Here is a 55301-nt window from a genome sequence, read left to right on the forward strand (position 1 = left end):
ACATCCAGTCTGGGTTTAATAATTATGGCTGAAAGTGTTTAGGAGCTCTTTGATTCTCAAGCTAACCAAAGAAATGTGATAACCCTTGTAATGGAGTTGACTTTCCAAACCCATTTCCAGTTAGATTCCTTTGGTTGAGAGCATTACAAGTTGAGGGTAATTTGGTAGGTTGAGACTATTTAAAACTTTCCATTATGAAAACAGAGTCTAGGTTAAACACACACTCCTCTAGTCCTCTTTATTGGAGAAACTGGTTTTTGGCACAACTTTAATGAGGTGGAAAGGTAAGACATGCTGATAACCCATTTTGAAAATTTCTTCCTCTCTAATAAGAAGGGTACCAAGGCCGAAGGGAAGGATTCTCTTCTCTCTTTCTTTTTCTTTTTATTTTTTTAAAGAAAATTGATTGATTCTCCCTAGCCCAAACATTTATCAAAAATATAGGGTATTTGCTTTTTTTAGGGTTAAGAGTCAATTTCTCAGAATTTTTTTTCTAAATAACAATAAATATTAAAAAATTTAGTTAGTTGTCACGTTTCAAAACAATGTTGAAAATTAGTATCTCGAGTGTCTAAAACTCGAGTTCTAAGATAAAACTCGAGTTTTTAAGTCTCAATTTGTAAGAGGATGGGTTCAAAGTGAGGAAAAAATCGACGTGAAAATCAAGTTTTAAAGACTCGATTTCCATAAATTGCATAAAAACGCCGCTATAGGGCTTTAAAACGTCACTATAGAACTTAAAAACGCCACTATAGATCTCCCTAAACCTACTACTTAAAAAAAAAATTTGCAGGAAAACATCGCTATAGAACTTTAAAACGTCACTATAAGGCTTAAACACACCACTATAGATGAAATTTTTTTTGCATAAAACTCGAGTCTTAAAGACTCGAGATCTATGTGGCATTTTCACACTCGCAAGGTGAGTCTTTCGGACTTGAGTTCTAATATGGATCTCGAGTTTCTAAAACTCGAGATGTTACTTTTTTTAAATCTTTCAAACCGTTCCTAACTTACTATTTTGAATCACTATTCACATCTGTTCTGCACAAAACCTCCAATTTCTCATCCCCTGACATCTAGTTCCAAACCGATTGAAGAGACCATCCAACCCGATGAATGCTTTCAACGAGAGAGAAAGAGAGACAGAGAGAGGAGGATACCATCGAATTGAAGTGGTCCTCGTAAATGACACCAGTTGCACGATGCCCTATGAATGGAACATTAAATTTTGCTTCTGATCTTGGATTTGGGTTCATGGTTAAGAAGCCCTACTACCCATGCCACTGAGTATTTAATACACTCCTATTCCCTAATATTTACCCTCGACCATCAACACCGTAGAACCAACATGATTGCAGACCAAATATAAATGTCTGGTTGCTCCTAAAAAGTTTGATTCTGGTGCTCAAATTAAATTCTGCCTTTGATCCACCTACTGCTACTGTATCCTTTAGTGCTACAAGCTTACAAATGCTTAAACAAACTGTGTTTTTTGATCCATCCGTTAGTATTCAGGACAAAAAAAAAAAAAAAAAAAAACCCATTACTAACTAAAATTTCAAACCTTAAAATATGAGAAAGATATTAATCAGAAAAAGGATTATACAAAACATCGTAACCTGCTTTTAATAACTGATTTCCACTTGGGGAAACTGAGGAACTTCATGAACAAAAACATGTCCATTTTGCCACTTCCTGCACGAACATACACATCTTACAGAACAGATTGCCGATACAATCCGGTGAAGATTGACAGGGGCAGGAGCAGATCTAATCCACAGAACTAAATCAATTTCAAACATAATGATACATGGAGCATTTACAAAGAGCCGTTTGCAGTAATTCTACAATGCACAAGGACAAGGAAGAGTATTTTCTTTAAATTGGCACCCAGGCAAAGACATCCTTTGCATCTCAGCCATTAGAAGTATGTTTTCTCCACGAAAAGCATTAATTTTATTCTTCTAATGGCTTACAAGCATTCTGTTCCTTAAAGAGATGGATCCACTAAATTGATCTAGATTACTCCTGCAGCAGGAGTAATCTGGTCCTGCCCTCAAGTTGTGAATTGTGATTTCAGCACAGCTAAACTATGGGGCATAAAATAGGATTATTGTCTTTCCTTTCTTATGTCATTTCTGGGGAATAAATATAACCACAGCTTGAATTCCGCAAAGTAACTTCCCCCGTAAATATACAGGAAATCTTTTACCTTCAATTGTTAATGCATTTGGCTTCTTTTTTATCCGAACAGGAAATTGAAGTGGTGAAGGATCTGGAACCACTTCATGGATTTACCATTCCAATTACCCAACATAACATTGGGTCTAGATTTAGCCACCTGCATGAGGCAACTATCACTGCAGCCAACATGGAAGATGTTTCTTCCTCATGCATGCCTCGAAGAACTGCCATGCAACTGTGTAGTTCTTAAATGGGGCTCATCCTGCAACTAATGTTAGAAACACAAATTAGTAAAACCATGTCTGAAAAAGTGCAGTTCAATCAATATAACTGCCCCATGTTGCAAACTAACCTGAAGGCTATAACTGAAATTTGCTGGTGGTCGAAAATCCAACTGCCCCTAATTGAATGAAAGCATAATTGAGGAAGTTTCATCACATGAATGACATTTACATTAAACATATTTCTCTACAAATTTATCATGTGATTATAAATACTATACCAGCCCATGAATGCTTTGTTGAGTCCCAAAAAAACCATCATGGCTAGGTGCTATTGAATTCAATTGACCCTACAAGCATATAAATCATAATATTAAAAATATATATATTTAAAAAATAAAAAAAAAACACACACACACACACACGCACACATACAATGGTTACTTTAGTTAAGCATATCATGGTCTTTAATAATGACCTTTATTGAAAAAATATATATATCATGGTATTAAATTTATCATGACTTACCAGCCCCTGGATGCTATGTTGATTTACATAGTACCCATCATGAGGTGGCTCCATTAAGTTCAACTGCGACCATGTACAAATATCATAATTAACATCAGTACATTTTTTACAATAACTGCAAAACCCTGCATTATGTAAAATAGCCCAAGGTAATAATAATATGTACCAGTCCTTGCACGTTCTGTTGGGCACCATAATATCCAGTAAGGGACATCCCATCTGAGCTTAGATTATCCTACAAGAATGAATGCCCAAGAGAAATTGATCAGTTAAATCAGTGCAGGTAGATGCAGAACTTCTATTGTCCCGAGCAACCAAAAAAATGCACAAACTCTTTTCACTTCTTTTCGATCACAACTATGTATTTAGCCCCATTTCCAACAAGATTTGAAATTTTATATTTAGAATTTGAATAAATTTGCGGCACTAGGTGTTCCTGATACAGAATGGGTCAAATTTGATTTTATTTGTAATATCATTTTTATTATGATCCTAAAACATTCCATTTAAGCATTGTAATTAGATCATAACCAGAATGAAGATTAGACAAACCATCTGTTGTAAGCTGTCTTGTGGCTCAACAAGTAGAACATCTGGCTCTACCGGTACCTAGAATTAGAATATAGAGGCATTATTCAAATCTTTTTTCTTTTTTTAAAAATAAATTTAGTAATAGAAACATTACAAGAAATAAAAATATAAGCACATGAACCATCAACATCAGAACTAACCTTTCTTTTCTTATATGTACTTTTCTTCTTACTTGTTTTAGCTACTAAGCTTCCTCGACTCTCCTCTTCTTCACGAAGAGCAAGAGCATTGCCACTAGATTCTGCAGCACTAATGGTAATGTTATTCACATTCACACAATTCTTCAGAGCTTCTACTAGTGCCCGAAAAGAAATACTATAGCTCTCTTCAGATAATGATCCCTCTTCACTCAATTCAATGGCTCTTTTACACAAATCATTGTAACGCTGCACCCTAGTCTGTATCCTTTCTGTTCCTTCAACCACTGTTTCCCTGCTCTTTGCATCTTTTGTCCACCTCTTCAAAATATAATGGGGTGGAATGCTTGAAAGACCACAAATTTGGAGAACAATCATCGAATGTCTACAAAGGAAACCTTTGTATTCAAACAAACGACAGAAACAAGAAACCTCTGACTTTGTTTCATTCCACAATACCATAAAATATTCATCCTTCTCACAATCTTGAACCCTAAAAGTAGTAGTTGTTCCATCTTCACTTTCTTTTTTAGGATGGCAGCCAACTACGCCCAAAACCTCAACTTGGAATTTCTTAAAAATTGCATGAGTGTAAACTGTTGACAATTGTTTTTCCCAAGGAGAAGGAGATTTTAATGCAGGCTGTTTGTGCCATGTATCGAAATCTGCTATGGCTTCCTCTTCATACCTATTTTGTAGGATTGTCCCGTATTGTTTCACAAACTCTTTTAGAGTAATTTTCTTATGAATGTACTTGTCAAAGAAAGCATTCATACTTTCGGAACGCTGAGGTGTAGACATTCCAGCTAAAAAAGAATCCCCCATATAAATAGGCACCCACTTTTTTCGATCTTCATACAATGACTGTATCCATTCATCATCTTGAAGTTCAAATCTAGTAACTATTTTCCACCACCTCATGTCAAACTGTTCATCTGTCCATGACTTGAGAATGCACTTGTTAAACTTTGGCAAAAAATTCTCATGCTGTTTTATCACATTAGCTAGAGTTTCAGGGATCTTTTCCAATATATTCCAAAGAGAAAAGAAATGGCGTGTATTTGGGAAGACTTCCTCAATGGCTGCCTTCAAGGCTTTGTCTTGATCAGTGATTATCACTTTGGGAGCTTGCCCACCCATTGCTCTAAGCCACGTCTTCATTAACCAAACAAATGTTGATCTAGTCTCATCTGCAACTAACGCACATCCAAACAACATGGACTGGAAGTGATGGTTCACCCCAACAAAAGGAGCAAATGGCAATTTATCGTTGCTTTTGATATAGGAGGTATCAAAAGAAACAACATCACTAAAACTGATGTAATCATGCCTACTTTTGGCATCAACCCAAAACAGATTTCTCAAACGCTGCTCTTCATTCAAATCCATTGCATAAAAGAAGTTCGGATTCTCCTTTTGGATACGCTTAAAGTACTCAAGCATAACTTGGGCATCTCCTTCATCCAAAGTCAAGTAACGGCCTTTATCAAACTGATAATTTATGTCACCCTGAAGAAACCCAATATTTTGATATCCACCAGATTGTCTAGACATTTCAACATACATCTTTCTTGTCCGTTCACTAACAGCATGCAAAATGTCAATATTATTCTTTTCAGCTAACTTTACATTTCTGTGAATCCGAAAATGATATGCTAAAGCAGGTAAAAGTTCATGATTATGCTCTTTTATGAATTCATGAATAATCCACTTCCCATCTGCCCTTCTCTTCACATGCATGCTGGCTTTGCAGTCTGTCTTTTTCACGCTTGGTCGCCGACTACTCCCACTATCCGATTCTGGAGTGACTCCGTATCTGGAACATGCAAATTTAGCATCAATAAATTCTTTTGATTTCTTTGAGCGACGACTGTTTTTAATTGAAGTGGTGAATCCCATAGATTTGGCATATTCTTGATAGAATGAGTATGCTGCCTCATGTGATTCAAATTCAATGCCATTGCGTGGCTCAAAATCTGTATCCCCTTCAAACATTGTAACATCCCTTTTAGGAGAACTAACAACCCCAACATCTCTGTTATGCACTTCATCCACAAAATCACCTATGTTTTCGTTCACTCTGGCACTAAGCACATTGTCTTGACAGTCCACCATAGTATCAACTGCACTTTGAATCCTGGTAGTCCTTATTGTTCAGCAAAAGGTAATTTATCATTTGTTTCCATGAAGAGGGAAAAGGGGGTTTTGGAGCTTTCAACTTTTCTGGTCTTCATCTCATTAAGACCTCGGGTTTGATTCAGGCTACCTTTGCCCCCCAGAAACCAAAATCAAGCAGCAAGCTAAAAATAACCTTTTCCCTAACATCCAATCTTTCCAATTTTAGACCTGAAGATGCACAAAGAAAATAATTCAAAAACAAAGAAGAAGAAGAAAGAAAGAACTAATCATAGAAATTTAGAAAACAATGCACACAAACAAAATTGTCAAAACATCTTTGGACCTTCTCCTCAAAAAATTCTAAATGTCTTTAATAACCAAGCCCTTGAAAAAAATTAGGCTACCCCACCAAAAAGAGATACACAATCATTTTAAGGGATTTTCAAGAGCACTTCCAAGTTGAATTTTATGTTGATAATTACCTTCACCTTAAACCTAATTGGAAATAGTTACTCGTGTATATATATATATATATATATATATATATATCCATATGAGAAGTATTAAAAATCGGCTACCTCAAGAGTAATTTTAAACAAGTAAACATCATTATTAAGTCAAGATGTCAGTTCAAACTACACTACCACCATACTATTTATATTCTTTTTTCTTTTTCTTTTTTTTTTTTTCTTTTTTGATAAGTAAGAAATATATATTCAAAACACTACTAAATGAAAAGTAGCACAAAGCATATCAAACAATACAAAAAAAAAAAAAGAGAGAAAAGAAAAAACAAAAAAGAAGCACTAATTACAGAGAAAAAGAGAACTAAGGAACAAAGGAAGAGAATCACTAGATGTGAATCCCCAAGCCTTAGACCAATTAAAAAGGGATCCTGAAAAGAGAGCAAGCAGCTGGTCATCCGATCTATCCATGTCCTCAAAAGTCAGCCGATTACGTTCCCTCCAAATACACCACATCAAACACAACAGAACTAAATTCCAAATGTGAGATGAATGCTTCCCTAACCTATTCCACCTACTAAATAGAAAACCTATCACTGAATGGGAGGGAACCCACGAAATCCCAAAAGTTCTAAAGACAAAGCCCCACAGCCAATAAGCCTTTCCACAATGTAATAACAAATGATCCACGGTCTCTCCACAACAATGACACATAATGCACCAGTCAACGAAATCAAAACCCCTAACCTGCAAGTAATCTCCCGTGAGAATCCTATCCCATGCGGTTGTCCGAACAAAGAAAGAGACATGTCGAGGTGCCTTAACCTTCCAAATACCTTTCCATGAGAAAAAAACGGAGGAAGAACCATGTAACTTATGATAAAACAAACGGATATGAAAATCCCCATTCTTCGTTAACTTCCATCTCATACGAACACCATCCATCACTAAAGGTAAATTGGATGCCAAAAATCAAAAGAAATCATTCACCACATCTGCCTCCCAATCATTAGGACCCCGAATAAAACGACCATCCCAAGTTCTCCTATCCCTCACTCCTGGGCATATCAAAGATGAGTCTACATAAGCCACTCTGTTAGCAGCAAAATTGTACAAGAACAGAAAAGCCAAATGGAGCAAAAGATCCCCACACCACCGTTTTGTCCAAAATTTCACTCTATTCCCCACCCCAACCTTAAACTGGATGTTTTTGCTGAAAACTTCCCAACCCATCCGAATACTTCTCCACAAACCACAACCATGAACACCCCTTCCCAACTTGGAGGTCCACCCCCCCACCCCCCAATTCTTCCCCAAATTTCAAAGCTACCACCCTCCTCCAAAGCCGAGTCTCCTTGACCCCAAATCACCAAAGCCACTTTCCTAGTAGAGCTTTATTGAAAGTGGTCAATTTCCTAATCCTAAACCGCCATTGGCAATACGCATACACACCTTATCCCATTCCAACCAATGTGTCTTAGAATCACCCCACAAAAAATCCCTTTGTAGCCTCTCAATTTTGTTAGCCACGTGTAGGAATGGTGAAAAGAGAAAAAAATAATAATAATAAGTAGGGAGGCTAGATAACGTACTTCTAAGCAAAGTCCGTCTATTTATATTCTTTATTTGGGTAGAAGTAGCATTTTTATAATATCAGATAAAGTGGCAAATAATAAACATGTCCACGCTTAAAGCATGTAATGTCCTTAGACACATCAACCTAATTGGTACTTCTGATGCTCTTAAGAATATTGGTTAAGATGGTTTGTCCGGTTGATATAAAAATCCAGAGTCTCCAAAACTTGAGCAGTGAACTAAATACTTCACTTGATTATCTCCAAATTACTATTATGAAATAACTCTGGTAAAACCTCCAAGGTTGGATTCCTCTAAACAACATCCCACTCCCACCACTTAGTTTCAGATTTGATATTTTCTTTTCCTCATTACCATATAAACATTTTTTTTATGAACATTACCATATAAACATGAGAATGATTTCCTAATGATCACAATATAACATAGGAAGGTCTTTTATCCATATCAAATCTAAATTTGAGTCATGATCCAATCAATAATTCCTTTTTTTTAATCATTCTTTTCCTTATCAATTCTTTGTTTTCTATAACCTACACCTCCCTTGTACATCTTTCCACCTTTTCGTTTTATTTTTTATTTTTTAAAAAGGTGGTTAAAAACAAAAGAGAAAACTGTAGTGCACCATTTTAACTGATAAACTTTCCTGAAAATCATTTATATTCTATTCAAAATAGGACTTCAGGTGCATATACAGAATTGAAATCAAGATTCCAATCAGTGGTTGTAAAATCCAAAACAGGAAATTGTAAGACTTGTCAAGAAAAGGCTCCAAAGCTTAAAATTAAAGGCCATATTCAATTGAAAGAATTACAATAGTAACTCAAGGAATATTAACAATATGGCCTTAACATCTAATCCAATGTTACAATCCCAAGCTTCTTCAGGAGCACTGCCACTGCACCTATATAAAGTGACACTCACCATCTATTATGCTTCATAGAAGTTTGTAGTGGTTTTTGTAGCAATATAAACTATAATTTTATTGAATAGAGCACTAAAGAAACAGGACGAAATTTGTGATGGCAATTCTGCGGCCTTAAAGCCAAATGCAAAACTAGACCCATCAGTAGATATTTTTATTCCAGGGTTTATAGACAAACCCCGCATGCTTGTCAAACCCAATTGTCATTCATTACTAGAAAACCATTAGCAAGCCAGAAGAATAGGATGCCCACCCTAAGGGCACTAATGTTGTTATTTAGGTCAATGAAGAGGTCAAAGCACAAGGCAAACATTTTAAAGTGTCCTTTACCCAATGAGATAGAATCTGCCTCCAACATTACATGGAAATGGTTCTTCTAAAATATAATTTGAAATTTAATTTAAACATAAATTCCTTATGTAAATTTTTATTCATGCACACAATTAATTTCAGGATCTATATTTATGATAGTGACCAAAATTATCATTTAGCCAAGATAAACTAGGCTTCTGAACATGAACAATGGTTTGAAGCTTTGAACTCCCACTCAAACTCTTAGTTTGACAAAGATCGCCATACATAAAGATTCCCTCCCAAAAAAAAAAAAAAAAAAATCTTATAGCTGAAAACTGAAAAGAGTCAATATCATCCAAAACACAATGACACAAAAATAATCTAAAAGCGTATATATACAGGATTAGAAACAAAATCAAAATGAAATGAGAAAATGCATGCCTTAGTGCATGTAACATGATAAATTAGTTCAATTCATGGTCCATAAAGCTTATCTGTGATGTATGGCATTGACACATGGTCATAAACATGCATATCATGTTTAAACAACTGAACATCTATACCTTCCATTCACTATCATACTCTTTTTCCTTCGAATTACATGACTCCAAAGTACTCAAATTAATCTAGAACAAGTTTTTCCATTTTTATCAATGTATATGTGTTTAAAAGATGAGTTCAAGTTACACCTAGTGTAACATCACAAGAGTTCACCCTTTTTAAACTGTAGATTTGAATGAGATCTAACGGCATATAAGACACTACTTGACACGTCATCAATATGATTAATTTCTACCTACCTTCACCTCATTTATTTCTATATTTTCCAAAATTCTGTCTCTCCCTATTCCTGAAGTTCTTCATTTTTTTTTTCCTCTAGACTCACCTCCTCCTCCTTCTCCACTGCCCCCGCTGACCAGAAGCTAACTGCCCCACACTGCAGAATATTTACCACTTCAGTTCACGGTACTTCAAAGATTGATTAGAAAGGGTTTTTTTTTTTTTCGGTCTTTTTCTTTTACAATTCAGCTGACTGCATATTTTTATAAGACTCACCTTTTTTTAAGTAAAAATATATAAATTTTCATTTATGAGAAAAAGATGTATGAATACAAGTGAGGTATACTACCATGGTTTTGTTGTTACAATTGTTTGCAATGAGAACCAATAACTGATGGGTATGCTTTTTGCATATCACATCTTGCAAAACTGACTTTCCTCCAAGTAAAGCCATTAACACGTCATCCAATTCTAGCTGCCAGGTGCTGGTTCTTCATGAGCAGTGATTGTCATACAGTCCTGAATCCTGTGCTTGTTGGTAGTCCTTTAGCACATTCATGCCGCAGTCAAATATCTGTGTTATTATACGGCTGAATTGATGTCCCATCCTATGTGGCTGTTGAGGTCACCAATGGAGCTAAGCAGAAACCAACACTGGAGCCGATGGCATCAGAATTGAAGGCTGAATGATTCTATTATGCAGGACCCAGTTGGTTTATGGCCAACGCAACCAAGCTGGGAGCAGTGGAAGAGGAGGAGAGTTTAGAGAGAGAAGATGAAGAACTTTGGAATTAGGGAGGACATAGAGTTTTAGAAAATAAAGAAATAAATGAGGTCAAGGTAGGTAGAAATTAATAATATTGATGACATGTCAAGTAGTGTCTTATTTACCATTAGATCTCATTCGAATCAATGGTTTAAAAATGGTATAACTCTTACACCAGGTGTAACTTGAACCCATCTATATATATATATATATATATGGGATGAAAGAAGTTGTTTCATTGGTAAGTTACAGACACAGCCAATGAGTTATGAACCCACAACCTCACCCTCTACCCATTCTTGTGGCAGGAGAAAGTGCCATTTAAGCCAGAGCTATTGACAGAATGAAATAAGTTTGTAATTTCATCATTTCTGAAGGGTTTTTAAGTTTTGAGACCACATATCGTGATATAGAAGACTAGAATCTCTATGCTAAGATTACCTAAGCATAGCCTTACTGCAATCTAAAAACAAAGAAGTGCAAAAAGTGAATCCTAAGGCCAACAACTGTGTCCATTTGAAGAATTGCCCAACCCCATGCTTAGGGCTTCTTCATGGCTGATCAACCAAGTGCTGCCTTCAAAATTTGCTTCTATACCCTTCGATAATTTACCCACCATTTCAATCACCAATCACCAATCACACTTCCTAACCCCCATCTTTTTCTTTTCTTTTCTTTTTTTATGGATAATTCAATATTTGGGGGAGGGGGAATTTGAACCCTAGACGTCTCCATTGGAAACACTAAAAGGTGTCAATTGAGCTACAAGACTCTTGGTAATTCCTAACTCCTGTCTTACTAGATATGTTAAAAAAACAAACTGGTTCAATTAAAAGGGTTTTTTTTATGATAAGTAAATGCTTTATCAGATTCAGAAAAAAGTACATACTTTATCAAAAAGAGAGATATCAAAGGCTCAAAGCACACAGGATGTACGAAAGAGTCCCTGAAAAAATAATAATCAAAATTTTATGTAATCCAATTAATAAAGACAAGAGTAGAACAAAAAAGGGACACTGCCTAAGCCGACATCTAGTTAAGCAATAATATCAAGAAAGAAGACTTAAGGGATACTAGAGAATGTTTGATACTATCAAATGTCCAACTAATCTGTTCTCTCCAAATAGACCTCACAAGAGAATGTGGAATAGCATTCCAAATTTCACCACTACTATGAAAACTAAACTGTCCTTTCCAGAATCACATAATGAACCCAAACATACCAAGTAATATGACCAAATATTTTCTGTTATTGGACAGTGAAATAGAAGACCATCATCAACCAAGAGGTCCAAGACACCAGATTGTTTTACAAATGCAACACCAGTGCACCACAATCATCCTCTTAATAAAGATTTATACCACATAAGAAATTATTATATAAGCTAAAACTGCACTTACTAAACTAAACAACCTCATAAACAGATAAATTATATGCAATGCCGTATTGCATATGGTATTCATCAAAAACAAATTTTTTTTTTTTTTTTTTTTTGATAAGATGATATTCATCAAAATATACCATATATACATCATCATCATCAAGAACAACAATGAAGGCTGTCCCAAAACTAAGGGGTCAGCTATGAATCCCAAAAAAACTATTCAGGGAAAATACCATATACAATCAATCTCACATATTTTTGCACATAGTCCAATATGGTAAAAATATAATAGGAAATATTCTAAATTTATGATCAGAGAACAACGCGCACACACACAGAAGAAAACCTTTATTCCTTCTTTGTGAAAAAATTTATCACTTGAACTCTATTTGATTGGGCTTAAAACCAAACTAAGAAGCAGACACTCAAAACCCTTGGTTTGTCCATGTTAGACATGTAACGCCCCAACTCTTCATTGGCAAGATACTGTCCTCTTTAGAAGTGACACAAGTCTCTCCCTCAAGGTTTTAAAAGGCCTCTTAAGTAGGGTGAGGTGAGAGAGAACCAAATCTTGACTAAGTCCCACATTGCTTAGGTAGGGAGTATCCTAAGCCTTATATGGAGGGCCTTGGACTCTAATTAGCAACAGACCTTTTAAAACCTTGAGAGAGAGACTCATATCACTTCCAAAGAGGACAATATCTTGCCAATGAAGAGTTAGGGAGTTACAAGACCAAAAGATATTAATTCATTAATTTATTAACGTGTCTTAAATTTTCAAGAAAGTGTCCATGCTTCTTAGAAGCCAAATCCCCAACAGATGATGACCAGGTTGTTTCTCTAAGACCGCCAAAGACAATGCTTCTTACAAAGTAATGTTGGAGTTGTACAAATGCCTACATGGTATCCCCCAGCACAATGGACCGGTTCAAATTGTTCATATAGTTAGGAAATGTAGGAACTAAGATCTCAGAGCTATAACATTATAACATAGTCATTGCATGGTAATTTTTGCATTGCCAATCTAATTTTTAAGTGATAAATTTCTTATTGGACTTCCAACTAAAAATCAACAAGCAAATAGATAGATGCCCAGTTCACATCTCTAGAACTTCTAAACCCTCTGCTTGTTTCCCAACAAAACCAATGAATACTTCACAAAATTAAATACCACCCAAAACCCATTAAAACCAAAGCTTTCAATAGCTCTCCACTGGTGGAGGTGGTTGCTTCCACCTCTCTCAGGTTCAGATAATAACAACAAATTCTTTTAAAAAAAAAAAAATTGAATTACCCACTTTCTTTCTTTTCCCACACTTTCTCAGCAACCAAACACAATATAATTTAACCAAAAAAAAAAAAAAAAGGGGTGTCATCATCATGGTAATATTATCAAACAAAACAGAAACAAAAATGACAGTAACAGCAAAAATATAAAAAGGAGGCAAAAGAGAATTTAAAGTTCAAACCTCAAAAAAACAGGGCGAGAGCGAGTGGGGGTTGTAAGCTGTAAGCGCGAGTGGGGGAAGAGCGTTTCGGAAAATGGGAAAATGTGAGTTTTAGGTTTTTTGGGAGTAAATCTCACTCGCGAGAGATCGAAGATGTAGATGTAGCTGCTGAGACTGAGACTGAGAGAGAATAGAAGAGAAGAGAAGCGAAGCGAGGGACTATAATTATTAATAAATTAATGTTCACTCGCTCGTTTTGTGTCACTCGCTTTTGGGTTTAAAAGAGGCTTTTTTTTTTTTTTTTCTGGGACTAACCTATTTTGTTCTGCAATCTCGGCGCGTCGGCCATGGAAGAGACCAAAGGGATGTGTCGGTTTCTTTATTTGGTAAACAACCTATGCATTCCTCGTTTTGGTTTTATAGGGAGACAAAATACACTTCCGTCATTGCTCACGCGTGCGTGCGTGTACCGTGCTTTCTCACACATGCGTGGCGCGTGTTGGAATGTAACTTTTAATAACTTTTTTCTTTTTTAAACATATTGTAATGGGTATTGATAAAATTTTGGCTAATTTATTACACTTAGATATGTTTGGGACTAGTTTATTTTATTGAAATTGAAAATTTTTTACTGAAAGTACTGTTAATAAAAGTAAAAATTAGCTGAAATAGTACAGTAAGACTCATAAATAATACTAAAAAGTGCAGTGGGGCTCATGAATAGTACCAAAAATAAACTGAATAGTAAAATAAGTTGGAGCCAAACGCACACTTAGGATCTGTTTGGAATCTGCTTATTTTGCTGAAAATAAAAACTTTTTACTGAAAGTACTGTAGATAAATGTAAAAGTTAGCTGAAATAGTACAGTAAGACCCATGAACAATACCAAAAAGTATAGTGAGACCCATAAATAGTAACAAAAATAAGCTGAATAGTAAAATAAGCTAGCTTTTTAATTTTTGCCAAACACACACTTAGTTTTGTTTGTTTTAATAACAATATTTTCTAGAAAATAAGTCATTTTAAAAAAAATATTTTCTATAAAATTATCTCATTTTCCTATTGTGCGCACCAGAAATGAGACTATTGGCCTGGGCCTCACTCGAGCTCCCAATCTATTTGTAGAGTGGGCTTGGATTTCCTACGTTAGGTTGTTCTTATCACAGAGACTCACCGAAATTGTATTTCTATCACTCTGGTTCACTCGCCTCCCTCTTATTCTCAGTTTCTTTACAAGCTTTCCAACCCCTTTTCCTCCTTCGGCTTCTCATATTTATAGCCAAGTGTTAGTGGAGGGATTATAATTGTTTTCAAAGTTAGTGCAATAGGAGGTCCAATACTGTTTATCGTAAGTGGGTGTTTAGGTGAGAGTGGGGTGAGGTGAGAGTGGCCTTGGAACTGGTTCCCACTCCAGCAGGTATGCTCGACAGTGATGTTCCCAGAAGCACTGCCGGGCATACAAGGGAATGTGTATCCGAACACCTTTCTTCTTGTTCGGGGAAGGTTCGCCAAGCAAGGACCAAGTGGCAAAACAAGGTGCGTGCTAATGTATATTGTCTGCTCTCCAGGCCTTTGTGCAGCACGAAGCTTGGGCTCGTGACCATCGTAGGTTCGGATTGGGACCATGGGCCGCACTGCTGAGTCAGAACCCAAGGCCCAAATGGGTCTGGGTACAACAATGTTGTACACCTATATTTGGTAGCAACTTTAAATGAGTTGAAAATCTCCCAACTTCCCTTATTTAATTTGCTGTGAAATAGAATTTTTTTCAAAAAAAAAAAAAATAGTAGAAAACAATCTCTAAAAATAAGTCAAACTTTTATGTTGACTAAAGATAGTTTTTCTTTGACCCATTTTTTTATGATGCTACCAAACACTAGAAATATGGAAAACTATCTTTACACATTGTTTTCTATCGAAACAAACAGAGCGTACTGATTTTGTAAAATAATGACATTCCTTTAAAACTATTTTTGGGACTGTCCAACCACCTATGAAATTCGACCCATCTACTTGATTTGGCCAATCCGACGATGTCAGTAATAGTTAAGGACGAGTGGAACTCTTTGAATTATGATACATTTAGGTTGAGTGTCGAGTTATCCATATAAAAATTCGACACATCCAACTTGTTCGATAAAGGCATCAAAGGGGTTATAGATCCGAGAAAGGTAGCCGGAAGCTAAAGATCTCTATCTAGATTTGACAGAGATCAAAATCCAAAAATTTTATACTTAATCAAGTGGAGATTTGGAGACCCCTCCCCCTTCGCCCCATCATTGGTCGCCACTTAGGGACATTTGAATGGTCGAGCCAACGTCTCTATTCAATTGATAGTAGGTTTCATCCTCCCCCACTCAATGTGTTTATGTCAAGTGACAAGTTAAGCCTGAACTCGACTCCACTCAACCCATGGGCACCCTAAAACTATTTATGAAGTCCCTCTTGTGACTTTCACCATATTTACCTTTATATTGTGGAGAAGAGAGAGTTCACTGAGAGGAAAAGCAATTTTGGGAAGAATGAGAATAAGGAAGAAAAGAGAGCAAGATGGGGAGCTCGATTATATATATATATATATATATAAATATTAAAATGCCTAAGCTCCAATATTGTCTATCTTTAAAAAACCATTGAAACTAAAATGCTCTTTGGCTAATTGGGTTGATAATCCAACGTGGGTTATTTTATGGGCTTGTTAGGCATATTCTAGGTGAATTAGCCATTTGGTTAGTCCAATGCTAATACTATAAACTACGGACCAAACAAAAAAGAAACAAGATTCTCTCTCCCTCGTAGGAGCCCTTCTCTCTCGCTACAGCACGAGTGCTCTCTCCCCTCACGATCCACCTAGGTCTTGGTAACCCAAAAGCTTACAAAACCTCTTCACAGTCATGGATCAAGCAGTTCTAAACGACATCCAACATCTCAAACTCACCAAGGATGAAGAGGAAGACATCACCATCTCAACCATCAACAGATCGGACCTGCTAAAGGAATGTGCTTTAAGTTTATTTGGTCAGCTACTAGTTGAACGATACCAGAACCTACGAACCTTGAAAAGCACACTATGGTCAGCCTGGAAAATGGGTTCTGATCTATGAATCGTGGAAGTTGGGCAGAACATCCTACAGTTCAAATTTAACTCAATGTACCAAATGGAGTGGGTTGAAAGGAATGGCCCTTGGAACTTTGACAACAATCTCCTGCTTCTAACTAGATGGAGAAAAGGTTGTCTGTGGCCACCATAACCTTCACCCATTCTCCATTTTGGGTCCAAGTCTGGGGTCTTCCCTTTGATTGCATGTCAGAGGAAGTGGGAAGAGAACTGGGCAGCAAGTTAGGTAGATATATTAAGTCAAACAAGCGATCCTGGCTTTCGGAGCAAGCTAAGTTTATTAGAATTCGTGTGGATCTGCCCATTGAAAAACCACTTCGAAGGGGTGGTAACATAGTCAATACAGAGGGTGAAAATTTTTGGGTTTCTTTCAAATATGAAATATTGCCCAACTTTTGCTTCCATTGTGGTCTTCTTGGACATGATGAGAAACACTGTCAAGTGCCACCAAGTGACTCGGGAAACACTAAGCAATATGGGGACTGGCTACAGGCAAATGGTTCCGCTAATCTCAGTTCGGAAAAATCAAAAGTCACTTTCAGTGGCAGATCTGAGGGAAGAAAGGAAGACAGTTCAGAAGAGAGGCACACTTTAGCTCAGGCAGCTTCCAACTCCACGAACATGGAGATGGAACAAGCTGAGCTTCCAACCACTCCGAGAAGCTACACGTTGCCCTACAACAACACAGCACTAGGAAACTCTGACACATCAAATCACCTCACTGCGGACAATCAGCTAAGAAACAGAAAAGTAAGTCCCTTGAACCCTCCGCCTCAATCTAGGAAATCTCAATTTGAATTTCAAAAAAGCCTAGAAACGGGAAAGGAAATAGGGGATGACTCCTCCTCTGTGGGCCTTTTAAGACCCTCCCCACCCGAAGCCCAAAAAGTCTCAAGTCCTTTAAAACCCCCCAAAGAGGCCCACCACACTAGCAAGTCACCATGCACCCCATGAGGCCTAGGTAAAGGGAATTTGAAAAAAAAGCCAGAGCCCAAACGCAGCAAGCCCCAAATCCCAACACTTACGCTTAAAACCTTAGTGGGCTCACAAGATCTAAAAGACCAAGCAAGCTTGTTTTATCCAACGAAGATGAAGAAAAGCCCCATAAGAAAATCTTTGACGCACCCCTCTTAAATGCAAACAGCTCTTAAGATGGATCGGCAGTGACTGCAAAGCAACACCGCCGAGAGCCATGAATTCACTATGCTGGAACCGCCGGGGAATTAGGAACCCCTAGATAGTTTTTGCACTTCGTGACTACATGAAGCGCTGGAATCCCAAACTTGTCTTCCTACTAGAGACAAAGCTAAAGAATAAGCGTATGGAGAAGGTGAAGTACAAACTAGGCTTTTCAAATGGCCTGATAGTTCCTAGTAGAGGCCGAAGTGGAGGCCTAGCTATTTTGTGGTCTAGTGACATGAATCTAGAAATAAAAAGCTACTCTAATTTCCATATTGATGCCATAATCACTGAACTAGAGAATGGCTTCTCTTGGAGGTACACTGGATTTTATGGGCACCCAAAAACTCACCTTAGGGAAGAATCTTGGAAACTCATCTCCTTTCTTAATAGTCAATATTGTTTGCCTTGGTTTTGTTGTGGTGACTTTAATGAAATTCTCTCTATGAATGAAAAAGCAGGTGGTGCCCAACGATCTTAACGCCAAATGGAGGGGTTCCGTTAAGTGGTAAATAATTGTTGCTTCTAGGATTTGGGATATTGTGGGCTAGACTTCACCTGGAGTAACATGAAGGAAGGCAATCAAAGAATTTCTCTCCATCTTGACAGGGCTTTTGCCACGTCAGAGTGGATGGAATTCTTCAAGAATCCAAAAGTCCACCATCTTGCTAAATCAACCTTTGATCACTGCATCCTTGCAATTTCTGATTCTTCCCCACAAGTTCACAGAGGCAAACGCAGATTTCATTTTGAGGCAATGTGGGCCAAAAGAGATGATTGTCGAGAAATCATTGATTCGGCTTGGAACTCGAGCTCTCTCTCCACCACCCCTGGATATCTCCTCCAATCTTCAAAAATGTGCCATGGCTCTAACCAGTTGGAATCAAAGAGTGGTGGGCAACATCCCAAAGAAAATTCAGGAGAAAAGGAAACTGCTTAATGTTCTTACTACAAATGATCAACAAGGAAACTTGGGAGCAGAGATCAATCAGCTCAAGCAGGAAATCAATGATCTTCTTGATAGTGAAGAAACCATGTGGCATTAACGTAGCAAGGTGCACTGGTACAGAGAGGGAGGCAAAAACACCAAATTATTCCATGCTCGGGTGTCTGACAGAAGGAAAAAAACACTATCCTTGGGCTCTGGAATGATGTTGGTCAATGGTGTGAAGGCAAAGCTGATATTGTAGCCACTCCTGTGGCTTATTTTGAGAAAATCTACACCACCACTCATCCCACTAGAATAAATGAAGTCATTGGCTCTATCCCCAAACGCATGATAGAGGACATGAACTCAGAGCTTACCAAGACCTTCACAAGAGATGAGGTTCTCATGGCTCTGCATCAAATTCACCCGACAAAAACCCCAGGACCTAACGGTATATCTGCTGTTTTTTTCCATAATTACTGGATATTGTGGGCACTAATATTACAAATATGATTCTGAATGTGCTAAATTCCAATGCTCCCATGGCAAAGATTAACAAAACCAATATTTCTCTCATCCCAAAAACCAACCACCCCACCAGAATGACGGAATTCCGCCCTATTAGCCTATACAATGTGACTTATAAACTCATATCCAAAGTCTTGGCTAATAAACTCAAAACTGTCATGCCGAGCATCATCTCTGAAAACCAAAGTGCTTTCACCGTTGAACGCCTAATTTCTAACAATGTCCTAGTAGCATGTGAGTTCATGCACTATCTAAAAAATAAAAAGGGGGGAAAAGAAAGCTTTATGTCAATTAAACTAAATATGAGTAAAGCCTTTGACCAGGTTGAATGAGACTTTATTAGGGGGGATTATGATGAAGTTGGGATTCAATAACATGTTGATTGATCTTATTATGCATTGTATCTCTTATGTATCTTATTCAGTGATCATAAACGGTGAAACTTTTGGCCACATCACCCCAATCCAAGGCATCCGGCAGGGTGACCCCCTCTCTCCATATTTGTTCCTTCTTTGTGCAGAAGGTTTGTCGGCTCTTATTCACGAAGCAACCTTAAATCAACAAATCTCAAGAGTCTCAATATGCAGGGGCTGCCCTATAATCACCCATCTCTTCTTTGCCGATGACAGCCTTCTATTTTGCAAAGCAAACGTGCAAGAATGTCAAAAACTTGTTAGCATACTCCAAAGCTATAAGGCGGCTTCTGGAAAAAAAAATTAATGCGGACAAGTCCTCGATGTTTTTCAACCCAAATACCCCTCAAGAAACAAAAGAGTGCATATTGAAATTAATTGGGCCGATGCAAGACTTGAGGCATAACAAGTATTTGGGGGCTTCCCTCCATCATTGGGAAATCAAAAACCCAAGTGTTTGCTGAAATCAAGGAACGAGTGGCAAAAAAGCTTGTTGGTTGGAAGGGAAAACTCCTTTCAATTGGTGGGAGGGAGATTCTCATCAAGGCAATCGCACAAGCAGTCCCAACTTATACCATGAGCTGTTTTTAGCTCCCTAAGACCCTTTGTGCTGATTTGGAAAACATGATACGCAATTTTTGGTGGGGGCAGAAAGATAAAGAGCACAAAATTTCTTGGGTTAGTTGGAAGAAAATGTGCAAGTCAAAACTTCACGGTGAGATGGGCTTTCAGGACTTACAAGCCTTTAATCTAGCCATGTTAGCCAAACAAGGTTGGCGAATCCTCACCAGCCCCGACTCTTTGGTGGCTCGAATTTTCAAAGCCAGGTACTTCCCACATGATGATATTCTCAACTCTAAAAAAGGCTGCAACCCGTCCTATGCCTGGCGAAGCATTCACAATAGCCTTGAGGTGATCCGAAAAGGAACTAGATGGAAAGTGGGAAATGGTCGTAAAATCCATATATGGGAAGATAAGTGGCTACCAACGCCAACAACGTTCAAAGTAATCTCCCCACCTTCCGACTTTGGAGATTTCCCAATGGTGTCGTCTCTTATAGACAAGGACACTAAGTGGTGGAAAGCTGATGTAGTCTACTCACTCTTCCTACCCTTTGAAGTCAACACAATTTTGTCAATCCCACTGAGCTACAATCTTCCCAAAGATAGTCTAATTTGGACTGGTAATAAACATGGGACCTTCACAGTTAAAAGTGCCTACCACATTGCCTTAAGCATGGTAATACCTCCAGACGAAGGTGAATGCTCTTCAAACAACTCTAACTCTCTGATTTGGAAAAGAATTTGGCACCAAAAAGTCCCCCCAAAGCTCAAAGTTTTTGCTTGGAGAATTTGTGTTAATGGCCTCCCCACCATGGAAAACTTAAGTCATAGAGGCATAGTGTGTTCTAGCTTCTGCCCCATCTGTGACAAAGCAATAGAGACTACAGCCCATGCTCTTTTTCACTGTGATCATGCCAAGCTAACGTGGGCTCATTAGTCTGACTGCCCTGTAGACCTTTCACGCCCAATCCATGATCCTGTTAATATCGCTCTAAACATCATTTTGAGGGGCACCTCGCATGACATGGAGATATTCTTTGCAACATCCTAGCCTATTTGGTGGAATCGCAATCAAGTAGTGCATGAGGACTTAGGTTCTCCTTAAAGCCGAAGCTGGGAATTGGCCAATAGAACCCTTATTGATTTTAAGGATGCTTGTTCCCACCCCCACTGCCCCATTCCCCCCTTGTCCTCAAATGGAAAGCTCCTCCCTCTGGCTTCTTCAAAATAATGTTGACAAAGCCACCTCTAATGATGGTACCAACGCTTGCATTGGGGTGATTGTCCGGGACTGCCAAGGCCTTTCCATTGTAGCTTCTAGAGAAGTTCTTCAGTCTTCCTACTCGGCACAAATTATTGAAGCCTTTGCTCTCCTGCATGGTGTGCTACTTGCTTTGGAATTGAAAATTTCCCATGCTATCTTCGAGTCAAATGCCCTCTCTATTATTCAAGCTCTTAACCATGGAGATGCTGATAGTGAGATTGGTCTCATCCTTCAAGACATTAGAAGCTATTCGGCCTCTTTCAGCTGGTGCACATTCCAACACCTGAAAAGGGATAGCAATAGAGTTGCCCATGAACTTGCAAAAGCTGCTAGACTATCAGGTTTTTCTCAAATTTGGAAGGGAGTTAATCCCAGCTGTGTAGAACACTTAATCCTAGATGATATCTGACTAGTTTCAGCTTCTGTAATTTCCTTTCTCTGTTGTACTCCAATTTTAGCTTGTTGAGTGAAAGTTTCTCTAATTCCCCATACAAAAAAAAAAAAAAAAAAAAAAAAAACTATAAACTACGGATGAAATAACACTAATGATGAAGGAATGACGCTCCCCTTTGAGGGTTGTATAAATGTAATATATAAGTTTATATCATCTCACACAATGACTTCCTAAACAAAATATTTCATTTTTTAACATGGCTCTTATTCATTTATACAACTTAAAAGGAGTATCTTTTATCCATAATCTCATAGAAGTCAAACATAGACTTATCTTTCACATTTATAAAACCTCAAGGAAAGTGTCAAATGTCATTCTATAAAACCTCAAGGTGGGAGGTTTGTGAAATTTTTCATAAGTTAATAATTTTTTAAATATTTTTTGTACATGTTTATAGTAAAATTTACAAAATTTATGAACTTATTAGAATTTAAAATGATAATATGTTCTATTAAAAATATATGATGTAAATGGGTGAGTATAAAGTGACCAGCTTTATTTTAAAAATTGGGAAGATTATATAATTCTCCTATAATTTTGGGTGGTTTCATATTAAACCTGTATGACCAGGGCCCAAAAGGAAAATTGGGTTGGGAAGTGAGCCCACCTCAATTAATTTGTAGAGAGGGAAAGCAGACTAATGCTGGGCTTTTAATCTAAAGGGTCGAAGTCAAGAAACAGGTCCCGATAAAAGAAGTGGAATTTATAAGTAAAAATGAGTATAAACGTGTATATTGATGTTTCCTTAATCAGCCAAGGAACCTTACTATACTTGAAGCATTACAAACTTAATTATGATTCTCTCTCTAATCTCTAGGTCCCAATCCCTATTCATGGGGATCCTTCCTCCTTTTATGATGGTTTCCATTTCATCTTGATCCTCCACATGGAGAGTGGTTGATCTCTCACTGGATACTTGTCTCGTCCTTCCCTTGGGAGGATCTGCTAAGTGAACTACAGGCTGTCTTGGCACTGTTCAAGTGTCATTCAGCCATTAATGTGGCTAACATAGTTGTTACAACGCATTCAATGCGGAGTTGATAGATGCTTTCCTGAGAAACTTTCTTCTCTTCTGTATCCATACTTGTCACTATTGGTTTCCTCGGTTCCTGCTTTCCAGCCTAGTGTGGACTTCATCTCGTCCTCTTCGGATGATTTATGTCCAAGTGCCTTCATCAGTCTATCCGGAGTTGTCTACCAAGCTTCCTCTTCTGAGTTGCCTCAGATCACACAAGTTAGAGAAATTATAGATCGGGCTTCCATATTCCTTGGGCATGACCCAATAAAGGTGTTACTCTTGGATCCCCCCTCACAAAACCTTAATTGTTAATTTTTTTAATTAAAATTAAGAATTTTTTAAATCATTTCAATTCACACTCTAAATCAGTCTCTATTAGATAAAAGTAATAGAAATTCATAAGTTTTGACTAAATCTATTTAAAGACCAAAAAAAATCCTTACATGTGAAATTATAAGACCTCTAATATACAATATTAGAATTGTGAACCTATATAATAATCATTCAAATAAATGTTGGTAAAAGCGTCGAGCACACTTAAATACATAGGCATGTTGGAGCCTAGGCGCAAAATGCAAGTGCGCATCTGATTGAAGTATAGCGCGCAATTTTTAAATATAATATCTCATAACTTCTAATAGAAATATCCGTAGCATATAATTAAAAAATAATAATAATAACTCAAAATTTTTATATGTTACCTATTAGGTAAGTGCAATTATATAATTTTTGTAAGTTCAATTTTATAATGTTTGATAAGTACCTAAGTTATTACAATTCTTAAAATTTTCATATAGTAAATGGAAAATAATTATCAATGGTTAACATCATAATAATCTGGTCATAGAAAGTTTAAACATAATATTTTATATAATTCTCAAGTACTTTATAAAAGTGCATAACCATGATGGTTATGATCAAATGATGTATATGGTTCAATCAACATAGATTTAAAAGTCAAAGTCCAAAAAGCACAAGAATTGTAAATTAACCTTGTTCGTATCTTATGACATGTAAATAAAAAAATTGTTTGTGTAATACACCACCCTAAGGATAGTGGTTGTGTAATAACCCATTGGTCCATGTCATTTCTTTCAAAATACAATAATTAATTTTGATGATCCATATTTTTTTTAGCAATAATATACAAAAGTGTGCCTAGGCATACTTTATACTTCTTCAAAATGCTCTTAAAAAGCATGCCTAAAGTGTTCTTCATTAAACGAGCTTCTTTTTTTTTTTTTTTTTTTTTTTTTTTTTTCACTTAGCAAAGCATTGAGAGCTTGGGATTTCTAGCTTTGAGCTTTAACACGCTTTTAACAACACTAATTTAGTTATTGTCACCAAAACGTTTACAATAAGATTATATATTATATAAACAAATATCATATATATAAAATATATTGTATCCTATATGCTATGATTGCACCAAGTGTATCCCTCTATTTTTTTTTTTTCTTGTTTTAATTTTCTCCTTACGTCATACATTAAAATAATTAACATAATCTCTTTAAAAAGAAAGTAATTAACATAATTGCTTTAAGTGAAACTCTATTGCCCAGTTCACAATTTAAAAAAAAAAAAAAAACTAATCCTATTAAAATTATATTACAAAAATTTCTATAAATTAAAAAAAAAAAAGCATCATTATTTATTTTATGTTATTTTAATAATCTACAATAAATTTTGTTGGTTTAATAATATAAGTTGGGTCGTATATGTCGTACTTACAATATGAGATCAAATGTAAGTATTACAAGCTATACGACTAATATCTCATGTGAGTCATGTGAGTGTACTAAAAATATTATGATTTACTTTAGGTGACTCTATTAGCATAGCTTTTTTGTGCTACTCAAATTAAAATTAATTATCAAAAGTTTCAATATATTTTAAAGGAATTTCATTGTTTATTTTAATATTTTATAAACTATTATAATCTTTAGCTAATATAAAAAATTGGACTTACAAAATGTGCATTTGTCATGTAACTTAAAGTAATTTTTATTCTTTAATTTTTAATTTATGCTTTTTTATTCAATCTTAGTTCTTTTATTGAAATATTATATTTAGTTTACATATGATTTTTCATTAAGATGTGAAATTTTGCTATGAAATATTATATTTAGTTTACATATGATTTTTCATTAAGATGTGAAATTTTGTTATGTGACTCATTTAAATTGCATTAGAATTATGATTGTAAGGACGCAATTTGAATCCTAAGCCCAAAAGTTAAAAGGATCTAGGTCCAAAAAGCCCAATACAATGAATTTGTAGAGAGTGGGTTGAAAAACTAGGCTTTAATGAGTTGGGTAGCAATTATAATGGATCCAAATGACAATAAAGTAAAAATAAACTGGTTTTATCTAAAGAAAATTGTCTTTGGCATAGTCTGAGAAGATCAGTTCTTATATATAATTCTTGAAGTTGATTACAAGTACAGTTCTTATTGCTACAGTATTTCTCTCTCAATTCTTCGATCCCTTTCTCTCAGGACCTCCCTTCTATTTTATACTATTTTCCTCCTTTCATCTCTGCCCTCCACGTGTAGATTAGATTGTTGATGTTGATCCTTGTCACATCAGCACCTTTCTAAAATCTTTGGGGAGTAGTTGTAAGGCTGAAAACTACTGTTCAGGTATCACTTCCTCATTAATGCGGTCAGAGAGTTAGCTGTAGAGCATTCAATGCGGTGGTAGTAGCTTTCCCTTAGATATTTCATAGCCTCCCTCTGTCCTGTTCCTTCCTGATATTTACCCTTATTAGTGTAATTGTCTGGAACATTGCTCTTGATGGCAGACCGCACCTTCTGACCTCAGCTTTGCTCAGTCAAGAAAGCATTCCTCCTCAGACCACCCTCTTGGACAATCATGATCAGACCTCACCTATTCACTCACTAACACGGATTCTTATGACAGTGTTTATCCATCCTCGAACTACTTAGTGTCCTCGGATTGGGCCTCTAGCCCAATATATACATAGATATATACTACTGGGCCTATCACCCCTACAATGATCATAGTCTACTTTAAGTGAAAATTTATTTGTAAATTTTAAAAAATAAATACATAATATTTATTTTAAAAGGAGTTTTATTTATTTATTTTAAATTATTTAATAATCTATTATAATATTTGGTTCCTTAAAAAAACTTGGATTTGCATGATGTGCATTCATCACGTAAAATAAATTAATTTTTGTTGTTTGATTTCTACTACATATTGTATTGTTTAATTTTAATTTTAATTATATTATTGAAACATTTTTCTGTATGAGTATTTATTTGCATGTATGTATTATGATTCTATCTTAGATGGTGTATCATTACTATACTTTGACTCCGAATTAAAAATCCATGGGGGCTTTTTTTTTATGCCCTAGACACGTATCCTGAAGTGGTTGGACAGTTTCTAGTCTAGCCTTTAGCCCAGATGAGTTATGGGGTGAGTCGGAGCTGACTCTTCTGTGGAATGACCTCAATCTGCTAGACCTAATCTGTGCACAAACAATAAACCCAAGACCCAAAAATAAAACTAAATAAATGTTGGTTGCCATAGGTTAGTGCATGCATAAAAATATTCAGGACCCAACTCCCACAACTTTGTTATTTCAATCCAAAGGTATACAAAATTGTGGGGTTTGAGACTTGAATAAAAGTGATCCCACTCAAATGATTCTTTCTACAAAAAGATTCAAGTGAGAAAGGCCTTGAGCGAGAGAAGAAAGTTTCCTAGTAATGCATGTCACTAATAATTTTTTTTTTTTTTTTTGTTACCACCAAATAAATCATATCCAGGCAAGCCTTATAAAGCATACTGTCGCCATGTCAGCCAATCCCTGAACTTCTTGGAGCACCAGTTGAGGAGCAACTTGGACGTGAATATGTTTAAACGTCTTTTGTAATGTCACAATATCTTCCATGATCGGGACGTTCTCCAAGCTAGTCAAGCGATGTGTCTGAATTAGCTTTACTCCGTGATTTGATTGTAGAAAAAGGATTACCTCCCTGAAACCTTGTTTCCACGCCTCATACAAAGCTTCTCTAATTGTGGATAGTAAGTTGGTTTCATCATTGCTGGAATGCCAGGAATAACAACCTTTACGAATGGACTCGCCTAAACGATTTTTTATCACAAAGGCACCTCCATTCCAATTAGCTTCGTGCGAACGCTTTTTTATATCTACTATAATTATTGCTTGCCAATTCTGAGATCTGCATGTAGACTGATTTCCAACAATTTCAATAGTTGTTGAACCAATTTGGATATATTCATCTAACTCTATTCTCCATTCTGTCATGAAGTAATTGATGCTTGAGATGGCTTGTTGGACGTCAACAGTTTCATTCTCAAATAGAACCTTATTTCTATAAGTCCAAATCACCCAAAGAGTGGCACTAATATCTGTAAGAACATTATCTTCCTATCCATTACCTGCCTTATATTTCTCAAGAGTGCTTATCAACCATTGTCGGATAGATGGGATAGCATCAGAACGAAAGTTCCGTGGCGAGCCAAACCATAAAGCTCTAGCAAAAGGACATTTGAGGAAAATATGGTCCAATGTTTCTTCTTCTTGTTCACACATTACACATTTGGTGCTAACAATAATTTGTCTTTTGTTTAGCTCCAATCTAGTGGGTAGCCCATTATGTAATAATTTCCATAAGAACAGACATATTTTATATGGGATTTTTAGTTTCCAAAGGTGTTTCCAGCCATGTCTATTCATACAAAAATTAGTTGTACCATCTTGCCCCTTGGTAATCAGTTTGTATCCTTCGTTTACTTTGTAGGTCCCCTTCTGTGATTGCAACCATAAAATTTTATTCGGAGCTCCAAACTTTGAGTGTGGAGTGTTTAAAATATCTCGTGCAACTCTCGTTTCATATATATTTGCAATGATTTCAGCCTTCCAAGTGCCTGTTTCAGACTTTCAGTATCCATAAGATCTCTAACTGTGTCACTAATAATTTTCTATTACAAGGGCTTTTCGGCTTTATGGAAAATGGGATGAAGATAAATGTTTTGAGAAACATCTACTACTATCACAACTACTACATATTCATTTCATCATGTTGATTCTTCCCTCTTGCCTTGATGTTGCTTTGGCCAGCCAAGCCATTCCCTTTTATACTTGAGGTTGGATAGCCAATTTCCCATTTTACCTTTTTTCTCCTTTGTTGACTCCCTTTTGGGGTTGGGTCTTCAATTTGTCTTTGGCAGGATAGGCTCTCTTTTTTCTCCTTTTTCTTGGGCTTGGCAGAACCCTCAAATTTTGGGTATCAACAGTCTCTCTTCTCGTGAAAACCAACTTAACTGTTAAATGATTATGGTTAACTTCATAAAAACAAAGCAATTGAACTATGCAATAGAAGATTCGTTGTACTAACGGTAACTTTCATTAGCTCCTACAAGGCTGTGACACAATTTCATTGTCAAATTATCACCCAAACCGCATGGCTTTCTAATATTTAGGGTTATTTTCACTTAGTTATTTTACTTAAGAATAGAGGGGTTCAACAATATCACCCTTGAATTTTACGGTTAGCATCTATTTGTTCTTTCAACTTTCCATCTGAACATTGTAATTTAAACAATTCTAAAATCTCACCTTCTACTAATATTTTACCTTAAAAACTATACAATGATTTGAAAATGATTTTTGTTACACCATTAATTTTTTGAAGTACCTATCATTACTAAGTATAAATTACATTACAAAATCCCATAAGCTTTAATAGAAAAAATTTCAAAATATTAATTTGTAAAGTTACAAATTGTACGCAATAAGTTTACCTAAAATTCAATTCAGTCATGTAACTTTTGACTTATCAAGCAAACCAAACACCCTGTAAGTGTAAATTACATTATAAAATCTCATAAGCTTTAATAGAAAAACTTTCCAAACATTAATTTGTAAAGTTACAAATTGTACCTAGTAAGCTTACCTAAAATTCTTTTTTTTTTTTTTTTTTTGAATCTAACCTAAAATTCAATTTAGTCATGTAACTTCTAAGTTATTAATTTCAATCTTATAACTTACTTTCATTTTCAATCTTATGTTAAAGGGGTTACAGTTAAGCGTCCCAAAGCAACGTAATTTTTTTTTTTTTTTTGAATTTCCTACACATCATTTTTAAGACACCTAACAACACATTGTAAAAGAATTAGATGGAGACATTGAATAAATGTAATAGTTATAGTACTGAAATTAATAAATCAAACGTTACACAAGACTAAATTGAATTTCAAGCAAAATTAACGGATGCAATTTATAATTTAGCCTAGTTAATTTATTATAAACCAAAGTGCAGGGTTTGATTTATTGTAATAATAAAAATTAAAGAACCAAATTGATAATCACATCTACGTCCAAGGATAGTAATTACAAAAATCTCAAAATATAAATTGGGTAAATAAACAAATTTTACCTTAAAAAAAGAAAAGTGAAACTAAAAAAAAAACTATAAATAAAAAGAGCTGACTGGTATCAGTATGTAATCTGGAACTTGCCCATTGAGGGGGGAAATAAAAGTAAAGCTTATTGGTGCCCTGCTTTTAGTCTTTCTGGAGGAAAAAGGAGAGTACTGTGCTATAGTTCACTCTTAAAAAGAGTAGCCTAGTCCATATTCAAAACCTATCGCAAAACCCCAGCACAACCCAACAGAAAATAATAATTAATAACAATATAACAAAGGAGAAAGGGTAGTAGAAATGGTGGATCAAAGAGAACTAGTTCCAACATTCTTTTCTACTGTTAGAACTTGTGGACTACAGCCTACACAGATGGCATATTAGCCAATTGTAATGAACTTGGAATTTGTTTTACTGATTTCAACTACTCCTATCTAGATTTAACAATCACAGATACAATATTACAACAACCTTTACAAAAGATATAATCCCTACCTCAGAATCTATTCCAACTCTTAGGGAGATTCTATTATAAAATAGATGGTGAAGATAAAACAACAGCCTATATCTAATCTTATTTTACACATGCCAAAGAAGAGGTTCTCTATCATAATCCTTCCATCCACAAAGCATGATCAATTCATTCTTTACAGAGACATTTGCTTCAACACATTGTTTTCGCTTTGCCTACAAACAAAGTAAAGCATTCGATTTATACTTCAAAAGTAACGGGATTCAAGATAATAATTATTGCTTGGGGAGAACTACCTTCTTAGTGAGAAAGGTACGTCTCATGCATGCCTTGATGCATCATCATGCAACTGTGCAGCTCTTACGTTGGGATCATCCTGCCATGAGGAAGAAAAACCCATTATAAGTCCTGTGGTACAAATGACATGATCCTGCAGAATTGTCAGAATAACCACGCAAACTTACTCGAATGCCATAAGTGAAACCAGTTGGTGTTCGGAAAAAATCCATTTGTCCCTGCAAATATAAAACCCCAAATCATAAAAGGACACCATTTGAACAAGGTAATAGACTGAAAATTATGGCTAGCATCATAGGGTGCTATACCAGCCCATGCATGCTTTGCTGAGCATTGTAATAACCATCATGGCTCGGTGCTATTGAGTTCAATTGACCCTACACACATGAAACCCAGATTTCAATATCAAGTTATTAACATCTTTAGTGCAGTATCACCAGTTTATGCATTGCAGTTATATATATATGATATACCAGCCCCTGAATGGTCTGTTGATTCCCATAGTAGGTATCACGTGTTGGTGCCATTAGGTTCAGTTGTACCTGCAAAAATATTAAAAGTATAAATTGAAAAGGGGAAAAAAAAAAAGATTATGTTCTTTGCATAGTTGTAAGATACATGATGGAGCTATAGTTCATCATACCATTCCTTGCATGCTCTGTTGTGTGCCATAGTAGCTATCAAGGGTTACTGCTCTTGAGCTTAATTTGTCCTACAAATAAAATTCCTCGATGTTAGTTATTTTTATTCCTTTACAAAATAAAATAATTCTAGCACAGTCCACAAAGTAGCATCGGACTTTCCTGAGTTAGTTCTACCGAAGCACAATTAAACCACATACACAAAAACATTATTTCCAGTATGACACAACTTAAAGCACATAATGGAATAACCCAAAAATAAAGTGTTTCTTTACAGGCCAACTATTCATAAGAAGGGACAAACCATTTGCTGCAAGCTGTCTTGTGTGCTAACGGTCATAACATCTGACTCGGAGTTCACCTGCAATTTATGAAGGAGGTCATATTTAATGAATATCACTTGAATACAAACATAAGCAAGCCAGTCGCAATCAACAGCTAACCTTTCTTTTCTTGGTCGGATTCTTTTTTTTATTTGTCCTCCCCATGCTTCTACTTTGGTTATCTTCTTCAATGCAAAGTAGACCGTGAGTGTCTGATGTGCCAACTTCTGTGAGACTCTTACTAGAATTGTTCATACTCACACAGCTTCCAAAAGCTTCATCTAGTGTGCGGATTGCAAGACTGTAACTCTCCTGAGAAAGGGATCCCTCTTCACTCAGTTTCATTGCCCGTTGACATATATCGTTGTAACGTTGCATCCTAGATTGTACCAGTTCAGATACTTCTCCCAATAAATGCCTACTCTTTGCATCTTTTGTCCAACGTTTCAAAATATATTGAGATGGGATGGCAGAAAGGCCACAAATTTGAAGAACAATCATTGCATGTCTACAAAGATAACCTTTGTATTCATATAACCGGCATATACAAGATATTTCTGATTTCATTTCATTCCATATAACCATGAAGTCTTGACTCCTGTCAAATTCTTGAACTCGGAAAGTAGTGATTGCCTCATCTTGTCTTTCTTTTTTAGGATGACAAGCAACTACACCAAGAAGCTCAGCTTGAAATTTCTTGAACACAGCATGTGTGTATACCACAGAAACACTCTTCTCCAACGGTGAAGGAGATTTTAATGTAGGCTGTTTGTTCCAAGTATCAGAATCTGCCTTGGCTTCCTCTTCATACCGATCCTGTAGAATTAATTCATACTGTTTCACAAATTCTTGTACTGTGGTTTTCTTGTGCACAAATTTATCAAAAAAGGAATTTACACTCTCTGATCGCTGAACTGTTGACATTCCAGCCAAACAAACATCCTTCATGTATGTTGGCACCCATAGTTTACGATCATCATATAGTGACTGCATCCATTCATCCTCTTTGAGCTCAAATCTTTCAAGAATTTTCCACCACCGTTTTTCAAACTCTTCATTTGTCCATGACCTGTGGATGCATTTTTCAAATTTTGCCATAAAACTTTCATGCCGTTTCATTGTGTGACCAAGATTTTCAGAAACCTTCCCCAATATATGCCACAAACAAAAGCAATGGCGAGTATCTGGAAAGACCTCTAAAACAGCTGATTTCATGGCTTTGTCATGGTCAGTGATTAATACTTTTGGAGCTTGCCCACCCATTGCTTTCAGCCATGTCTGCATTAGCCAAGAAAATGTAGTCACACTTTCATCTGATATCAGAGCACATCCAAGCAACATAAATTGATAGTGTTGATTCACTCCAATAAATAGAGCAAGTGGCATCTTATATTTGTTTCTAACATACGTAGTATCAAATGAAACTACATCACTGAAAGTGTTGTAGTCATGCCTACTTTTAGCATCAACCCAGAACAAACTTTTTAGCCGTTGATCTTCTCCCAGATCTATTGCATAAAAGAAGTTTGAATTTATATTTTGCATCTGTATGAAAAAATCAAGCAAGATCTTAGCATCTCCTGTCTCTAGTGCCAAATTTCGACCTTTATCAAATGGATTTTTGGGGTCATTCTTAAGACCAACAACATTTTTGTATTCAGCAAATTGTCTAGCCATTGCAGCATACATCTTTCTTGTTTGTTCACTTACAGCCTGGGCTGGTAACAGCTCATGGTTGTGCTCCTTAACAAAACTATGTATAACCCATTTTCCATCCGGCCTTCTCTTCACATGCATACTTGCTTTGCAGTCTGTCTTTGAACACGACCGTCGACCCGTTGCATTTTCAGAGTCTGGCTTGTTCTGCCTGGCACGTGGTCGATTATAGGATTTGTCATACTCTCGCTTTGTCCCATATCGAGAACAAGCAAATTTTGCATCAATAAATTCTCTTGAAGTCTTTGAACGGCGGCTGTTTTGTATTGCAGTATTGAATCCCATAGACCGAGCATATTCTTGATAGAATGAGTATGCTTCCCCATGAGATTCAAATTCCATACCAGAAAGTGGCTCAAGATTGGTATCTTCTTTAAACACTCCCATATCCACTATGGGAGAATTCAAATCCCCACCATCTTCAACACGCACCTCGACTCCAACATCAACCATATTTTCACCCTCTATATCTCCATTATGCAGTTTCTCATCACCATTCAAGATGTTATCAATCGCATTTGGCTCTTCATCTTCCTTGTCATGCTCACCAGAAGGTAGTCTAAGATCTATGTCCATGATGTCAGTAAATTACGTCTGGCAAATGATTATCCAGGCTGAAAAAAGGAAAGACAACACGTTAGTATCAAACCATTTTTTTTTTTTTTTTGAAAAGTATGTTTGTGTCAAACCACTTGACAACTACAAAACAAAATCACACCATTAATACTCATGACTATTATGACAACGGACAATTAAATAAAAATATTAAGCTCTTCTACTCTTCTTGACTCATTAGTGAATTTCGAGCCTATATTATTTAAAGTAACACTAACCTCCAAAATAAAAAAGGTAGAAAAATGTGTAAACTAATCTAAAACCACAGTTAATCAAATATACAAAGAACACCTAGCATGTAATAGAAATTTGCATTGCACAACATGTTATTTCACAATAACAAAGGCAATTAACTCCAGTTAAGAGCACCAAAGGCCAATAACTTCTCACAGAGCCATGATTGACAATATACATCAATATCATCCAACGTGAAATTGATGATATTGATGGACGATATATATCAATATCATTATTCAAAGTTTTCAACTAGTATGCTTGTAGCATTCAAGATTTTCTTTTAACAGGGCCGGACTTCTTTCTCAACCAACAGCCAAAAGACAAGCAGAGCCAGTAAAAGATACAATCCATTTTTCTAAAGCTGAAACTTGTTTAGATTAACAACAAAAATAAAAAAATAAAATAATAACTACTCTTTTACATAGGTTATCCATTCCAGAAGATGAGACACCACTATTTATCTGAGAAAATTGTTTTGACACATTTATGCTAATGAGCTTTAGCCCAACTAGCACCTCCTCCCTTATAGGTGCTAGGTGGAGGGTGAGGTCTTGAGTTCAAGATCCAATGAGTGGGTGTGTAACTAACTAATAAAATTTTTTACACTTTTTTATGTTTATTTCACTGGTTTGTGATAACACAGATGATATATAAGTGAAGCACATATACACACAAATGCATATATTAAAAAAAAAAAAAAAAAAAAAAAAAAAAAAAACATACATTAGAGAATGTTTTAGGACCCTTCCAACAATCTAAACCTTGAATCTTGCACAGCTTGTCCCTTCTTGCTCCAATTCACATTCCAAGACCTGTGTCGTGCATCTAAATTTTGTCCATGCTTTAGGGTATGTTTGCTGAAAGGAAAGTTGATATTAACATCAAAATTTATACATCTACATTCCGCAGCAGGAAATTAATAAGCTAAATTAGAAGCACAATGAGGTTATCCCCAATACCAAGTAGCTTAGAAAAAATGTTTTCTAGAGATCATTTTGATCATTTTAAATCCATTGTCAAACTACAAAAGAAAAGCCCTCTCTACCTGTTCACATTGGCACTCAAGGTGGATTGTATAACCTTCAAATTGATGTCTTAAAAAGAAAAACCCAAAAATAATATAAAATAAAATAAAAATTTCTTTCATTTTTGATGGCACAAACTTCCTTTTGAAGGTTTGGTTTCTATTACAAGCCAACCAGAAATACTTTTAACCAAACTACTAAGTGGCATCTTTTCATCCATAACAAGTAAATGGAATGTCCAAGACTAATTTTTTTTTATATGAGAAAGTCCAAGACTAAATAGTAATTAATTTTAATTTTTACACAGGCAATGCCCAAACAATCTAAAGCAACCAAATTACTCTTAATTTTTTGCCAAAGACAATAGATAATTCTCAAAAAGTATCATAGATTACATAAGTATTTGCCTCAACCCAAGAGTCAAATACATTCAGATCAACAGGATCCATGTTCATAAGACATGACAAAAGTTTCAGACAGGCTGTCAACCTCTTGCAATCCTCCTTTATCAAAGCTTGAGACTAGCTATGCAAAAAGGATATGACAAAGAAAAAGAAAGGCCGTACCCAATGCATAAAGCTCCAATTTTTGCGACATCTAGGAGAGGTCATAGTAGCCAGCCTTACCCCCAATTTTTTTTTTTCCTTGGAGAGGCTGATTCCTAGACTCGAACCCACAACTTGTCGCTTTTGGTGGAAGACACTTTCCTTTGCACCAAGGCCAGGCTCGACCTCTAAAGTACAACAAATAGAAATTCCCAAAATGCCAATAATAAAACTATGTAATATTAAGACTATGAAATATACATACAAAGGTCAATACTAGCATCTGCTGAGCGAAAAAGGAGAGTCCTTATTCAATCCTAAATCTCAGCTATAATCATAGTTCAAACCAGAAAGGAAAATTCCTCTCAAAAAGCAATACTACATTATGGTTTTAGGTAGTTATGTATCTCTTTTAACTGTTTAAAGGATTTAATTAAAGATCAGGTTCTCTTTAGATTGGCTTTTTCACACTATTTTATCCTGTCAGCAGTAAAAATCAACCACATAACCAATATCTTAGGTGTCTAATTCTCTCATTTTCTAAGATTCTTCAAAGAGCCTTATTCTTCACACTTGATAGGCTTGAGCAGTTTGAGAGAGTGAAATAAAGGTATCCTTGCATGAATTTTTTAAATTAAGTTACACGCACAATGTGTTTCTTGAACCCACTACCTCAACCTTCACTTTGCTCTTACAAGGGGTGGAGGTGGCATATGAGCTAGAGCTCATTGCTCTTACAAGTCTAATGCATTAAAATTCGGCACATCATTTTAATTATTACTCCTATCAAACTTGCATTCCCTGCACCTAAATTTAATGTGTATTTGACCTAAAATTCTAACAGGTCCCAGATAATAAGACTCTAAATTGCATTATCTGCTAATCAATTTCTAGACAACCAATTTTATAGTTTTTTTTTTCCCAGTAGGTGATATAAAAGTTTTTTTTTTTTTCATAATCTTTACTAGGTGTCTCAAACTTTGGTGTTTTTTTACAAGTCTTGTGGGCTAAAATTTAAATCATCATTTTAGATATTGGTCCACACGTGATCCACTGACAGATACCAACTAAAACTGGATACCCAATATAATCTTTGAAAATCAGCCATAGCATCTAAGAGAAATTCTAAGATTTGAATATTTGATGGATATATATATGGAAAAAATTCATCGGATATTTGGAATTTGGTTCCCCTTTGTTTGATTTGGACTCTGTGGCGAGAACAGAATAGGAGAACGTTTGAGGATTTGGAGAGTTCTAGGGACCAGCTTCTTGCTCATTTTGTTGGGACTTTGTTTGATTGGTCTCGAGCTTGGGGACTCACAAATAGAGATTCTATTCCTAGTTTCTCGTCGTATATAATTTTCTGTTTTCTTTGTAATTATTTAGGCTACTTTATATCATTTTGCATGAAGTAGTCTCTTTTCAATAAAATTTTCTTACTTATCAAATACCATTACACAAAATCCCACTTTTGTGAGTTCTAAGAGAGGCAATTGGAAGGCAACCTTGCCCCCAATTTTTTGAAGAGGCTGATTCCCAAAATCAAACCCATGATCTGTTGCTTTCAATGGATGCTTTAAAATTTTAAATACAAATAATTATAGGAAAATTTTGGTACAAAATGATGGGAATCTTCCATCATTACATCACATGTTTATATGGAATTACTTTAATAATAAATGATTAATGAAATTAGTTGCAAAAATGATTTCAGTATAATTGGACAGTGGGACACAGTTATGCTTGCACGGTGCAAGGCATGCACACTGAAAGCGGGGGAGAAAAAAGAAAGGATAACTAAGATATCGACTCTACCCAAACCCACACAAAAACCTAAGACTGTATATTCAAAATGGAGAAATCCCCTGGGCCTCTACTGTTTAAGGGGTGAAAAGAAAGTGTGGCTGATCATTCATCTGAAGCAATGAATTCAAATTTTCAGACCCAGAGAAAAATTTCCTCAAAAAAAGGTTGCAAAACAGTAGGGTTGAAAGGAATTTCGGAATAGATTTGTACATTAAGCTTTGAATTTATGTTGGAGATCAGGAATTGGAATCAATATTGGGTTTCTTGGACTTAATTTAACTAATTCAGTTAGAGGTAATGGCACAGATAAACTCTGTTGGCCCCCTTCTAAACAAAACTCAAATGGTGGGGTGAAAAGCATTTGAAAGCCTAAGGGCCCAACAAGAATAGCATTCTTTGTTTGGACTGCACCTTTTGGGAAAATCTTAACCATAGAAAACTTGAAGAAAAGACATATTCTTGTGGTGGATTGGCACTATATGTGCAAGAGGAGTGGGGAAACAATGGATCATGTACTTCTTCATTGTTATATTGCCAAAGAGGTATGCTCTATGGTTTTTAGCATTTCTGGGATTCAATGGGTTATGCCTAAAGGAGTCATGGAGTTGTTAGCTTGTTGGCAAGGCAGTTTTGGTCGATATAGGTGCATAGAAATTTGGAAGGCAATTCCTCATTGTTTAATGTGGTGCATTTGGTGGGAGAGGAATGCCAAAACAAACAAAACATCCAATTTGGAAAGGAATGACTAAAAATTCACCAAAACATAAAAATTATTGAAATTTATTATTGTACTATATTTTGGTAGATACTTTTAGTCCCAATCGTCATAGGGCATAATGCCAAAGGGCTTTAACTCAAATGATACTTTCTCTTTCCATAATATCGGGATGGAGGGGTGAGGTTTTGGGTTCAAAACCACAACCTATAAGGAAAAAAAAAAATGAAGAGAAAAGAGGGGGGGCGGGGGTTTGAATAGCTTACAAGCTTGTTATCAAGAGGGATTCATAAAAAATCCCCCTTTTTTTGACTTGCATAGTCCCCCTCCTTGTGCGGGGAACATTATCTTATGAGATGGTCTTATAATACAATTCTCTCTTGTCAAGAACCTTGTAACTAAATTGATTGGCACCTCCTAATCTTTCCTTAAAGGAGAGATCCAGGGTTCAAATCCCCCCTCCACCAATTACTGAATTATAAAAATAAAAATAAAATAATATTCTCTCACAGCATGTGGGACCTACAGCTGTGGGACCCACACATACTACGAGAACGAGGTCTCCCCCAACCCACCAAAAAGTGGTTGGTAAGAAACAAAGACAAAACTACAATGACCCATTCACCCGATACCCTCAAACTTTTATTTTCAAATTGGAAGAAGGATTCCAGCTGCATATCATGAATTAAATTCAAGATTAAAATCAAAAGTTGTAAAATCAGAAACCCAAAAATGTAAGATTATCTAAGAAAAGGCCCCGGACCTTAAAAGTAAAGGCCAGATTCTAACCAAAGAATTACAATAGTAACTCAAAATATTTTTAACAAATATGGCCTAAACATAAAACCATCAAATGTTATGATCCTAGATTCTTCAAGAGCATTGCCAATGCACCCACGTAGTTTGGCAATCACCTTATACTATGCTTTTATATTAATGACAATAAATACAAGCTAATACAAGAAAACTAGGTTAAAATTCCTATTCCTTAATCACAATTCCCAATCTAATTGCAATCAACAAGGCAAGCTAATTTGTATAAAAGTAATGATACGGTTGCTCATTGCATAATATCCACCCCTAATTTTTTTTTTACTCCAAAAAAACAAGGGAATTGGACGAGAATTTAATCCCTAATGCTTCAAAAAATCACATTCTCTGCTCTCTACACATGACTACTCAGCTCTGAATAGCTGACTAGTGTTAGTAACAATACACAAATCACATAATTGCAACAACTCAAGGCACTATTCTATTTTTTCAGTTTCCCACACTTTCTGAGCAACCAAACAGAGAAGTAAGAAAATTAAACAAATTGGATTGGCTAAAAAAAAAAAACTAAAATTTCAGAGAGAGAGAGAGAGAGAAAGAAACAGACCTGTGAATAGCATCGGAGAAGCAGGAGCGAGTGTAAGCGAGTGAGGAAAGAGCGTTTGGTTTGAAATGAAATGTGTGTGAGAGAGAGAGAGAAATGTTTTTAGGGTTTGGGGTCTTACACGCTCTCTCAGCGAGTAGCGATTTTTTTGGGGGAAAATTTTGGGGGTTTTTTCAGTTTTTACTTGCTCACTCAAAATTATATTAATTAATAAAAACAACAATTTCAATAAACCCAAAACCAAAATAATAAAAATAATTTATCAGAGTAGAGTAGAGCAAGAGCGAAAGATCAAAGATTGAAGAAGAAGAAGAAGAAGAAGCAGCAGCCAGCGGGTCTGACCGTCTGAAAACTGAAGAAAGAAAGAAAAATTTTGGTCACGCGAGGGGTGGAGCGAGTGGACCAAACTCAAGCCAACACCTTTTTAAATCAAAATGCGGTTTTTTTTTTTTTTTGTATAAATAATTTTAACACTTTATTTTTTGGGCAGAGATAATAATTTTAACTTGTTCGAAGCACTAAGAAATATTAGTCGGGTTATAAACTATGTTTAGTTTTTCTAAAAACGAAGTAATGCTAGGGACATATAAAATTACACAATTTATATAACAATTTGTTCACGTGGCGAGTTGTGAGTAACATAGGTGTAATGGTGGGTTCATGTGGAAACACATCTTTACCACTCACAACTTGCCACATAAGAGAGTTGTGACACAAGTTGTGTTATTTTATGTGTCTCTAGCATTACTCTGTATACTATGTTTTATGTGGAACCCATAGTAAAAAAAATTTGTTTGGGTTTGGGTTTTTTTTTTTTTTTTTTTGTTCTCATATTCGTTTTTAATAGCAAAAAAAATGTGAGAATGAAAACAATTTGTTATCATTTTTATTTTTGGTAAAATGAGTTTAGTGACATTTTTATAAATTAAAAAAAAAAACAAAAACAAAAAAAAACAACAACCGAAGATTATGGAAAAATATTGTGAGCTTATCAAATAAATAAAAAAGTTGTTTTTATTTCATATGTAAACCTCCGTTTGGATACCAATGAAAAATGAAAATTATTTCACTATTCAGCTTATTTTTGCTTTTATTCATATATTCCACTACACTTTTTAATACTATTCATAGCCACTGTACTATTTCAGCTAATTTTTACCTTTATCTATAGTACTTTCAGCAATAAATTTTCAGTTTTAGCAAAATAAACGATATCCAAACAGACCCTAAGAATCAAATGACAAATAGTGTACTAGTGTTTTATTGTTCTTATATTCAGAAAATTGATAAAAAATAAAAATGAATACTGAAAATAAAAATGAAAACAAAATATGAGTTATTGAAGGAACCAAACAAGGTAAGCTACAAACTAGTTTGTAGCCAATGACTACAACTTCTACTAAAATAATTAAAAAGACTACTTAAAATAAATAAATAAATAAAGACTCTTAATGTGAGTAATATCGTCAAGCACAAAGTTTGGTTAGAAATTTGGATGTAGTCAATGGATACAATTTCCACTAAAAAAATTAATATAACTACATATTTTGAAAATCTAATCATCGGATTGCATGTTCTTTATGTTTGTTGCATGTCAAATTTCGTGTCAATCAAACATTATTTGCTATTTGATCCATAAACTTATTTTTTATACATAATTTTAGATTACAAAAACATGAAATTTAAACATTTGATTGATGGCATGGGAAATTATAGGAAATTTTGCAAGTATGGAGGATATAAGATCCTTCCCATCAAGCGTTGCAAAATTATGCCATTTTAACACATCAAAAAATCTACTTATTTTACCACATCATTTTACAATACAACATTTATCACATGTTCTATTCTTTGATTCTAAACATTAAAATAATATATCCAACACATTTAATAATATATTAACTCAAAACTGCCATAAACTAACCACCAACGGCAACAACAAATCACCACCAATGGCAAATCAACAACCACAAACTACAACCACAATCACTGGATCTCCAACAAATTCCAAATCCAAAAACCTCAACAAAAGAGGAAAAAAAAACTCAAAATCTTCAACAAACACCACCAGCCCACTACAGCCACAAACACTGCCGCCCACTACAGCCACAAACATCGCCGGCCCAAAACTCAACCAACCATTGCTACAACCATGACACCACCACCGACCCAAAATCCCAAGCACTCGATCAATCAATGACTCAAAAACCACACATCGAAACACATCCTAAATCTCACACCCACGACCCGATTAAGAGATCTGAAGGTCGGCAGCAAGGGCTATAAAGGTTGGCTATGAGGGCTGAGGAGGTTGGCAGTGAGGTGAGGCGGCGAGGGATCTTGAGCAGGGAGGAGAGGGAAGAGATAGAGAGTGACAGAGAGAGAAGAAATGAGAGACCTAGCGTGGGAGGTCGGCGGCGAGGGCTATGGAGGTTGGTGGTAAGAGATCTTTAGCAAAGATGAGAGAGATCTTGAGCAGAAAGGACTGAGAGAAAAGAGATGGAGAGTGATGGAAAAAGAGAAGAGAAAAGAGTAGAGTGATGAGAGAGGAGAGAGAAAAAAGAATAAAAAAATATTAAAAACTTATGCCATTTCTGTCCATACGCTCTCAAACTATTCACTCATGCCAAATATTTTGACATTTACAACATCTGATGAGAGTGGTTTTTTGGTATTTGATGTGTCAAATGCCAAAACATTTAACACACCTGATGGTAATGCTTTAAGAAGAAAATGTAATCCAATGGTAGATTTCTCAAAATTCACATCCAATAAAAAATATACTGCGTAGAGTTGTAACCAAACTTTGTCCTTTTGTTGGAGAAATCTAGGGGCTATTTGGGTTTTTTTTTTTTTTTTTTCATCACTCATCACTCCTCACTCAATTTTTGTCACTCATCACTCATCACTTAAAATACCCCAATTTCTTATACCCACCCGTTTGGCACACTTCACTCAGCTTCTCATCACTCAAATTTTTCTACTTTTTTGTAGGACCCATACCTGTAAATTGGTCAAACCCTTCTGTTAAGCCTACCTGTGGAACCCATTCCCCACCATTTTCTCTTTTCTCATTTCCCCTTCACCCCTGTTACTCTCCCAAAACACAAACCCAAACCCATAAAAATTTCAAAAGCTCCCTCGCCTCATTAGGACCATCACCAGCGAACAACACCCATCTCTCCAATGTGTACGGCAGCACGATCTCCTCCGTCGTGACCCATTCATGTTCAAGGAATGGGTATTTTGAAACCCATTCATGTTTGTATCTTGAAGCTTGAAAAGTTTGTTTGTTTGTTTTTTTTTTTTTTTTTTAATGGGTCTAAGACATCCATAACTGGTCATGGAGTGTAGCGAAGACCAAAAATATTCTGTGATGAAGAACCAAAAAAAAGAAGAAAGAAAGAATTGCAACAAAGACCAAATGGGTTCTATGATGAAGAACCAAAAAAAAAAAAAAAAAAGAAGAAGAAGAAAGAAAGAAAGAAAGAACTGCAGCGAAGAACAAATGGATTTTGTGATGAAGAACAAAAAAAAAAAAAAAGAACTACAGCGAAGACCAAATGGGTTCTGTGACGAAGAAAAAAAAAAGAAAGAAAGAAAGAAAGAACTGCAGCGAAGACCAAATGGGTTCTATGATGAAGAACAAAAAAAAGAAAAAGAAAAGAAAGAACTGAATGGAGTGCAGCGAATACCAGAGAAAGAAGAGACACAAAAAGAAAGAAAAGAGGAGAGTGACCAGTGGTAGAGAGAAGGAAAATGACTTGACAAGATAGTGGGTACCATGTATGTGGGTTTAATTACAAAAATGCCATTGAAACTAAGTTTTGATAACTTGAAAACACTTAAAGTGTATTTTCAGTTTTCATAACTCATCACTCAAAAATCAGATAATTGAGTGATGGAAATAAAACTTGAAAACACATCCAAACAATGTTTCTCTCCGTGGGTCTCACCATTTTTTAGTTATGGGTGATGGAAACAGAGTTATGGGTGATGGAAACACAAAAACCAAACAGCCTCCTAGTGTCCATTTAGGAAGCCCCTAATTTCCGATAGTTATTTACATAGCATTTATTAAAAGATATAGATTTTTTGTTGGTAGTTTTTTGGCTAAAATGCAAAACACACCTTCTAAGTTTATCTAAATTCATTTTGGTTCTCTAACTTTGTTTTTGTTCATTTCAGTTCTCTAAATTTTAGGTTTATTTAAGAATAAATTACAAATTACACCCCTTAGCCTCAAACGATGTCATTTAAGTTAAGACAAAATGAAGAGCTTGCATAGTAAAAACGACGGCGTTTCACCCAAAAAATCAAAACACAAAACCTGTAGTTATACAACACCATTTCTGCCTAACTCAAAACCCAAATCGCAGAGCAGCGTGAACCCATCCACCAAAACCATCGGCTCATTGTGAACCTATTAGCCTAACCAGATCAAGTCCAAAACCAGTGGTTTTTGTTGCTAGATGAACATAATGATTATCCAAAATATGATAAGTAAAATTATAATTATTTAATATGAAAGAAATAAAATTTTAAAATTGGAAATCTATGTTCCCTTCTATTTCATATTGTTGACGCATGAAGTCTATGTGAACTTAATCATAAAGATTGTTGCAAAGTATAATCTGCTTATTGAGAAATCATAAAGTTTATTGGAGAATGTTAATTATTTGCATGTGCTTGCAAAGTTTATTGTTTATATTTCCATGCCAATATCGATATTTGTCTCCCTTATTCAAATATTTCGGTTGTAATTTCTTTCACTTTTACTGTTCTCTTTGGTTTTGTTTACTTCCAAACCCAGCTACAAAAGCAAAATCCAAAAAGCGAGAGAAAGAGAGTTGAAGATAAGAGAAAGATAACTCATCGTCGCGTTGCTTGGAGCCTTCGACGATGCGAGCTAAGGATCTGGGTTCACACAAGCTGAGGAGCTGGGTTAAGGAGGTCTGGCCAACTGAGTTCACCCTAGCTAAAGGTATGCTTTTGTGGGTTTTTTCTTTTATTTTTTATTTATTTTTTTTTTTTTTGGCTTGAAACGGTGTTGTTTAAGCAAGAGGCTTGTGTTTTAACTTTGGGCCAAAATAGCGTTGTTTTAAAATGCCTACTCTTCTCTTAGTTTTAACTTAAACGGTGTCATTTAGGGTTGATTTGGCAAAAAAATAAACACATAAGCACATAATGTGTCACTTAACAACAGAAACTAACTGGTGGAGGTGAATTATTAACGAAACCAAACTTTAGGGTGTAAAATCAAAGTTCTGAAATTTTGGGGTGTAAATCCAAACAACCCTAAACTTCAGGGGTGTAATTTGCAATTTACTCTTTATTCAATTAAGATCTCTCATTCAACTTCCATTAAAATTTTGACTAAAATACTATACTCGTCCTTTAAGTTTCACCAACATTCATTTCAATTCTCTAAGTTTGTTTTTGTTTATTTCAATTATCTAAGTTTCAAGTTTATTCAATTAAGATCTCTCATTCCAACTTCCATTAAAATTGTGGCTAAAATGCTATACTCACCCTTTAAGTTTCACCAGAATTCATTTAATTCCTCTAACTTTGTTTTGTTCATTTCAATATGAAGGAACAAAATTTTGCAAGTATGAAGGATATAAGAAGAAAATGTAATCTAAAGGTAGATTTGTTAAAATTCACATACAATAAAAAAAATATATGTTAAGTGGATTTGTAGTCTTAGTCTACAACCAAGTTTATTGTCAAACTTTGTCTAAAGTTTAATTATGTTGAGCTTAAACAAATTTAGGGTGGTCATTATTTTTTTTTTAGGATAAAAAAATTATAATTTATTTAAATTTTATATATAATAATAATAATAATTTTTTCCAGGTTAGGACGGTTCTGTGACCACCTTGGACCCAATATGTAGTCACCCCTGAGAGTAAACTAGGGTTTTAGGGGCATTTTAAAGGCTCTTGGACGTTCATAAGGGTCTTGGGGCAGCCCAACCTGAAGATTGAAGCTTTGGGGCCATAAATATGAAAATATAGAGTTCTGGAATTGAGGTTGCGCATGCAGCCCCGAAGGTGGTATGCAGAACTTAATTTTTCATTGCACTAATGGTCCGACTTCAAACAGCCATTACTCACTCATTTTAAATCCAAATTGGGAAAAAATTGAGTTCAAATTGAAGCCCATGATGTCTACTTTGCAATCCAAAATTTCTCTCGTTCAAAAATTCTATATGATTCAAAAGTTATGGTCAAAATAGTGAGAAAATGTCATTTTTCAGCATTGTTTTCAAAGCAGTTTAACTACTTTTGAGTTATGATTACCTCCAAACTATGGAGAACAATTGAATTACCCTTAGTTGATATATTTCAAGCTCATTATTGGGGTTAGAGACCAAAGGTTATTAATGGGTACAAAATGAGGTGTCTATATACGTCTATTTAATTTTGTTACCAAGCCTAGGTTAAGAAAATGCCATTTTTCATAATCTAAAGAATGATAAAATTAAAAAAAAAAAAAAAAATCTTGATCAAATTCATGGATTTAGGAGTTTGGTTACGCGTGAGAAAGGTGTTAGGCACCTCACATTGCCTACTACTTGACAATCTTTTGTTTTGATTTGTGAACAAATTTTAGTTATTGGTAGAAAAAAGTAAATTATTGGCGGTGGCTTTCGAGGCTAAATGTCTTTGGTTTTTGAAATTATTTTGGAAAGGAGTGTGGTATTCATCAATATTTCGCTAACTTATTGAAATTTCTATCAGATTTATATGATGAAAATTCAGTAGCATTTCGCCTTATTTTCATGATAAAAATGCGACAAAGTTTCAGACCATGTGTGTCAAGGCATAAACAATGTGATCCTTGTCAAACTTTTGTAGTGAAACTTTGGCAGTATTTTGCTTCATTTCCATAGTGAAATTTGACAAAGTTTTGCATTTAGGTGCACCATGGCACGCCTGCAGGGTTTTGCGTTTGTGTGTACTATGTGCACTAATATGTTTGGTTGAGACCTTGTGTCAATAGATGACATAAAAGGAGGCAATCACATATGTAGGCTTATCATGCACACAATAAACACGGACACATGTCTACAACATAAGCCATGAATACATGCTCACATCCCAAGGTTAGGAAAATTCACGATTGAGGGGTTGCCTCTTAATCACAAACATCCATCATCCAAAGTGCACAATTCACCTTTTAACACACAACACACAACATATAAGCATACAAAGCATAGGAATAGGCAAATATAAGCTAGGAAAGCTAATATGCATAGATTCTAATGGAAAAAGTTGTAAGTGAAAGGATAAACCTCATGGAGGGGGAAAAACTTTAGGTTCAGATCATATGCCATTGCTTGCCTCTTGAAAGTCCATTGTATGCTCCATCAATGGCATGCAAACACAATCAACACAAACACCAAAGTAAATACAATCAACATAGACATCAAAGCAAAGAACAAATGGGTGAGGTATTAGTAGGATTGATGTAGGTTTGAATGGTGTCCATGGATCTATTGGATTGGATCATGGACCTAAATAAACAAATTAACAAACAAAGTCCCTTAGAGGGTCCTTGCATCTCTCGTGAACAAATAGGACTAAACTCACATGAAATCCTACTCACGGGTCATGCTTTAAGAAATAAACAAACAATCAACATGCTAAACCCCATTTATCTAAACAAAGGCATGAAATATCATTAAGGTTACCCAAACAAAGCATGAATGAAGTAAGCATGTCGTGATGCACATACTAGGTATATGGATGATATAAAAGGGAAAGTAAACATGTCATGATGCACATATTAGGCATATGAATGACATCAAAGGAAGTAAAATGTCATGAACATATTATGTATACAAATAACATAAAAGAAGTAAACATGTCATGATGCACATACTAGAAATATGAATGACAAATGGAAGTAAACATGTCTTGATGCACATAGTAGTTACTATGAAAATATTCAAATATTAACTACTATGATCTAAGTACTGTGACAAATAACAATCCAAAATGTAAGCAAGATCCAAGAAGGATGTGTATGTACAAACAAAATGAATACATCACAAAATAAGCAATAGGAGTTAAATCTATAAATAAAGCATAAATAATCATGAAATCAAATCAATCTAGCATGACATAAACGTTTAAAGCATATAAGCATCATCAAATAATCCAAGATTTTAATCTAGAAAAAATAAAAGATATAACATCAATATAATATCAAAGAGAGATTGCATTAAATCCAAACTAATTTGGTGATTTGGGTGTATGGATATACACATTAACTACAAAGCCAATATGGACATCCTCCCCTCAACAAAGGTATTCCAAGTGTATATTCATCATTAAATCAACGTAAATCAAAGATTTAAACATAGAAATCATAAAAGATACAATATCAAAATATTATTAACACTAAATCCAAACTTCTTTGATGGTTTTGGTGAATGGATGTAAATATTGGTTAGAAAATCAACATAAGCATCCTACCTTCAATCCATCAAAATAAAGGAAATGACTTTACAATATAGGAAAATATTGTAGAAAGTTTAAAGTAAATGAATAAGAATGTAATCAACCCAATGGAGATAGAATCAAGAAGAGATTAATAGAATATGGAACTAAGAGAAAACGGGCAAAGAAAAGTTTGAAAAATATAATCAAACAAAAATGAGGTGGGGGACTAGCTTTTATAGGCCCAAAAAAATACCCTAAAAGCTAGTTGCATGTTTGTATGAGCCCAGGGGTTATGCGCCTAGCTTCCAAGTCTCATTTTTTAATTGCATTTTGCTTAATTTTGGGTCCAATATTTAAATACTTGGTTGGTGGACCTAGAGACATCCAAATTGACTGATTCTAGTACCATTGGAAAGATCTCACTTCCTACTTTCAAAAACTTCAAACTTTGTGATATCTAGATCATGGATCAAAAAGTTACGGGTTCTATAAGTTGTGTGATTCGCACTTTTTTGCACCCAAAGATGATTTTTTGACTAATTTTGCCAAATTGATTCCCGTCAATTTGAATATGTTTTGGCAATACCGTTTGCTCTAGGATGTAGATATAATTTTCTTCTTCAATAAAGTATGTGCTTTTTGTCTCCAAAATTGGCAATGAGTGCTTAGACATTGCAAGCGGGTCAAGATTCATTGACCCGACCTCAACTTGGAGCAAATTACGATACCCAAACCTAATTTTTTTTTTTTTTTACCCAAATAAAAAATAAGCTAACTTGTGACTCGACCCATTTTTTGTGAGCCTCCTAACCTGACTTGTTTAGCCTGTGACCCGATTCGTTTTTAATTTGTTTTTTCTAATAAATATCTAGATGCTAGGTGCATAAAGGCACAAAAAAATTGCATTGACACTGCCTAGCTAGTAAGTAGCCACCATTGACACCCCCATTTATTAAAAAAAAATTAATTGAAAGGAGAAAAACATAAAAGGCAAAAAACATTAAAATCTAAAATATCCAGACTCATTTGATTTGCCTATTGAGTACTTAGGAGACTCACTAGATTCTAGTATAGAACGTATAGTAGTAGTAGAGTTAAACTTAAATACTAAGTTACAAACATAATGATATAATACGGCAGCAACACTACACTACTAACACTAGCACAAAACAAATAGTACAAAAACTAAACTAAAAGCAAAAAGTCCAAAATAGCACAACCTAGCTCTCTCCTCAGTCCTCTTTGCCTCTCTTTCTCTTAGTCTTTTTTTTTTTTTTTTAGTTACTCTCTCTTCACTCTTTGCCTTCTACGATTCTATCTTTCAATATCCAAACATCAACCAAGCCACCTTTTCTCTCTCCAAAAATGCATTGCAAGATACAACATAGGGCAAAAGCTCTTCTCACAAGTCTCACACAACCAATCTATTACATAACTCTTCTCTCTCACTTCTCCGTCTCTTGCCACCCTCAACCTTAGGTGCACATCCCCCCCCCCCCCGACGGTTTCCCCTGGGATTCTCTCTCCTCCCCAAGTTTTTGTATATATACCCCACCCTCTTGGAAATTCATGAAGAAAAATCTTAAAATTCCCTATCTCTCCCCTTTTCTCTAGGTTTCTTTCTAGATCTATTTTCTCTCCCTTCTTCCCTAGAATAACTCTCTGAGCCAAAAATTTCAACTCATCTCTTCCTCCATTTTCACCCTCTAAAACCGATAGGTAAACCACAAAAAACATTCATAGAGCAAGGGTAGTGTAGTTTCTACCATGCTTCACTCCCCTTTCTCTTTAATGTTGTAAATACCTTCTCCATTTATAAGAATCTTTACTTTTCATATTCTTTTAATTTTTTATGCACCTTTAATTTGTGTTCTTTACTTCATGCCATTTACATTTATGTCTTTTATTTTTAAGCTCTTTACTTTATGTCATTTATTTTTTCTTGCACCTTTTATTTTATGTCATTTAAATTTATGTAATGTCTTTAAATTCTTTTATTGCTTTAAATTCCAAATTAGGAGAAATTAATTTCTCAAGAAAAGTGCTACAGAAAATTTTATACTATTGAAACTAGACACCCAAAACTTTCAAGGAACACCAAATTTGACATAAAGTAGCTCAAATACAAGGTTGGAAAAGAGGAAAAAGAATTGATAAGGATCAAATTGGGTGAGGTGGCAAGGACCCTAAGGGGTAGTTGCACACCCCCCCCCCCTTAAGGCAACAGCCCCCTAGGATTCTTTCTCTTCCCCAAGTTTTTGTATATATACCCCTCTCCTCTCGAAAATTCATGAAGAAAAATCCTAAAATTCCCTATCTCTCCCATTTTCTCTAAGTTTCTTTCTCTTCCTCCTTAGAATAACTTTCTAAATCAGAAATTTTAGCCCCTCATTCTTCCATTTTCACCCTCCAAAACCTATAGGTAAGCCACAAAAAACCTTCATAGAGCAAGTGTTGGTGCAAATACAATAATAATGAAAATAACTCAAAGCCTATGGAAAGTAGACATCCAGAACTTTTAAGGAACACCAAGTTTGACATAAAGTAGCTCAAATACAAGGTCGGAAAAGAGGAAAAACTGGAAAATAAAAAAATAGGAAAAAGAATTGATAAGGATCGGATCGGGTAAGGTGGTGAGGACCCTAAGGGGTAGTTGCACACCCCCCCCCCCCCCAGGCGACAACCCCCTAGGATTCTCTCTCCTCCCCAAGTTTTTGTATATATACCCCCCCTCCTCTTGGAAACTCATGAAGAAAAATCCTAAAATCCCCTATCTCTCCCATTTTCTCTAGGTTTCTCTCTCTTCCTCCTTAGAATAAATCTCTAAATCAAAAATTTTAGCCCCTCTCTTCTTCTATTTTCACCCTCCAAAACCTATAGGTAAGCCACAGAAAACCTTCATAGAGCAAGTGTTGGTGCAAACACAATAATAATGGAAATAACACAAAGAAAAATTGAATAATACTTCTAAATACTATTTATTTGAGATTAGAAAATACACAACACTATTTGGACTGAGGCGCGACACTCGCCCTCTTTAAGGAGATTCAAGTTTTGGTTGGCTAAACTTTGTAACCGGTGTAGGCCTTCTCTAACTTATCTCTCCCAAGATACAAGAGTCCAACAAATGTCGTATGATTAGAACAACCTTTGCACAAAGTGTTCAAGCTCAAAGCTCCATCAGAAAAAACACCATTCTTTGCCAAGAACCTCTTTATTTTTTTAGTGTATAAGAATGCTTGCAATTGCTGGATTTTTTTTTTGGTGTGTAATGTTATTATATTGCAGTTACCTGGATGAGTCTAAATGAGTCTATTTATAGGCTCAATGGGTCTCATGAAATTACTACCCAAATCAATCTGATTAATTAGGTCCATTATTCTGATGTAGGGTGTTAAATGATTAATTGCTGGACATAAATCTGATGGGTTGGAGTTACACAATTAAATGGATTAAATAAGGAGTTTCTGAAGAATAAATAGGCCCAACAGGTAATCCATTAAGTGGGTGAATGGCTCTTCATTTTCCATAATAAAAAAGGCCATTTACTGACTAATGAATATGGAAAATATTCTGAATGTATCTAGACCACAAATTGCTACAATACATATCAGCCTATTAATCATCACAATTAAAAAGAACAAAAAAGTCTCTCTTCTTTTCAATGTAGGATTAAATATTTTCACTAATTTCTCATCTTCCATATTAAGTCTCACATCTTTATAATTGCATTGTCATATTTCTACATTTTAATTAATTAATATTAAAATGTTCCAACAGCAAGGGTAGTGTAGCTTCTACCATAACTTCACTCCTCTTTCGCTTTTATGTTGTAAATACCTTCTCCTTTTATAAGATCTTTACTTTTTATGCACCTTAATTTGTGTTCTTTACTTCATGACATTTACATTTATGTCTTTTATTTTTAACCTCTTTACTTTATGTCATTTATCTTTCCTTGCACCTTTTATTTTATGTCATTTAAATTCATTTAATTTCTTTAAATTCCTTTATTGCTTTATTTACATTTCCTTGTCTTTAAAATGGGTCTTTCAAATGAATAAAAATGGTCATTTCTTTTAAGTTTATCTTTAAACAAAAAAAAGCCTTCCAATTGGGCATCTTTTGAACCATCAATCAATGTCATTTTCAAAATCCTTTTTCAAAAGAAGTTAAGATTGAACTTTTTTACTTTAAAAGATAAAAAAAAAAAAAATAATGAATTTTCATTTTCTAAATCATCTTTCAAGAAAACTATGGAAACCATTTTTCTTAAAACAAAATCTTTTTTCTTAAATTGATTAAATTTTAATATTGGGTATGGTTTTCTAAAAGGTATGAGAACCTTTTTCTAAAAGTTTTCAAAAATGGTTTTGTAGGGACACGATTCTCAAACGGCTCAGCAGTGACGTTGGGCTCGCATGTGAAGGATCCCTCACAATAAGATTTGTAGAGAATGGGCTTGAAAGGCTAGCGTTTGGTCACATGGTGTTGGTCCAAACCGGACTTTAGGGAAACTCAGATAAGAAAGAAGGCTTCAGCCTGGATATCCAAGCCCTATGGCTTTGTAACTTGAGGGATTTCCATACAATATATGTACACCACCACGAAAATCCCACCGCCGGGTAACCGGAGAAAGACATTAGTGCTCCTCGGACATGATCCGAGGAGTCCAATCCCTCAAGTTACAAAGCCATAGGGCTTGGATATCCAGGCTAAAGCCTTCTTTCTTATCTGAGTTTCCCTAAAGTCCGGTTTGGACCAACGCCATGTGACCAAACGCTAGCCTTTCAAGCCCATTCTCTACAAATCTTATTGTGAGGGATCCTTCACGTGCGAACCCAACGTCACTGCTGGGCCGTTTGAGAATCGTGTCCCTACAGCAATGTATTCTATTTTGCAATGACAACTTATTCTCTCTCTTTTTCCTAATTATTTCGTTCAAGTCTTATTTTTTCTCTCATTAGTCATTTTATCCCATAAGAGCATTCATATCCGATCATGCATTATATGATCACTTTAAAATATACCTTACACCTCATTCTCTACTCTCTTATCCACTCTATTTAGATATTAATTTTTATTCTATCTTTGTTCTCTTTGTACACTCTCTTTATTCTATCTTTATTTGTTTTTCACATTCATTTTTTTTTATATAAATAATTAACAGCAGGTGGAATAAAATAAGTGTTTTTAATTTTATATAGGAAAAATGCTAAGAGATCCTCTAAACTTTTAGGTAGTGGTCATTACTCCTCTTAAAGGGTATGAACTTTTATTATTACCAATTTACTCCATAAATTCTACACGTGCCAAATTGATACTTTTGCTTAACTGCTGTTACAATTATCTAACAATACTCATGTGAAACGCATGTGGACTCATAAAGGGAGAGAGAAAGACTCGTCGATCTGGACTGCAACAGCTATTGCAGTTTAACCAAAAGGCCAATAGTTTCTTCGTCAACTCCATTGACCATATTTCTCTGGTTGAGAATTTTTTCTCTTCACCTTTGTACCTAACAACAATTATGAGCTTGTCATTGGGACTAGGAATAATTTTAAAAGGCCAAAGCTTCATATCGATTTGAACAGAAGGGTCAAAGAATCAAGTTAGATAATTTTTGGTTTGGTAGAGTGTTTGTGAAATGGTAATCGTGCTTCGGGTTTAAGAATTTGTATTGCGATTGGAATAGGAGGTGAGATTTTTAACAATTTCAGTAGTTTTAGGATCCGTTTGGATACAACTTATTTTGCTAAAAACTGAAAACAATATAGTAAAATAATTTTTAAATATGTAAATAGTACTGTGGGGCCCCATCTCATTTTCCTGGGAAAAACTCCAGGGATGAGAATGCCCGTACAATATATGTACACCACCACGAAAATCCCACCGCCGGGTAACCGGAGAAAGACATTAGTGCTCCTCGGACATGATCCGAGGAGTCCAATCCCTCAAGTTACAAAGCCATAGGGCTTGGATATCCAGGCTGAAGCCTTCTTTCTTATCTGAGTTTCCCTAAAGTCCGGTTTGGACCAACGCCATGTGACCAAACGCTAGCCTTTCAAGCCCATTCTCTACAAATCTTATTGTGAGGGATCCTTCACGTGCGAGCCCAACGTCACTGCTGGGCCGTTTGAGAATCGTGTCCCTACAGGTTTTAAATCTTAAACTTTGTTTCCTTAAGATGCATTAAAAATCTATTTTTCTTATTGCTTTCTCAAAACCCTTCTTCCTATAAATTGATCTCACTTTATGTTTTCTCATTAAAAAAAAAAAAAAAACCTTTTTTTTCATTAAAAAAGAAAACCAAGGGAAGCTTTTTTTTAAAGTTCATTTCCCAAAAAGTTTAACCTTTGTTTCAAAATAAGCATTTTTCCCAAAAATTCATGAGGTTTATTGAAAGGAAATACTCATTTTTTTCAAATGTAAATAAATTGTGTTCTTTTTTACTTTGTTTACCGCTTAATAGCATAATTTTAATGAGATTTGTTACAAGTCTATGATTCACTTCCATTGAATCAATGCATTACAATCAAGCTAACATATTCCTGCCTTCCCCAACACTAATCATTTTGGTTTGTTGTGTTTGTGCATGAGAATGTGATGTCTCAGAAACTTGAAGAAAGCACACACGATACTCTATTTGATGGAAATAAAACTAATTGTTAGTTTCTGGTTGTAAACCTCAAATCTATAAGGGGTTCCTTGAATTTACAAGGTGATAAGTTTGGAATCCACTAGAAAAAACAATAGACAAAGTCTGTAATTTATTAATTTGAAAGCTCTCAAAGACGTTTACAAACTTAGAGGCCTATTTAAAGGCTCCGTAAAACTTGACAAATAAGAAAATATATTCTAAAAAAGATTCTAATTGATACTTAACCATAATAGGAACCAAATTTGACCTAAAAAACACCTAAAAACAAAGAAATAATTAACCTAAACCTAAAATAACGAAATTACATAAAAAATATCAAAATTAAATAATTACAAAAATTAAATAGTAGATTTTGTCCTACATTAGACCCCTCCACTTGAAACAAACTTGTCCTCGAGTTGATGGTTGAGATTTGAAATCTTATATGCCAAGAGAATAAATCTTCTTTCTCTTTTTGCCAAACTTGAAAGTCATCAATTGGACAACTTGAACTTCTTGTCCCTTGATCTTCATGCAATAATTGACAATATTCACCAAATAAGAGTCAATGATCAAATCAAATCTTTCCACCCCAATATAAACAATGAACTTTGTTTCGGTGTCTCCCACCAAAATAATAGGAGCTTGAACATTGCAATGATCTAACTTGATTTCATGGAGATCGTTGACAACTTCCTCTATAATTTCTTCTTTAATGGTCTCTAATCTTGACTTCAAGATCTTTATGTATACTAGGATCTTCATTAATCTCCTCCACATTAATCTTGATTTTAGGATACTCTTCTATAATAAGGCCTTCATGAAATTCCTTAGAAATCTCTATATTTTCTTCTTTGACTTCTACATATTCTTCAACATGCAATCTATTAAAGTCAAATAAATCATTTAGATCAAGTAACCAATCAAGAAAATCTTCTTTATAAAAATAACCAATAAAATATGCAATTATTTTATAAGGTCTATATGAAATTTGTTTACTAATGGGCTGCATATAAGTTACATCTCTACTGTAGTTATCCTTACTGTTTCCATGCTTCAACAATGCCATCCTAGCAAAGATATTTGTGAGTGTTTGTTGTACCTCATGTAATA

The 55301-nt window shown here is 35.3% G+C and overlaps 2 protein-coding genes across 10 annotated transcripts; both read right to left on the reverse strand.

Moving 5' to 3' along the window:
- Window positions 1–1603: 1603 nt before the first annotated feature.
- On the reverse strand, window positions 1604–13820 carry LOC126721087 (protein FAR-RED IMPAIRED RESPONSE 1). Of its 8 annotated transcripts, XM_050424089.1 has the most exons (11): window positions 13462–13820; window positions 11497–11553; window positions 10191–10576; window positions 9862–9998; window positions 3668–6010; window positions 3489–3545; window positions 3103–3171; window positions 2937–2999; window positions 2690–2758; window positions 2540–2587; window positions 1604–2455 (listed from the first exon to the last, which is right to left on the reverse strand). In XM_050424089.1, the coding sequence occupies exons 5-11, from the start codon at window positions 5777–5779 to the stop codon at window positions 2393–2395; spliced, it is 2481 nt and encodes an 826-aa protein (XP_050280046.1). In that variant the 5' UTR covers window positions 5780–6010; window positions 9862–9998; window positions 10191–10576; window positions 11497–11553; window positions 13462–13820; the 3' UTR covers window positions 1604–2392. The 8 variants fall into 8 exon arrangements, with proteins under 8 accessions (XP_050280046.1, XP_050280047.1, XP_050280048.1 ...); XM_050424090.1 differs by lacking the exon at window positions 11497–11553; XM_050424091.1 differs by lacking the exon at window positions 9862–9998.
- A 15785-nt stretch (window positions 13821–29605) lies between these two features.
- LOC126721088 (protein FAR-RED ELONGATED HYPOCOTYL 3) lies at window positions 29606–39492 on the reverse strand. 2 transcript variants are annotated; one of them, XM_050424097.1, is made up of 10 exons: window positions 39099–39492; window positions 34350–34483; window positions 31179–33388; window positions 31040–31096; window positions 30738–30806; window positions 30568–30636; window positions 30403–30471; window positions 30262–30312; window positions 30094–30173; window positions 29606–30012 (listed from the first exon to the last, which is right to left on the reverse strand). In XM_050424097.1, exons 3-9 carry the CDS (start codon window positions 33348–33350, stop codon window positions 30117–30119), a joined length of 2544 nt encoding a protein of 847 aa, XP_050280054.1. In that variant the 5' UTR covers window positions 33351–33388; window positions 34350–34483; window positions 39099–39492; the 3' UTR covers window positions 29606–30012; window positions 30094–30116. The 2 variants fall into 2 exon arrangements, with proteins under 2 accessions (XP_050280054.1, XP_050280055.1); XM_050424098.1 differs by lacking the exon at window positions 34350–34483.
- Between the last annotated feature and the right edge of the window lie 15809 nt (window positions 39493–55301).

Source organism: Quercus robur, chromosome 4 (genome assembly GCF_932294415.1).
Source record: "Quercus robur chromosome 4, dhQueRobu3.1, whole genome shotgun sequence".
Classification (NCBI taxonomy): Eukaryota; Viridiplantae; Streptophyta; class Magnoliopsida; order Fagales; family Fagaceae; genus Quercus; species Quercus robur.

Excerpts from the sequence above, each read along its gene's own strand:
- LOC126721087 (XM_050424088.1), bottom strand. The coding sequence starts at position 5,779 with ATGGTGGACTGTCAAGACAATGTGCTTAGTGCCAGAGTGAACGAAAAC. Across the intron at positions 3,000-3,102 it reads AACAGAACGTGCAAGGACTG|TTGAACTTAATGGAGCCACC; the intron begins GTACATATTATT and ends ACATGGTCGCAG. Across the intron at positions 2,588-2,689 it reads AACAAAGCATTCATGGGCTG|GGGCAGTTGGATTTTCGACC; the intron begins GTATAGTATTTA and ends TCATTCAATTAG.
- LOC126721088 (XM_050424098.1), bottom strand. The coding sequence starts at position 33,350 with ATGGACATAGATCTTAGACTACCTTCTGGTGAGCATGACAAGGAAGAT. Across the intron at positions 30,472-30,567 it reads AACAGACCATTCAGGGGCTG|GGTCAATTGAACTCAATAGC; the intron begins GTATATCATATA and ends TCATGTGTGTAG. Across the intron at positions 30,313-30,402 it reads AGCAAAGCATGCATGGGCTG|GGACAAATGGATTTTTTCCG; the intron begins GTATAGCACCCT and ends TTATATTTGCAG.